Source organism: Bos grunniens, chromosome 15 (genome assembly GCF_055505025.1).
Source record: "Bos grunniens cultivar Pamir isolate PY7600 chromosome 15, Bosgru_T2T1.0, whole genome shotgun sequence".
In the NCBI taxonomy this organism is placed as follows: Eukaryota; Metazoa; Chordata; class Mammalia; order Artiodactyla; family Bovidae; genus Bos; species Bos grunniens.
In genome coordinates, this window is record NC_141179.1 from 29,175,171 (window position 1) to 29,246,619 (window position 71,449).

Below are 71,449 nucleotides of genomic sequence, written 5' to 3' on the forward strand. Positions count from 1 at the left end.
CTGCCCTGCAGCGGTGCCCATGAAGAAGCACCAACTGGAAGATCAAGATGAAGCAGAGTAAAAATGAGACAACAGAACCATCCAGAGACCAAAACTTGTCCTAAAATTTTCCCTGTGTGACTATGGGGGCAAGGTCTCTACCCAGCTCTGCCCACATGTTCTCTGGGGCTCCTCACATTCCCTCTCCCCATCACACTTGGCCCTGAGCTCTTCTTCCTCCCTCACACTCGCCCTCTCTTCTCTCTCTCTCTCAACTCACTAGACACTTGTCTTTTCCAAGAACTCTTCCAAAATTAGGAAGGGCATTGTTTATATAGTGGTGAAAGCATAACCGCTGAAGTCAAACAGACCTGGGCTGTAATCTTAGCTCTGCCACTCGCTGGCTTAGTGATGCAGACAAGGGATGCATCCTTCCCCACCTGTAAAACATTAATAATTATGTCAACCTGGCAGGGTAGTAATCAGGATCAAATGAGACAATATTTGAGCCTCAATCAGGGTAGTTAACGTTAGCTGCTATAACAAAAATTCCAAAACCTGTGGCTAGATACAGTAAGAGGTCACTACTCACTCAAGTCACAGGCTGAGGTAGATTGGGTGTCTTTCCTGTATAGCTCCTCTCCAAGAGGTGAGGTGATTCAAGGACCCCAGTTCCTTCCATTCTCTTGAAGTCCTCCAATCAGCCCCCTCCACTGGCTGACAGAATAGCAAAGACAGAGTTAAGAGGCCAGGCCAGGAAATAGCTCCCATCAATTCGACTCTACATTGGTTAAAACCCAGTTACATGTTCCACCTAATTGCAAGGCAAGCTAGGAGATTTAGTTGTCATGTGTATCCAGGAAGAGGAAATGGGATTGCTAACCATCTAGCCAGTCTCTGATACAATATATTAAGTATTTAGCAGAAGGACTGATACACAGTAAGACCTCCGTACATAAAAGATACTATTATAATTACTTTCTATTGGTACTGATATGAATACCAGAAATCACTGAACCTTAGCTGGACTGTTCACAACATTGAGATTGAAAACTGAATACAAACCAGAATAAACACTGAATTTCTTAAAAGAAAACTATATTGCAATCATACATCTGGCACAATTCCTGTTCTAGGTGCTTTCTTTGAGGCACCAGGATACACTGGAATAGTCTAAACATTTAACTGCTGACTCTGCCCCAAACAAAACATTAAACTATGTCAGTCATGGTGGTTTCCTCTTTTTGAATTAGGAATGCTAATTTACTCACTTTACAGGATGCTTTTTTAAAATGCCACATTCCCTCTTATCTAAGCAAATACTTCCCTCTGTCTGATAACTCTCCCTGTCTCTTCTTCACCCAGCCACCTTCTACTGATTCCTCGGGTCTCAGCATAGATGTCACCTCCTCCAGGAAGCCTTCCTTATCCTCAACCACAGTCGTGGTAGAATGTCTGTTTCCTGTGTCCCCACGTGAGTCTGTACTTCCCTTCCCAGAACACTTACCACAGCATTTTAAAAATCTCTGTTTACTTTCTGTCTCTAGCTGAGTGTTCATTTCTTGGGGGAAGGGACCTTGTTTTCATCACCATTTTATCCTCAGCCTCAACAATGTGCAGGCACATAATATCCCCAAGCACATAATGATTTGAAGTAAATGTATTTCATAAGAATGTATTAAGAAAAAAAAGAATGAATTAAGAATCCTGATCCTTCTTAAAATGCTGAGGGGAGTATAGACTTGTAAACTTTTACAACCTAACACAAAACTAAAAGTAAAGACAAGTTTAGAAAGACACTGTGTGGCATATGCCTCCTTATAAAGGTCAAAGGGAACTAACAAGTCATTTCAGACAGTAGCCACACCCTTGGGTCATGCCTTGGTACTTGTGAGCAACCAGCCATCTTTCAATCTCTCAGTTGAGCAGCGGAGGGTGCAAAAAATATCCTCATGCGTTAAAAATCCTGGGACTCTTTTCCTCTGTGCTGATGTGAAAGTGTGACAAGAGCTGTCCACTTAAGGTGACCTTGACTGACCATATGTCCTGCTGGGCTTGCATATACCACTCTCCACTATCTATGTGGCTGGTGCATCCCTGACCTTCAATGACCACTATCAAAAAATGATGTCTTTCTAGTCCCAAGATAGACCCTTAGATGCAGGACTGGACTTCCATGCCCGCCCCACCTTCACCCGTCTCTCACACACACACACACACACACACACACACAGAGTCTGAACCAGAGAGGTGAAGCAGACATTTGTCCCCCATACTCTGCTATCTTCTATGCACCTAGAGCAAAGTCTCAGATGAGCCAATTGACAGAGATATGAGTGACTGACGATGTTTACCCAGTTCTCCCAGAGCACTATTCTTCAGTCACCAAGTCGTGCCTGACTCTTTGTGACCCCATGGACTGCAGCATGCTAGGCTTCTCTGTCCTTCACTATCTCCAGGAGTTTGCTGAAATTCATGCCCATTAAGTCAGTTATGCTATCGAACCAGGTTCTTGTCCTCTGCTGCCCCCTTCTCCTTTGGCCTTCAATCTCTCCCAGCATCAGGGTCTTTTCCAATGAATCAGCTCTTCATATCAGGTGGCCAAAATATCGGAGCTTCAGCTTCACCATCAGTCCTTCCAATGAATATTCAGGGTTGATTTCCTTTAGGATTGACTGGTTTGATCTTGCTGTCCAAGGGACTCTCAAGAGTCTTCTCCAGCACCAAAGTTTGAAAGCATCAATTCTTCCATGCTTTGCCTTCGTTATGATCCAACTCTCACATCTGCACATGACTACTGGAAAAACCACAGCTTTGAGTATATAGACCTTTGTTAGCAAAATGATGTATCTGCTTTTTAATACACTGTCTAGTGTATTTAATACACTGTCTAGCTTTCCTTCCAAGGAGCAAGCGTCTTTTTAATTTCATGGCTGCAGTCACCATCTGCAGTGACTTTGGAGTGTGTGTGTGTGTGTGTGTGTGTGTGTGTGTGGTGGGGGGGGGGGGCGGGTAACACGAGATTTCAGGCAGGTGAGGGAAACCAAAAAAGTCTGGAAGACGTCATGAGCACACCTTCGAAACATTAAGCAGGTAGGAGACTGCCTATTTTACTCTAAGTTTAGCTCAGAGCCCTACACCAAGGTCCCTGGCAATGCCAAGGCTCACACTCGTACCCTTCCTCTTACACATTCCCTGAGCACAATCTCCCTCCCCAACTCGTACCTCCGTACAATTTGCTCTGACACCCTCACCCCACCTTCCGCGCCCACGAGGCAAGACTGCCCCTCGCGTTGCCTCTGTGGGCAATCTCCCCGGTTCCCCGAACCTGTGCCCGAAAACACACAAACACACACACACACACACACACACACACACCCCTCCAGGCTACCCAGACTGTTTTCACTCGATCGCACTGGAGGCCCCGGGAGGTAAGGAAGGTGAGAGCTGACCAATCCCGGCGGGACACCAAGCCACCGCCCAGGCGCTCCCCAGCTTCCTGTCCACGAGCTTGGGCAGTCCGCGCAACCGGCGGCGGGCTCGACTTCCTGACGCAACGGCGTGTGGGCGGGGCGCCTCGAGGCCCCGCCCTTCTGGCGTCAGCCTCGCCGGGCGTGAGCGGACTCGTCAGGCTGAGGTTTCAGTCGCAGCCGAGTAGAGCCGCTGCCGGAGGCGAGCTTCTCGGCTCCGGCTTTGGCCCCGGCACGGGAGAATGCGGTGCGCCCAGGATGCTGTCGCACCAGATAGTGAAGCTGGTGGCGCTCCTCAGCCTGCTCCTCGGCTCTCGCGCGCACGGTAAGGATCTGGGTCTAGCCTCGCCCTCTCCGCGCCCATCCTGCTCCCTCTCCCACTGGTTGTCAACTGTGCATTAAAGTTCTGCCTCCCACGGAGAACCCCGTCTGACTGACCGGCCCTCTGTGGAAAGAGGCACCCATCATCTCCCCCCTTCCCGAATCTCCCGCATTCTGGCAAGCCTGAATCTCAGTCTCACGCGTTGTAGACGTCTAACAGGCTGAGATTGACTGGGGTAGTGGGGAAGTGTGGATAGAGAAGTTAAATGACCACCCCCCGTTCAACTCACTGCCCACCCACGTCCCGGTGAGTCATAAATTCAGCCCTGACTCTTTTGTTGTTCTAGTTCAAATTATGGGACTGGTGGTCCCTCTGGGAAATTACTTTGATCTCAGTCTGACTCTACTTTCCCTTAGCTCTCCAATTAACCTGTTTCTTCCCCCGTGCCATGTCACCCCTCAACTCTTTTCCTCCACCATCACCTGTCACCCCCATCATATCATCCGTTCTCCTCCTTTAGCCCCCAAAGCATTCCCACTGCCACCTGCCTCTTCTTTCCTACTGTTACCCTTTAGCTCTCCTAACCCAGCCAGATGTCCTGGAAAGTTTCTGCAATTGAAAAGCTAAATCCTGAAGGGAGAGAATGAAAGGGCGGGGAGTCCCAGGAACAGAGGCAGAGAGAGCAGGGAGAGAACCAGAATATGAAGTAAAACATGAGGTCACCATTCACATGATCGAGAGCTGAGCTGGGGATGTGCAGCCCAAACACCACAGAGACCCACTGTACTTTTCACTTTCCATGTACTCTTCTGAAATAGAGAAACAGACTTGAGGATCAAAGACAGTATGAGAAAGCAAGCAAGATGTGCTTTCTAAGTGAGAATGACCGTCAGGAAAAAAAAAAAAAGGCATTATCAGAGAGATGATTAGAAGTTGGAGAACTAGGGCAGCCTAGGAGTCAGTGTCAGATGCAGAGATATTAAGGGACTGGGGAGAGAAGAACTGGATGTTGGCATTGGCCTTGATATGCTTCATTGCACTTAATGGGCAAATCTTCATTGCAAGACTCTTAAAGTAGGTGTATTTATTGCATGCTTACAAATGAGAAGATTTCTGCTAGGTTAAATGATTTGCCCTTGATGAATGGTGTGTGGAGGAGGGAGGGGAAGACAGGAGGTGGAGAGAGGCTTTGGTATTTAGTATCTTCCCTGGTGGCTCAGGTGGTAAAGAATCTGCCTGCAGTGCAGATGAGGGTTCGATCCATGGGTCGGGAAGATCCCCTGGAGGAGGAAATGGCAACCCACTCCAGTATTCTTGCCTGGAGAATTCCATGGACAGAGGAACCTGGCAAGCTACAGTCTATGGGGTCTCAAAAAGTCCAACATGGCTGAGGGACTAACACACACACATCTCACCTTGGAGCCAAGGGTGCCAGTTTTTTGTGGAAATGTCCTCAGCCCAGTCTAGGACCAGGACTATTTGTTGTACTCAGGCTGAGCCTGGATATCTGGCTGTAGTAAAGCTCTCCTGGAAGCTGGGGAATGGGGCAACCACTCAACTTGGGCTTCTGTGAAGAGAAACAGGTAGATGCCAATGAGGAGGATATCTGTGTACCAAAGAACTCCAGAGAGGGGGGCCTTGGGTTAAGGCCAGAACTGGGGCCAGAGTGGGAACCAGATGTGGGGATGGGAAGCAGACCTTGGGATAGGGCTGGAGCAGGCACAGGGATTGGGCACAGCCAGGGACCAGCTCATCTGAGAGCTCATTATGGGCACAGATTAACCCTCTTCCCCTGCCTTCTTGCCTGGAATGCATCACACCCAGCTTGTCTCTTCTCACTTCTGCTTCTGATCCCAGATAGCACAGGATGGTGATTTAAGGACACATTAGCTCTGGGATAAGATCCATCTGGATTCAAGGGCCCATTCTACCCCTTACTATCCCCACTGACCTTGGGCAAGTCACTTAAAATCTCTGAACCTTCATTGCTTCTCTAGTAAACTTGGGGTAATAGATGCCTACCTTGTATGACTACCGTGGTAATTAAATGAGACACAGTATATGTAAAGTACTTAGCTGAGTGCTCAATAAATAGGCTTCCCTGGGGGCTCAGCAGTAAAGAATCCGCCTGCAATGCAGGAGACTTAAGAGACATGGGTTCAATCCCTGGGTCAGGAAGATCCCCTGGAGGAGGGCATGGCAACCCACCCCAGTATTCTTGCCTGGAGAATCCCATGGACAGAGGAGCCTGGCAGGATACAGCCCATAGAGTCCCAGAGAGTCGGACACGACTGAAGCGACTTAGCAGGCAGGCAGAATGCTTGCAGCCATCTGCAGTAGCATCTCTTCCCCGGGGTGGGTGGTGGGAGGCTCTGCTACCTCTGGTACTGACACTCTCCTTTCTTCTGATAGAACTGCCCAGACCTCCATCTGCGTGGTTTGAAGCAGAGTTTTTCCACCACGTCCTCTACTGGACACCCATTCCAAATCAGTCTGAAAGTACCTATTATGAAGTGGAACTCCTGAGGTAAGCAAAAAGGAGGGTGGAGAAAGGAGGGAGATGAGTGAGCAAGTGGGAGAGTGCAGCCCCTTCTACCCACCCCTGGCATGGGAAGATACCTGCCTTGTTACTGAAATGACACCAGGAGGGACCCTGGCACATATCTATCAGTTGACAAGTACCGATCAAGTCTCATGTGCACTGAGCAGTATGCTGGGAGCTTGGGATGAGAAAGCCAAGCCTTTACCGTCAAGACTTGTCCATCTTATTGTAAAAATAGGAAAAGCATCCATAAGACAGTTGGAGAACAAGGAAGCCCTAAGGACTGCAGATGAAATTGGGAGGAGGAAGAAAGTGAGCTGTGTTGCAGAGAGTAGTAGGAAGTCTTCCTGGAGGAGTTGGCATTTGAGCTACTCATATTCCAATCTGAGAGTCTTCTGGACCACAGAGAAACTGGCTCAGAGCCCCAGAACCAAGGGAGATCCCCTTGCAACTGGATGCCCACACTAGAGGGAATACCCTGAGGGCTGTATTGTCGTGTGAGCTCTCCCCTGGCCCCTTGCTTCCCTCCTAAAGGAGGTAGGGTGAAGCATAAGTTCCTCTCCCCATGCCTACCCTGCTGTCTCGCAGGTATGGAGTAGAGCCCACCTCCTGGAAGTCCATCCAGAGGTGTAGCCAGATGCTGATGATGTCCTGTGATGTCACTGTGGAGACCCTGGACCTGTATCGCAGCAATGGTTACCGGGCCAGAGTCCGGGCAGTGGACGGAAGCCAGCGTTCCAACTGGACCTCTCCTAACACCCGCTTCTCCATGGATGAAGGTGCTTCTCCTCCCCTGGGCCTAGAGCACGGCTTTCAGGCTCCTTTCCCGCCAGAAGCTCTTGTCTAGACTTTTGCTCTCTGTTCCCATGGCTTGCCACATCCACCTGGCTTTCTAGTCAGGGATTTAGTTGCTCAAAGAAACCTGAGTCAGGACTTTGGAGAAAGTTTAGATGAAAATAGCCAAGTTGTTCAAGATTTAAAAGGGAACTGGAGTTGTTTATCCTACAGAAGAGAAGTCTTGGGGTGAGCTGGAACAGCTGAGTCATGAGGGCCAGATTGGTATACTTGTAGGGTTCTGGGAGAGGAAGTGAATCCATAAATACTCAGCATCGGGCCACAAGCAACAGGCAGAATTTGAATCTGGTCCTGCTGCCTTTAGGGAAGAATTCCCTGAGATCAGGGTGTGGGGCTTTGAAGCAGTGAAAGTGAAAGTGAAGTGAAGTCGCTCATTCACATCCAACTCTTTGTGACCCCATGGACACCAGGCTCCTCCGTCCATGGGATTTTCAAGAGTACTGGAGTGGGTTGCCGTTTCTTTCTCCAGGGAATCTTCCTGACTCAGGGATTGAACTCAGGTCTCCCGTATTGTAGACAGACGCTTTACTGTCTGAGCCACCAGGGCAGTCCATTTGAAGCAGTGAACTGCTACTGAAATCAAGTTGGGAGTTTCTCTCTGCAGAGAGCAGTGAAAAGGATGATAAGCCCCAAATGTGATAGGATTCTTTCATTCTTCAGATTGGGATTGACTGTGCTCTTATGTGTATGGCAAGCCTGCTCTGCAGAAGTCAGAATGATACTCTTGGAGGTCATTGTCTCCCAAATGCCTGTTCACAGGCCAGTACTTCACTAGCTGCAGAAATATGACTGAGGAGTATGTTTAAAATAGATGTTGCCAGGGCCCCGCTTCCAAAATTCAGATTCACTGTGTCTTGGGTGGGTCCAGGCATCTGTTTTTAGCCCTCTACCCCAGAAATTCCTTATGTGCTGCCAGGTTGGGAGACCTGTAATACAGGTTTTAGAGTGGGAAGAACTTGACCTTGGAGGCCAGGGATGGGGTGCCCAGGCCCTCCCCGGCCCAGCGGCCTCATGGTTCTGTCTCCCCACCCAGTGACTCTGACGGTTGCCAGCGTGAAGCTCGAGGTGCACAACGGTAACATCGTTGGGGCCATCCAGCTCCCCAGGCCCGAGGTGGCCCCTGAAGGCGACACGTATGAAAACATCTTCCACAATTTCCGGGAGTACCAGATTGAGGTTCGCAAGGCACCAGGACACTATGAGGTATGGGGTTCTCCACGGTCAGACTCACCTGTCTCCTGGGGCCGGAAGTGCCTTTTGTCCTCCCCTTGGGAACTTTACCTGCAGAGTCAGGGAGGTTGTGAGGTGGATGGGGGTGGAGAGGGAGGGTTGAGATGGCCTCAGTCCTCAAGTATGTGCTTCTGCCAGATGGCAGGGAAGGCAGTGCCTGCTAGGTGTCTGCAGGACATTGTATAACTACAGGGGACATTGTATAGCTATGGTTTCCAATCCTCTTGTAGGCGGAGACTTTATTTTGTTTTATAGCTGGGGAAATGAGGCTCCAGGAGGCCCTGTAAGCACACGCCCATAAATGAGGGACCTGGAACCACAAAATCCATCTTCTTTCCTATCCACCATGGGCTTCCCAGGTGGTGCCCAGTCATAAAGAACCCTCCTGCCAATGAGGAGATATAAGAGACACGGGTTCAATCCCTGAGTCGGGACGATCCCCTGGAGGAGGGCATGGCAAACCACTCCAGTCTCCTTGCCTGGAGAATCCCATGAACAGAGGAGTCTGGTGGGCTATAGTCCATGGCGTCACAAAGAGTCGGACATGACTAAATCAACTTAGCATGCATGCATGCATCCCTTTCCACCACAGTTGACTCCAGCCCCTTCTGGGAAGGTCCTCAGTATCTATAAAACACTTCCTTTTCTCTTTTAGTACAAAATAAATCATGGTAATCACAGAGACCTTGGGCTGCATTGATAAAGCAGGGTTTGTCACCTTAGAAAAAAGAACACTGAAGAAGGTTGACTTGCAGTGCTTTAGAGTATCTCTAACTGCCCCTCTGGCTCTCATGTGCCATGGAACAAGGATATCGTGTTTATTGCTCTGGTTGTTTTCATTTCAGTCCCATGGCAAGGTCAAAAACGAAAGCTTCAAACTCCCAATCCCGAGAGGGGTGGGAGAGTTCTGCATCAGGGTGAAACCGTCTGTGGGCTCCCGAGTAAACAAGGAGGTCTGGTCCAAGGAGGAGTGCATCCTGCTCACCTCGCAGTGTGAGTTGGTTGGGGCTGCTGTCCGGGCAGGAGGGAGGCAGGAGGGAAGGAAGCAGGGCTGCCGCTGAGGGGCACTGTGCTGGCCCCCCACCCGCCAGCACAGCCCTCCATCCTAACCCAGCCCCTGTGAAAGAGCTCCTGTTGTCCCGATTTTAGAGAGATGGGAACTGAGGCTCAGTACCTATAAGTGACTTCCAGGCTGTGGCCACAGTGCCAGGTCTCCCACCAGAGCCCAGCTAAGCTCCCAGGAGCCCTTCCCAGCCCCGCTTAGTCAGCTGTGATGGTTCCTGTTTGTCACATTCCTCGGCTGAATGGAGCTAGGGACCCCAAGGGCATCTCAGAACTTTCCCTCCTCCCCCTCAGAGGAAGCAGAACTGAGCTAGCTCTTCTCCGCAGCTGCAAAAGTCAGCAGACACTGTGCCAGGCTCCCAACCAAGTGCTGGGGGTGTGGAGGGTGGGTGGCAGGCAAGGGAACGTGTGAAGGGTGTGAAGTTCGTGGTTCTGCCCACAAGGATCCTATGGTCTGCCTGGGAAGACAGGGCATGGCAAGAGGAGGCTGCATCTAGCTACTTGGGATAGTAGATGTTGAATGCCTAGCGGGTGATGTCAACAGTCAGTGGGCTGGGAGAGTGCCTGGTCCAGTGGGGGCAGCATCCAGCAGTGACCAGAAGGACTCCTTGCTTTTCTATACACATTTCAATTTATGACAGACACTTAGAAGCTGGTTGTTATTTAAGCCCCACTCTCACTGAAGCAGAGCAAGGCACCATCTCTGTGCCACGTGGCCTTACACACTTTTTCAACATCCACTCACTAATACAGAAATAGTTTTGTGTATAGGTCTGGGTTCAAATCTCAGCCTCACCACTTAGGAAATATATCACTTTGGGCAACTTAATCTCTGCGGACCTCAGGATGCTAGTCTATAAAAATAGGGACGGTAATAGTATTTACCTCTTAAGAGTAAGAATCAGATAACATAAGTATCGTAGTCCCCCCTTATTCCCAGGGCATACGTTCCAAGACCCCCAGTGGTGGCCCTGAAATCATGGATGTATACTAATTTTTCCTGTACATACATGCATATGACAGAGTTTAATTTATCAATTAAATCGAAGATAATTTTAAGTTAAAAGAATGTCCAAATTGCCAGCATCATTACTCTTGCACTTTGGGGCCATGATTGAGTAAAATAAGGGTTTCTTAGACAAAAGCACTGAATACCACAACCGCCCATCTGATAACTGAGGCAGTCCCTAAGTGACACAGGCAGGATCTTCTGGACAGAGGGAGGATTCATGTCCCAGGTGGGACAGAGTGATAGAGTGGGACAGCATGAGATTTCAAGTTACTCAGAATGGCACATGATTTAATTTATCAATTATTTATTTCTGGAAATCGTCCATGTAATGTTTTTGGACCACAGGTCACTGAAACCACAGATTGGGGCGGGGGGTGCTGTTTTCAAGGGCTTGGAACTTCACAGCCACCTGTGAGGGAGGCACTCTTATTGTGCCATTTATAGATGGTGAAACTAAGGCTCAGGGAGACTGAGTAATTTGTCCACGGCCTCACAGCTAGTAAGTGATAGACCTGGGATCGGAACCCAGGTCTGGCCGCTCCCAGAGCCCCCCTTCTTACCTGTTGCACCATCCTGCGCCTCAGCTCTGTGTGCCATCGTGTGAGTTCTCTGCAAAGACTGGCGGCAGGGTCCATGTGTTTAGTGAGGGATCCTTCAGCGTGGAGGGTGGAAAGCCAGGCAGGGATTCCCAAGAATCCAGGGACCACTCCCAGTGCAGGGGGCCTAGGTTCAGTCCGTGGTCAGGAAACTAGGTTCTGCATGCCACAGTGAAAACAAGAATGTAGCTGTGGCCTCGGGAGCTGTGGCCTAGAGGTAGCCTGAGGGGCCGGAGGGGTGGTTACTCGGCCACTCACCGAGAGGCCCCTGAGAGGGGCCACGGGGACGCCCCTCCACATCCCACGGCCTACAAACCCATCTCTCTGGACCCCACAGATTTCACAGTGACCAACATCAGCATCTTTCTCACCTTCGTCCTGCTGCTCTATGGAGCCCTGGCCTTCTGTCTGACCTTCCAGCTGTATGTGCGGCGCCGGGGGAAGCTGCCTGCTGTCCTGGTGAGTCTTGCACAGAGGCTACCGCCCCATCCTTCCTTCCCAGCCCTACCAGGACTCCTAGAGGCAGGGCACACCCTCCCAGGCAGTCCGTAACCTCAGTCCTGATGTTATCAGAGGCACCTTCATCAAGCACCATGGGGTGGGAGGGAGAACTTGAATGCCAAGCCCAGTACAGAGAATGTTGCCTTATCGTGGCCCAGAAAAAACACAGTAATGCCAACCCACCTCACGCCGTTTTGTTACTATTTGCTAATGACTGGCTGCAGACCAGCCCCTGGGCATTAGTACCTTGGAGACAGGCAGTTATAAGCCTGACTTTACAACTGAGGGAACTGAGGCAGAAAGAGATCGTTACGTGCAGAGAGCCCCACAGCCAGCAAGAGTCAAGGCCAGAGCCCAGCCTTGCCCATCCCTAGAGGCTGTGCTGAGTGCTCTGGAAGAGGAAGACAAGGGGCTGTGGTCAGGGTGGAGAGAGCAGCCTGGAGAGGATGCTGAGAGGAGGGCTTCCTGGAGGAAGCAGCATCTCCAGCCCTTCCTGGGAGGGGCGGGGGCGGGGGCGGGGCAGGTCTCCTCTGACTACACAGTGCTGACAGATGCTGGTTTGTAGTCAGTCAGCCTCTGAAATTCAACTTGTCCCATTGAGCAGCATCTCCAGACCTCAGCCCATCTCTGGCCTGGGATTCAGACTGGACCAAAGATGGTCCCCAAAACTGACATTATTGGGATGATCAAGGACTCAGCTATAAGGATGGGCTCTGTCAGGGAGACAGGAGCCCGGGGAAGCTCACAGATGGAAGGGGACCTTCTGCAGGGTTCCCAGGATCTCTAGGGAAGATAAGGCAAGTGGCAAAGGCCCTCTGAAATGATCTTGAGTAAGAATTCCGGGATGGGCATGGAGTGGGGAGAAGGGGAGTGAAGCTGCCTGGTGAGCGCACCGTGGGGCCTGCCCTCAAGGATGGGTAACTAGAAAGCAGAGCAGTGGGAGAGGACCACTGGATAGAAGTGTCTTAGTTGAGCTTGAGGAAAGACTTCCAGTAAGAGGGAGTGGGCAGTGGAGCTACAGTTACCAAGCATCCACAACATGCTAAGTGTTGTACGGAAAGCAACTGAGTAAGTGGGCCCAAGAGCCTTGATTAGGTCTGGAGGGACAGCCAATGAATCAACTATTAACTTTAATGCAAACCAGTGAAATAGACATAGATGTAGATGCAAAAATGCCAAAGGAGATGACAAGCAATCTGTAGTTTTTTGTTCCTTCTGAACATTTGGATCAGAGACTTAAATCAGCTATTAACTTTAATACAAACCTTGGCCTAAATGACACAGCTGATAAGAGGCAAAGCTGGAATTTGAACCTGGAAAGTCTGGCTCCAGAATATACATCCTTAGTCATATGATATTAATAGGGATCCAGCCAATAAGAGTTGAATTAGAGTCATCACATACAAAGGGATCTAGATGTGCAACCGTGAGTCAGTAAGTCAGTCTATAAACCTTAGGAGTGCCTACTATGTGCCAGCTCAGTTTAAGCAGCTCTGGGAATAGAGTGGCCAATAAGAACAGACAACTTCCACCCTCAGGAGCTTGTGAACATTTTGTTGGGTATAGGGAGTGAGCGTATCTGTGTATATGCATGTGGGAGCACAGAAAACAAGAATTGACTCCAGAAACTAAGTGCTAAGAATAAATAAACAAGGTTGATAGGAAGAGGGGAGATTGGAAAAGTCTCTCTGAGGAGATGACCTCTGAGCCAAGACCTGAATGATAAGAAGGATACAGTCATACAAAATGTTTGGGGAAGAGTATTCCGAGCAGGAGTAGCCAAAGGCCCTGAGGCAGCACTGTCTGGAGCAGAAGGAACCCCAGTGCAACTGGGGCAGAAGAGCTAGGGGGAGAAGGGTTAAGTGACTTCCTGGGACTATTAGCAATTAATGGGGACTAAGCGACTTCACTTTCACTTTTCACTTTCATGCATTGGAGAGGAAAATGGCAACCCACTCCAGTGTTCCTGCCTGGAGAATCCTGGGGATGGGGGAGCCTGGTGGCCTGCCGTCTGTGGGGTCGCACAGAGTCTGACACAACTGAAGCGACTTAGCAGCAGCAGCAGCAGCAGCAGAGCCTCCTCAGCTCCTAGTTCTGTGCCTGTTCACTGACCCACACTGAAGCCAGGCTGTGTTTATGAGAGTCACACTCGGAGTGGAGAAATGATCTTGGTATCTCACCTCCAGCATTTTAAAAGATGAAACAAATAGCATGGAATAGGACGGGACAGAATACAATAGATCACGATGCACAGGCAGTAACAATAAGTATTATTTTGTGAAACTGATTTCAGTTGTATATGAATACTATATTTGTGTGCCCCGTCTGTTGGAGCAGTGTCTCCTGAACCCCTCACCTCTCCTGGCTGCACTGGGGTGGGTTCCTGCTGGTGACTCTCCCGCCCCTCTCACTCTGCGTTCTCCTCCCCAGGTCTTCAAGAAGCCCAGTCCCTTCAACCTCATCAGCCAGTTTTCCCACCCAGAGACCCAAGATACCGTCCACACCCTGGACGAGGAGGCCTTCCCCAAGGTGACTCCGGAGCTGAGGAACTCAGACATGCACGGCAGCACCGACAGTGGCTTCGGCAGTGCCAAGCCGTCACTGCAGACCGAGGAGCCCCAGTTCCTCCTCCCTGCCTCCGACCCCCAGGCCGGGGGGACTCTGGAAAAGGGGATGCCCCAGGAGTTGGAGAACAGCTGTGGTAGTGCAGGTAGTAGCAACAGTGCAGACAGCGGGATCTGCTTGCCAGATCCCCGCCTGTGTCCCGGCACGGAGCCCAGCTGGGAGCCACAGGTGGGGAGCGACAGCCGGGACCGGGAGGACAGTGGCATTGGCCTGGTCCAGAACTCTAGGGGACAGCCTGAGGATGCTCAGGGTGGCTCAGCTTCAGGCCATGTGAGTCCCCTGGGACCTGAGGAGCCTGTGGAAGAAGACTCAGTGGCAGGGGCCTTCCAGGGCTACCTGAAGCAGACCCAGTGCCCAGAGGAGAAGGCAGCCCAGGCAGGCGGCCTGGAAGAAGAGTCTTCCTCAACAGAGGACCTTGACCCCCAATTCAGGACGTGCCTGGATACTGAGGCGGGCTGGCCTCTACCAGCCCTGGCCAAGGGCTATGTGCAACAGGACCCCCCAGAAATGATTCTTGCTCCTTTGCAGACCCCTGAAGAACAGTGGGACCGACCAACTGAGGACTGGTCATTTCTGGGCTTGACCAGCTGTGGCGACCTTGGCACATCTGACTGGAGCTTTGCCCATGACCTTGCCCCTCTGGATTGTGTGCCGGCCCCGGGCGGTCTCCTGGGCAGTTTTGACTCAGACCTGGTCACCCTGCCACTGATCACCAGCCTGCAGTCAAATGAGTGAGGCAGGCTAAGGGCTTGCTTTTGATTTCAGCTGCACGCTGCCTGGACCCAGAGGATCCAGGGGCCAGAAGTGAAGCACAATGCCAGTCTGAGCACTTTGCTGCAGGCCCAGTAGGTGTCCAGGAGGAAGCTAGACTAACACAGGATACATAGGTGGCATCGGCCTGCTCTGCAGACAGGGCCCTGCAGACTCTGGCAGAGCTGAGAAGAGCAGGGTAGAGACCTCCCCTCTCCTCAGGACACGTCCTGTGCTTTAAAGGACTCTTTGCTCAGGGGGATCATGAAGCCACCAGGCTAAAGGCAGCTCAGTGAGCCAGGCCTCCCCACTTAGGCCGTCCATGTGTCAGGAGAGCCTCCAGTAGGATGGAGGGCTGGGAGGATAGAGGCGTCAGGGCTGCCAATACAGGGGCCACTTCCAGGGGAGGAAGGAGGAAACAGGAGCCAAAGGGAGCTGAGATCCAAAAGGGGGCTTCTGACTCAGAACCCTGGGGATGTTGCGTCCATCTGCAGACAGTGCCCTCTTTCGAGCAAATAGAGCAGTAGCCCCCTGGGGCACTCGGAGTGGCCATGTCACACACTGCCCTCATCCTGCTGCTCCCACCACCTTGCTGACAGAACCAGAGAAACCATGGGTGTTTGTCCTGGTCCAAACACAGCCCTTCAGTGGCTCTCTGGGCTTGGACATCACCTTATCTGCCCAGGAAGGTCAGGGTTAGGACCTGTACTTGTGTTGCTGCTGATGTCCAGCTATAGGACAGGGCACTGGGCTGAGACCTCTGTCCTCTCAGTGATCAGATGTGGTGAGCTTGGACCAGCAGCCACTTCTCAGAAGTGGATGTCGCTCAGTTGTGTCCGACTCTGTGCGACCCCATGGAGACTGTAACCTGCCAGGCTCCTCTGTCCATGGGATTCTCCAAGCAAGAATATTGGACAGGCTAGTCATTCCCTTCTCCAGGGGATCTTCCTGACTCAGGGATCGAACCTGTGTCTCCTGCATGACAGGCAGATTCTTTACCATCTGAGCCACTTATCAAAGGGCCGTGGTTATTCCATTTGTAAAATAAAGACTCAGTCTCATGCTGGGATGTTGGCCAGCCTGGCTTCTGGGGTGACACCTCCAACCCCACATGATGCTGGGCTGGGAGGAAGCCGTGTCCACACAGAGCTGAGGGCCGAGGGACAGCCCCACGCTGAGGGCTCATCCACGTAGCAGGAGTGGATGGGATTGTGCTGAGACAATGACCAGACCCTGGGCCCAGGGAGGGGGCAGGTGTAGGCTCTGCTTCCCCACAGTCAGTTTGGGATCTGTCTGCACCTGTGAGCAGGGAAGCTGTATGCCCCCCGGGTCATCCTTGGCCCTGCCTTCTCCGTGCCACTCTTGGAATAAGCATCAGGCCCAGTGAATCCAGCCAGAGCTCCTCCACTCCGCCAGAAAGCTCATAGATGCCAGTCCGATAATAATTCCCTCTAGAAACAGGTCTGAGGGAGGGTTTCTCAGCATTTCCTTGGAGGGTTTATTTATTTAGTTTATTTATTGAAAAGGCAGCATGGTACAGGGAAAGAGTTCTGGGCATTTCAAGAGCCTAGTAGTTCTCATTCTGACTTCACTGTTCCTAGCCATGTGACCTTGGGAAAGTCACCTTTCCTGATCTGTGAAACCAGAAAATGTTGCCTGACTTGTTTTGTTTATAAGGTTCCACTGAAAACATGAGTGCGAATGTGGCTTGAAACACAAGGCTCTGTTAATGAGTTGATGTATGTTTTTTCTTCCAATAAATTATTGGGATCACAGGAATCTCAGAAAACCAGTCAGATGTCTGATGACACAGTGGCTGGTAGAGGCATGAGGTTATTGATGATCAAGGATGATAATGAATAGGATGTGTGACATCAGTCAGATATCGATGACACAGTGGCTGGTAGAAGTGTCAAGTTATTGATGATCAAGGATGAAAATGAATAAGATGTGTGATGTCGCTTTAAGGCACCAAGACTGAGAACTCAACGCTCAAATCAGGTCTAGTTCCTCATGTTACCGTTTGTTGCCTGTGACCTTGGGCAAATTCCTTACTAAGTCCCCGTTTCCTCATCTATAAAATGGGAATAATAATTCCTCGTGGGGATGTTGGGAGGTTTAAACGAGATCATACATAAACAGTTTAACGTACCAGGTGTATGGTATTCCAGGCATAGGTAGCTGACATTGACTTTGTTTTTTTAAATTTTTAATTGGAGGATAATTGCTTTACAGTGTTGTGTTGGCTTCAGCTGTATGTTGTTGACTTGTAAAGCTGTAAAGGGAAATGAACAGTTTTTCCTGGAAACTGGTGAAAATGAAAGAGATCTTTAAAAATGTATATTAAATATATGACAAAATTGTTGAAAGAGAAGGTAAGCAAAGATAATGAAGGAATTCCCTGGCAGTCCAGTGGTTAGGACCCTGAGCTTTCAGTGACAAGGGCCCGAGTTCGATCCCTGGTCCGGGAACCAAGATCCCATAAGTCATGGGGTGCCACCAAAAAAAAAAAAAGAATGATAATGTAAAAATTATGTAATATAATGAGAGATACTGAAAATGGATATAAATGAAAGAGTATGCAGAGGTTCTTTGTTGTTGTAATTGTCCAGTCACTAAGTCGTGTCCAACTCTGCGACCCAATGAACTGCAGCACCCCAGGCTTCCCTGTCCTTCACTGTCTCCCAGAGTTTGCTCAAACTCAAGTCATTGAGTTGGTGATGCCTTCCAACCATCTCATCCTCTGCCATCCCCTTCTCCTCCTGCCCTCAATCGTGCCCAGCATCAGGGTCTTTTCCAGTGAGTTGGTTCTTTAGGAAGACTGAAAAGGAAACCATGGGACAGAGAACACTGTGTTTTGGATGTGAATTCTGACAACTTGAAAGGAGACCCCGATGGCCCCTCCCTTCCAGGAAGACAGCAAACCAGGTGTCCCTGGAACCCACCAACTGCTACCCCCAACCTGGAAGTGTGTCCCAGAGGTACTTCTCATAAGGGCGGAAGCCATCTGCATTCAATTCTAAAAGCAGCCTCCTCCTTCCACGAAAAGCCACATGTGGGTTTGAGGCTCTCCCCAAGCTCAGCCCAGCGGGTGGAGCAGACCCAGGGCTCGAGGCCTGAGTCTGGGTACACTTTGCTCTCTGTCACATCCTGGATCCTCCAGGAGGTGCCCAGGGACACCGCATCTCTGTTCCACTATGTTGTCTCCAACCACACCTCTCCCCTCTTAATCTGAGAAACTAACCAGTTCCGGGGAAGCCCTGATCCTATCACCTTCACAGAACTTGACGTATCTCACACTGTTTGGGACCTGCTCAGACTTTTCCCCAAAGGTCTTCTTGTCAGATTGGTAAGAAGTGTGAGATTGGTCACTTTCTCCTGGAACTGAGTGTTGGAAATGGAAAGGCCCCTGGGGCAGGTTGGATGAGGGCTGGCCAAGATGTTGAATATGAAGATTCAAGAGAGAGGGGGTCTGAGGATGTGGAATGGGTGCGAGTTTGGGCTGGGTCTCCTCCCCTTTTCAGCTCAGACTGCCCAGCACCAGGGCCATGGGAGAAACTGAGAGAGTTCCTCCAAACAGTGGTGAGATGCCACCAGACTTCTCAGGAATTTGGAATAAAGTCCCCAAGAGACATCCCTGTCTGTTCCTACACTGAGAAACCTCCTGTGAGGGCTTTTCCAAGCTGAGGAATGGGTGACTCTGCGTTTCTATGAGCTAATGGAACTTCCTCTTTAAGGAGAGGGGAAATGGGTCAGCTCCGCTGAAGAGGAAATTCTATTGAACTGTGCTTTCCTGAGTTTGTAAATAGCCATGGTCAACGGGTCTCCCTTGTCTTCCCTGATCTCCATTTCTTTCCACCCCATTCCCAATGCACACAGGGTCGCACAGGTCGGGTCGTGACTCCTGAGATAGTCCCACCCATTTCACCGAATGGAGCCCACATGGCAGCGTGGGTTGAGGGCGGTGGTCTCTGAGCCCCACCTGCGAACAGCAGAGAAGGGGACACTAACATGATGCCCACCTGGGACAGTACACTGGTAACCAAGCGAGGTAGTTCTAGCAGTTAGGGCTGATTTTATCAAGCCCCAATCTAGAGGACACTAGATACTTGGAACGCATGACTCATCCATTTCCTGTGGTACTCGTGGGCTTGGGGGTTTCTTTTAAAGCAAATCCACAATTTAAAAATTTGTATTAATCACTTATGATCATTTTTATTACTGATCCACCACACCTTTCCTCACTATCAGCTTGATCTTAACTTTGTTATCACGCCCATAAACATTCAGAAAGGGTGCTGGTAAACACTGACAGGGTCCAGTAAGCACTGACAAAAGAAGGGTTGAGTGCAGTGAAATTCGTGTTTCAGAAAGATAACCCTGGTCAGCCCCCCAGGCGTGAGTCAGAAGGGACCAGGAAGAAAGCTGAGAGAACTGGTCGGAGGCATTCTTTATCAGCATTTCATTTCTTGAAGGAGTATATTAGTAACCTCTTGCTACGCGCCCAACGTGGTACTCAGCCCTGGGTCAAGAATGGTGAACGAAAGACGCACAGCTTCATGGAGGGCCCCTTCTGGTTATGAAGGTAAGCACCAAGCTGCTCAACAACAAGTATATATGACTATAATCACTGAGAAGTGTCATGAAAGACACTGCTATCCACACAACAGACGAAGGCAAGAGGCAGAGAAATGGAACGGGAGATGTATTGGCTCAAGCTGCTATAACAAAATACTGTAGGCTGCGTGGCTTCAACAGCACAAAATTATTTTTCATTGTGCTGGAGGCTGGGACATCCAAGACCAAACTGTTGGCAGATTCATTTCTTAGTGAGGGCTCTCTTCCTGACTTGCAGATGAGGCTAAAGATTCACGATGGGTGCTTCTCCTTCTCCTTACTGAGCGGGGTGGGATGGAGGAGGGGTGGCAGAGAGCTCTGGTTTCTCTTCCTCTTCTTATAAGGACCCTTTTTTCCATTGCGAAGGCTCCATTCTCACAACCTCATCTAACCCTAAGCACATGCCAAAGGCTCCGCCTCCTAATACCAGCACTTCAGGGGTTAGGGCGTCAACAGATGAACGGTGGGACCACAAACATCCATTCCACACCAGAGGCTTAAATGATAATCCAATCAAATGAGCAGGGACAGTGGGAATGGAAAGGAAGTGACAGATTCCAAAGACATTTTCGAAGGGAGAATTGGCAAGACTTGATGATTGGCTGGAGTGAGAGAAACAGGAACCAGAGGTATTGATACTAATCATACTTCAGTGTGGGCTTCCCTGGTGGCTCAGACGGTAAAAAATCTGCCTGCAATGTGGGAGACCTGGGTTTGATCCCTGGGTTGGGAAGATCCCCTGGAGGAGGGCATGGCAACCCACTCCAGTATTCTTGCCTGGAGAATCCCACGGACAGAGGAACCTGGAGGGCTACAGTCCTTGAGGTCACAAAGAGTCAGACAGGACTGAGCAACTACGCACACACATACTTGAATGTGGATGATAAGAAAAGTGAAATATGGCCATGGAAGGGAGATATATGGGCAGGGGATAGAGGGGAGATGGTAAGTTCTGGAGTCAATATGACAAGTCAGCCAAGGGAAAGTTCCTCCAGCAGTTGGCAAGGCAGACCTGGCGCTGGATGAGGGCTTGGAGCTGAGGCTCGGAGTTTTCAGATGTGAAAACTTTAGTACTGTGATACACTTAGTTTGAGTCCACATCCAAAGGTGTGGAGATGCCCATCAAGCCCCGCTGCAGTTAGAATACTCATCTGATGGTCACTCGCCTTGAGGAAAACTGGGCTGCCATTCCTCTGCTCTTAGTGACACCTGTGCTGGGCACCTGTCTTGCAGATCCCAGTGTCATTGGTACCATGTTGTTCCTTGGACAGTGACAGCCCATCCATCACAGGGGTGAAGTCAAGGGTTTTTCATAAGTCAGCTGCTCTGTAGGGCTGGTTAGTTCTGGGGTAGGAGGGGTGCCTGGCAAAGACTGGTCCATGACTGCCAGAGGACAGTCTGGGTGCCACACGGTATACCTCTCCGTACATGGAAGGAGGGGCTGGTGGAGGGTAAGGCCTCATGACAGCCCTGGAGAGAACAGAAACATTCTTTAGGATCCTGCTATCTAGTCACCCCAACGCTAGCACTATTCTTGTCCTCCCCTTCCCACCCTCTACCTATCCCCCAGAACAGTTTCTCAAAGTATAACCTACATTTAAACCATCTGGGGCTACTTGTCTTCCTAAGCTTCTCTCCAAGGCTCAGAATTTCTAAGGCTAGTGCCCAGGGACCTGCTTAGTCAGTAAGTTACAAATAATCAAGTTTCAGGCGATTCACGTACACATCAAAGTCTGAGAGTCACTCCTTTGGAGGACAACTTGATGACTTGCTGCTTGTTCTGTTAAACTCAACCCTTCTCTCCTCACTACTCCTAGAGGATATCTCCCAGTCCATACATTTAAATGCTATCTGGATGCTGATGACTTCCAAAAGTCTGAGCAGGACTTCTGAATTCTAATGCCCCCTGAGCAGCTCCATTTAGATGTCTAGCACGCATCTCAAAAATACGCCTAAAACAGAACTCTTGACTCCCTCACACACTCATTCCTCCCCAAGTCTTCCCCTCCAAATGGCACCGTCATTTACCTAGTTGTTCATAACAAAAAATCAGGAGTCATTCTTCCACAACCCACATCTGATCCACCAGGTAGGTCCTAATCAGCTCTACCTTCCAAATAGGTGAATCCAATCACTTATCACCACCCCCACAGTATTATCCTGGTCAAATCCATTGTCTTGTCTTGTCTCACCTGGACCACTGTTCATCCCCTTCCTGCCCCTCCGCTTCCACTCCTGCTCCCTTAATCTAATCCAGTGTGATTTGTACAGTATACTTAATCTAGTACAGTAACCTACATGATCTTCATAACATATGACTCAGGTCATGTTATTCCTCTGCTGGAAGCCCTCTCCTTTGATCTTGGTAAAGTCCAGATGAGCTGGTATCTGCCCACTCTCCTGACATACCTCCTGCAATCTCCCCCTGCCCACTCTGCTTCAGTCTAATGTCTATCTCAGGTCATTAGCCCTTGTTCCTCCCAGGTCTTCTCCTGAATGCCCTCCTCATTTGATTCAAGTGTCTCCTCAAATGGAGCCTCCTTGGAGAAGTCTTCACTGACCACCCTATCCAAGTATCCTCCCCAACTCTGTTCTATCCCTCCATCTCCAGCTTTTTGCCTTCAGAGCACTTATCATTATCTAAAATGATATGATCTATTTATATGTTTATTTGCTCATAGCCTGTCACTCCCAAGAAAATATAAGATATGTGAAAGCAGGGACTTTATCTCTTTCATTTACTCCTACATTCCCAAACCTAGAATGTAGACGCTCAGTTTGTATTTGGGGATGGAATGAATGAGCGAGCAAGTACATAAATGAATACAGACAGGTTTGCAATATAAGGAAGTCATTGCTGGCAGCCTAAACTTCTCCATTCAGAAGCAGAGCCTGATTCAAGGACTTGTGGGAAGGTAGTTTATTTAGAAGTTAAGCACAGGGAACAAGAGCAAGGGACCAGGAGAAGGAAAAGCCAAAACAAGAATAGTTTATCAAACTGGTCATGCTGGGAGCAATTGATCCCACCGGAATGTTAATTGGAGCATACAGAGAGTCCTCCTCCAAACATCCCCTGAGAACAGAAGTCCTGATCCATCAGTTCCTGAATTCCCCTGCTTGAGGTTCCTGCAGAGATGTTGACTCCTCTGCATTCTCAGGGTCCTGTGCAAGGTGCTGTGTGGGCTTTGCCGGAACAGGAGGAGCCAGGGCAGGAAGCAAGTGATGTGCAGTGGGCACTGGAGAAGAGACTTATCAGCACAAAGTCAGTTGGAGCCCACTCAGAACTGGCCAGAACTAGGTGTGGAGCCAAGAAGATGTACGGGGTCATAAGAGGCATCAGCTGAACCTGCTGTGATGGAGACATGCATGGGGGTCACGGCAGGAGCATTTGGTCCAGCTAGAATGTTCAATGCACATTTGTTGGACTGAATTGAAAGGAGTAAAATACACAGTTTATTAGATGATGCTAAGTGAGGTTGGGAGACTCTCCCAAAACTTGAAATATTGTAAGATCTGAGCCCACAATTCAAACAGGGGACAAAGAGACCACACGTGTAGCAGAACAAGTGCTGCAGCATGCTGTAACAGAGTGAAGAAAGCAAGACACTCACATGGCACAAGTGTCCATCTGTCCACTCAGGCTGCATGGACAGGCTTCCAAGGCAAGGTGGTTGGTCTAGAGATGCCCCAAGGGTAAAAGGGAAGAGGTGACAAACCCAGGGAGTGTAAAGAGTGCTTAGGAATGGAACAGATCTCAGGAGACCTGAGTTCTACCCTCACCTGAAACTGAAAGTTAAGTCGTTCAGTCACGTTTGACTCTTTGCGACCCCATGGACTGTAGCCTTCCAGGCTTCTCCATCCATGGGATTTTCCAGGCAAGAATACTGGAGCGGGTTGCTGTTTCCTTCTCCAGGGGATCTTCCTGACCCAGGAATCAAACCTGGGTCTCCCGCACTGCAAGCAGACACTTTACCATCTGAGCCACCAGGGAAGCCCTAGCTTAATCTTATCTTGTCAACTCTGGGCCCCAGTCTTCTCATCTGCCAAATGGAGAGAATATTCTCAATGACTCTGCTCCTGAATTCGCTGGGCAACTGCTGTCATTGTGCCTACAACATGCAGTACTCATTTCAACCTGAGCTCTTGGAGACAGAGACTCCTCTTGGTTTATCTCTGTATCCTTCATGCTAAACCAGTGGCTAATATATAGCCTAGGTGCTCAACACATTTTTGATGAATAAGTGAATGCCTGAACAAACGGATTTCTTCACAGAGAAATGCATGTGAAATATGTCGAAGAAATAATATCCAACATGAGATAGCAATGATGGTAACAGTAGCCTGGGGCTGAATGGATACTTGGCAGACATTAGCACCAAAAGAAAGCAGGTAGTACATAAATTTGATTTTGTTTTCAGGCTTATCATCTTGATTTAGTCACATTATACCATGATTATTCCCTTCCCTGCTATTTTCACCCTATAGCTCTTAGGTACTGAAGGTACTCAGGGCTACAGACTAAACAGGAAGCCTAGAGCAAGGGGATGTGGTCAGGAAGCAAGGTAGGGGACCATGAAAACATTGAGCAGGCAGCCATTCACCCCTTCAGCAAACATTCATTGAACACTAGTCATGGGCAGGCCCTCTGGGAATACAGCAGGCAACAAGACATCCCTGTCTTCCTTGGCTCACCTCTGCAGCACACACACACACACACAAGCACACATATGCAACACATTCAGGTGTCTCTGCCTACCTCGTCTCCTGCCCCCCTCCCCCAGCCCCATGGAACTGAAGTCACCCACACTCTGAAACAGCCTTGCAGCTGGAGGGGACCTCAGAATCCTCAAGTCCAGCGGCAACCTTATTACAAACAAGGCACCTGGGGCCCACCAGCTACTGGGGCTAGACCTGAAGATGAGGCTTCTTACATTTTCCACCCCTCTCCCTCCCCATGGCCCCCTGCCTGTGTATGAGAAACCTCCTCCTAGGCATTGGAGAAGGGGAGATAGCCCCCAAGGCTCTGCAGGGACAACCCAGAAGACAGGGAGTCTGGCAGGGCCTCCAGCACCACCCCACCTGTTGTTTTGTTGACCTGCTGCTGCTCTGGGCAGGCAGAACATTTTCACTTCTGGTCCCCAAGTGTGAGAATTCACCAGGCCACTGGCTTCCTGTTTTGTACTAGAACTGCTTAAATATCACTGCTTCTAGATGGTTTTTTGATCACTAAGCACTTTTAAAAATACTGTAAGGAAAGACCCATCTGCTCCCACTTTGAGGTTCTCAGAACCCTGGGCCAGAGAGAGGAGCAGGAAGACACTGGCATGGGGCAAGGTCCTTAAAACTGGAAAGGGAGCTACAGAAGTTCAGAGCCCCCTCCTCACCTGCCCAGCTTCTTCATGGGTTTGGCCATCCCTTAGTTTAACCCTCAAATAGAAAAACTCAAATAGAAGATCTGCACCTTCTCCAGATTTATGTCGCTGGATGATCAAAGGGTTGAGGTTGGGAAGACAGAATCAAAAGTTCCGGTTTTTCAGAGCACCCAGGATTGGTCCAGGGATGAAGCAACAACCAAGATTCCCCGAAGAGACTGAAGATTCCTACAACATAATTTCCTGAGGAGTCACTGGCTATGGTCAGAGCTGTACAAGGCACCATAAAGAACTTAGAATAGGTGTAAGTTCTGAATTTTGCCAGCAAGAAGTACCCATCAAGTAGGGGAGAGTGAGGTTACTCTCAAGAGGGAATGTATTCCCTCATAGTGCCTAGCACAGTTCTTGACCTGTTAAAGAAACTGTAAGAATGAATGAATACAAGGGAATGATCAATAATTAGGTTACAGGAGAGTATCTGGAATTAAGGACTAAAAGACAAGGAGGTCCATAGGTCTTGAAGGAGTTCCTCTGGAGAAGTGAAAATTGAGCTGACATAAAGAATGGGCAGAATTGGGCTTCCCTGGTGGCTCAGTGGTAAAGACACTGCCTGCCAATGCAGGAGATGTGGGTTCCATTCCTGGTCTGGGAAGATCCCACATGGCACGGAGCAGCTAAGTCCATGAGCCACAACTATTAAGCCTGTGCTCTAGAATTCATGAGCCACAATAACTGTAGCCCATGCTCCCCCAGAGCCTGTCCTCCACAATGAGAGAAGCCACCACTGAGAAGCCCATGCACCACAACTACAGATTAGCCTCCTCTCCCCAAAACTAGAGAAAAGCCCACACAGCAACAAAGACCCAAGAATTAATAAATTATATATTTTTTAAAATCTTGCTTTAAAATTTAAAAAAATAAGCAGAATTTGATGATTTGGAGGTGAAAGGGAGTATAAAAAGTAAAAGAAAGATTGAAGAATGGGTCGATGAGAAACTCACAGCTGAGGACAGGGCCTGGAGAGCCCTGGCTTCTGAGAAGTCCTTCTCAGCACACCAGGGGGCTGGAAAAGAGATGAGAGACCAGAGGGAGGGGCCTGCTTCCTTGGGGGCCAGGGATCTCGGAGAGCTGCTAGTTTGGGCAGAGGCTAAAAGTGAGGAAGAGTTACAAAGAAAATACAGTCTTACCTGGCCTTAAGCAAATCTTTTCTCCAGACCCTGAGCCTCTGTTCCCTAGCCTGGGAGACGGGGAGGATGAAATGAGACAGTGCATTTGAAGTCCCTGTCTTGCACTAATCCGAGGTGTGTGTTAGTGTTTCACCTTCCTGCTCAAGAAGGGATAGGTTGGAAATGGTCCAGTCTTCAGTACTCATCGGTCTTAGCCAGGGTCAAAAAAAAGACAAAGTCATATTTAGGATCCTAAACTATCAGGGTCAAAGGGAACTGCAGCCATCACCTTTCAGCTGCCACCTCCTGTGTTAGAGAGTTATCACTACACTTTATACGTGCCTCTTTTGTGTATGAAATGCACTGAACTGTGGTGGTTTAGTTGCTAAGTCATATTCAACTCTTTATGACCCCATGGACTGTAGCTCGCCAGGTTCCTCTGTCCATGGGATTCTCCAGGCAAGAATACTGGAGTGGGTAGCCATTTCCTTCTCCAGGGATCTTCCCGACTCACGTCTCCTGCATTGCAGGTGGGTTCTTCTACTATTGAGCCACCAGAGAAGCAGGAATATAATTTTCCGTGACTCTGCACATGCTATATAAGGAAACACTCATTTAGCTGGAAGCACAGTTTACGACAATGTGGATGATTTTCCATCTTTTTCCTTTTTCAAAGTTCACAACGGATCCCGATGCCTGAACACCTGAAGAAGCTCTTGTTGGTGAGAAGCTGGGTGTGAAACGAGCCTGCAGGGCATTTTTGGTCAGTGGCCATGAAATATAGTACTGCCCAGGCTCCTCAGATACAGGAAGTCAGAATCCACTAAGGAGAGTGCAAAAGCTCACCTCTGGAGAATCCAGCCTGGATGGGAATGGCCACACACCAGGGCCACACACAACTGGCTCTTCTGGCAGAGTGCTCCAAAAGATAAGCAACGCTCAGCAGATCACAGAGAAGTGGGATTAAATGGGGAAAGCAGCACTGTCACTCACAGAGAAGACAACAGAGTGCCCTAGGGAGTTTTCTCTTCTCTTTTCTGCTATAGGCAGCCACTCAAATTATGGTATGCCTACTAAGTGCCAGCTCTGTGGCACTAAACACAGAGTTGTTATTCAGTCGCCTAGTCACATCTGACTCTTCATGACCCCATGGACTGCACCACTCCAGGCCTTCCTTGCTCTCACCATCTCCCAGAGTTTGCCCAAGTTCATGTTCATTGCATCAGTGATGCCATCCAGCCATCTCATCTTCTGTTGTCCCCTTCTCCTCCTGCCCTCAGTCTTTCCCAGCATCAGGGTCTTTTCCTATGAGTCACTCTTCGAATCAAGTGACCAAAGTATTGGAGCTTCAGCTTCAGCCTCAGTCCTTCCAATGAATATTCAGGGTTTCCTTTAAGATAGACTGGTATGATCTCCTTGCTGTCCAAGGAACTCTCAAGAGTTTTCTTCAGCACCACAGTTTGAAGGCATCAGTTCTTCGGCATTCTGCTTTCTTTATGGCCCAATTCTCAGAGAGCCCAGAGATTTGGAAAAGAAAAAAAAAAGATAGGACTCTTTTTCTGCTTCAAGTAACAGAGAGGGGTCTTGAGGAAGTAGTCCCTTAAGTGTCAGATGCTGCAATTTAATCCCAGGATGGTGAAGTGACTGCCCGTGACCACAGAGCATGGCAGGACAGGTTCTACCCCAGACCCTGTTCTACAGTGCTCCTCCCTCCAAGCCCAGAGGTCGGGCTGTATCCATGAGGCCTTGCCTCTGTCAGTTGCTGGCTGTGCAGCCTTAGGCAAAGAATACCAACTCTCTGAGCATCAATCTCTCTATATGTAAAATGAGACTGATAGTCATCTCCACATCACAAGGTTGCCACCAGGCTCAAGACACAGTGGTGTGTGTGGAAGTGCACTGCACTCTGCAGACTCTGCACTGTATAAGCAGTTTCTTCTCTTCCTCATGTCACCTGGGCATCTTTCTCTAGCACCAGGCAGGCTTCTGTGGCCACAGTGGGTGTTTCCTTCCACTCAGCTGGCATTTATTAAGCACCTCCTATTGACTCCACTTTTAATGGTTACTAAAAACCTGTGGGACTTAACCCTGCCTGCTTGGGTGGCATCAAGTCTAGAGTCCAAGGGAAGCCACAGGAAAGATGAGACTTGAGCCAACCATGGAGATTAGATGTGGCCGGGGGTGGGGGTTGGGGGGAGAAGGCATTCTAGGCAGGAGAACAGCCTTGGCAAAGACTCCAAAGAGGAACAGGGTGTCAGTCAGTGGCCTGGGAACAGCCAGTCCACAGAACTGCGGGCTGTCCATGACTGCCTCCTGGCTCCTGGGGCCAGGGAGGTGAAGAAAAGTTACGAGGAAGGGGAGGGCCTGGGTGGCGGGGGCGGTGCTGGCATCGCCATGGGTCAAGGTGCCCAGCAAATAACCAGACTTGGAGCCAGATTTCTAGACATCTGCTCCCTCGCCATTTCTGAATGAGCTGGAATCTGCCCCCAACAGAAAGATGTAGAGTCCAGGGTAAAGAAAGCTGCATTAGCCAGTCAGACACCGGAAGTGAGGAAAACGAGGGGGAGGCAGAGAGGACAGGGAACACGTCAGAGGACCCAAAAAGAGGAAGTGGCGGGGTCTCAGTTCCGCTCCCCAGGATAGGAAATACCCTCCATTCTCCCAGCCTAGGGCAGCTGTCCCTGTCTCCCTACCTGCAGCCATCAAACCTGGGGCCAAGACCACCTGGGCCCAGGACCCTAGCCTTTGAGGTTTCCCCAGGTCACTTTCAGGGGTTAGGGAGGCCCTGCCAGGGCTGCAGACCCAGGATCCACACTGAGCAGGGCGCAGCTGAGCGTTTACTGATACTGGACACCCCCTTGGGTTAAGCAATGGTGCTCAGCCCTCAGAACTGAAATGCAAGGAGGAAGGGCACCAGGTCAGCCCTTAGCCCCTCCCCACACCTCTCCCAATGGGCCTTCAAGGAAGGGAGGGGTCCAGAGTCTAGGGGGCCCCTCCCCACCTCCACCTACCCAGGAATAGAGGAGTTGGGGCCCAGCCAAAGACCTCCAAAGGCAGAGACTTGGCTTATTAAGTTGTAACCTGGCTCTGTCGGGAGAATGGCCCCCAGGCCCTGGCGAGTCAATCTGTTAAAATCCAAAACAAGAAAGAAACCAGGCTTCAGAAAAGAGAGGACAGGAGGACAAATGTGACTTTTCTCTTCACCTATTATGGTCTTGGGCCTCTGTATATTATTGGCCTTGTTCTGGGACATCATCAGGGAGACCAGTGGCTGGTAGCTCTAACTGCTGTTTTCACCAATGGCAGGACCTCCATTAGACCCTGCTCCATCCACAGCTGCCTCAGGAATTCAGTCCCTCTGGACTGAACAATGCTGCATAAAGTACCTACTAAAGTGACATCCCGGGGCTTCCCAGGAGGCGCTAGTGGTAAAGAACCCGTCTGCCAATGCAGAAGACACAGGTTCAATCCCTGGCTTGGGAAGACCCCCCGGAGAAGGAAACAGCAACCCACTCCAGTATTCTTGCCTGGAGAATCCCGTGAACAGGAGCCTGGCAGGCTACAGTCCATGGATCGCACAGAGTCAGACACAACTGAAGCAGCTTAGCATGCAAGCTGACATCCCAGTTTGGGCCCCACCTCAGGTCCAGTAAGGTATAGACTGGAGGAAGGAGTCATGACTCATGAACTAACTGTTCTGTCCACTAAGCTATACTTGGTTGTTGATTTCCCATGTGCATTATCTGGTTTATTTCAGGCTAATCTAGGTTCCTCTTCCCCCATTCTCACCATTTCTGGTCCACTTTCCACATTACAAGGCAGGCCTTGCACAGGAAACGGAGTACATGGGAGAGACAGCTATCTACACCAGGCCCTCCCCATCACAGGAACCTAAAAATAAGAATTTGTCTCTAGACTGTTCTCAGTACTGCCCTCAAAATTGTCTGGGAGGCACAGACGCTGGTCAGTAGCAAGGGAAACAGACACAGGTGGTGGACAGATGTGTGGGAGGGCATGAGGGGTTGGGTAGTGAGGTGGGGGGACTTGCGGAAAGTGCCAGAACCCAGGGCAGAGGGGGGCAGGGCAGAGTCAAGGCCTAAGCTCAGTATACAGCTCTCAGGAGAAGTTGGCTTCTGGTAGGAAGGTTTAAAAGCATCTGGAATGACCCTTCCTCCCACATGACTTTGCCTGTGGAGGCTATGACAGGTTTTCTGGCCCTGGTGTCAGTCCCCCAGGGGAAGTGGCTGGGGATGCCCAATGGAGAGCTCCCCTCCGGAATCTCCAAGCCCCACCCACGCCGCCCAGCTGGGAGGGCTCTGCTCTCCAGGGCACCTGGAACCTGTGGCCACAGGCTCAGGAGCCCCCCAGGAACCAGCCCCTCCTCCTCAGGAAATGGCCTTCTCTTGGTTTCTGTGAGAAAGCCGCTGTGACATCACAGAGTTTGTTCCCAGAGGTCTGACTCTCCCGGGGACTCTCATGCTGCAGGCTGGGGTGTCCCAAGAGAAGACTCCTCAATGTTCACAAGAGGGGCCAGGCCAGGCCTTGAAGACCCAGGGGTTGAAGGCAGGGGAAGCCCAAGAGGGGTGGATTCTGAGCCAGGAGCCTCCTCCTGCAGAAAAAGATAAGGGGACATGACAAAGAAATGAGTCTTGGAAAGGATTCCTCTAAACCAGGGCTCCTCAACTTCCGGGATCTAAAGCCGGATGATCTGAGGTGGAACTGATGTACTAATCATAGAGATAAATTGCACAATAAATGAAAATGCTTGAATCATCTCGAAACCACCCCCCATGCCCATCTGTGGAAAAATTGTCTTCCACAAAACTGGTTCCTGATGTCAAAAAGATTGGGGACTGCTGCTCTGAACCATCACATATGGGCAGAGGGAGAAACATATAGAGGAGCTGAGTGTGGGGTCCTATGTGGAGATGGGAGAGAAATCAAACTGAGGGTCCATGAGGGACTGCTGGAAGGGAAAAGTGTTTAGATGGGAGAAAGCAACTGTGATGCAAAGAGGGATGGGCTTAAAGGCAGGCAAGGAAAGGTGTGATCATGGGGTTCACCAGCCGGGAAGCAAGAACGGCTCCTGGGCTTAGAAAGTTCAACAAGTTCAGAAGTTCTACAGTGATGCTTCTTGGAGAGGGTGGCCATCTGGAGCCTTCATCTCAGAGCAAAGGGTTGAGATAGAAAGCTCCATTCTAAAAACTTCCATCTGATTAGAAAGGAAAGAAAGGCACGGATCAGGTGGACAGGAGTAAAAGGAGCGACCCAGTGGAGCAAGAGGCAGGGACAGCATGATCCCAGGTCTTTGCTCTCAAGATCATCTCCTACAGCACTCACTCCCCGGAGGATGAACCACATTATCTGTGGGTTCCAAGCCATCTTTGGTGCTAGGCTTGGGTGCCTGAACCACCTGAGGACCACACTGGGACATCAGGTTCACTCAGGAGCTCACCAATGTTCCACTCACCTCTCTGGGGCTCCAGAAAGTTGACACTCCCCTCATCAGACCAGGCTGTCTGAGAACTTCATGTAGCCTCCATCTGAACTGCTAATGTGGCCACTGATGGTGAAGGGAGGACCCATCTCCAGATCCTTCAGGTTCCTGAGAGAGACCATCCAATCAAGTTACTGGGGCTGAGAACCTGGCCTCTCTCTGGGACCAGAGCATGGGAAAAACTTCCAGCAGTGACTCACTGACTTATTTTCTGGAATGAGAGTTACCCAACCCTTGGGCCAGATGAGAAGCAGGCCTGCTGTGTGGCAGAGACCAGATGAAACGACTTATCACAGGAGGACTTTCTGAATCTTCTTGCAATAACCCAGGACACTCCTTGAATCCCCAATTGTCTTCATTTGCTCCTCTCTTTGGACAGCATGTTATGTCTGAGATTATATCTGTAACCAGGCATGTGTCCACCACGGGCAGCTTAAAGACAGATACTATGCCAAGTTATCTTTGTACCCTTAGAAACTAAGGCCACAATACTTACTGCAATAGAATCTTTACTGAATAAATGATGGGTGAGTGAATATATGAATGGATGGATGAACAGATGATGCCCACCCAGGGGTGAATGCTAAGTAGATCACTGTCATTAGGATCTTCCATGTCCTGTCTGTGTTAAAGTTTTCTTTCATGGAACTTTCTACGTGGAACCTGCTCCACCCTTTTCTCTTGCTTGCTCCTCCATGGGGAGGAGACAGGGAAGGGAAGTAATAAGTTTGAGCTCCATCTTTGATTCTTTCTCAAGCATACATAGCCTTCCCCCACCCATCCCACTCCGATCTGTCCTGAATCTACTCACCGGATTTGGTACAAGTTGAAGACAAAATTAGGCCCTAGAAAGACAATAAGAAAAGAAAGGGTTGGTACCTCCAGGGAGAGTGACCCACCACTCTTCTGGGAGCATATATTCCACCCTCATGCCTGTCTGGGAGGTGTGGATGGCTAGGCTGGGCCTCAGGATGTCATGGGAGGTTCCCAGGCTCCTTCAGTGTCTTCTTCCTGCTCCAAACTCTTGGGTACATTCCCTTCTTTCTAGACAGAAACACCAGCTCTTTGAGGATAGATCCTGCCACTGGGGATCTCTCCATTAAGGGCACTAATGACTCTGGGAAGGAGGCTGGAATTCAGACTCCACCACTTTCCAACTCTGTGACTCTAGCCTCATATCTTTGTTAAAAAAAAAAAAAAAAACACAGAGACTAAAAATTTCATCTTCACATGGAATTTTTTTTTAAATCATATTAGGCACAAGTACGTTGGCACATAGTAGGTGCTCAACAAACATCCGTGGAAGCTGTTGAATTTAACTGCAGGTCCAGGAAATGTTCTCTGCTTCTAGTGCATGCTAAGTGACTTCGTGTCCAACTCTTTTCGACCCTATGGACTGTAGCCCACCAGGCTCCTCTGTCCACAGGATTCTCCAGGCAAAAATGCTGGAGTTGGTCACCATGCCCTCCTCCAGGGATCTTCCCAATCCAGGGATGGAACCCACGTCTCTTATGTCTCCTGCACTGGCAGGTAGGTTCTTTACCACTAGCACCACCTGGTAAGCCCCCAGGACTCTAGTACACCCTCCCAGATCTCCTGGGTTCTATGGGAAATGAAGATGTGAATCAGAGTTGGGGGCACCCCCAGCAAATTCCAGGAGATGCCCAGTGGGACTGAAGCATCAGCAAGCTCAGGAGAAGGCCCCGAGACAAACAGGCAGGAGAAGAGAGGACAAGGAGCCAGGGGTAGAAAAGACATCTGGAGCTTAGGCAGTCTAGCCCATCACCCTTGGCCTTGGGGCCCACACAGGCCTGGGAGTGGACTCCTGTGAGTTCTGAGGGAGGAGGAAGCCAACTGTTTGCTGGGTGTGGGAAAAACCCCCCATTCAATAAAGGCCCCAGAACCCTACCCCCGCCAACTCAAGGGCTCAGCCACCCCAAGGGCTCAGCCACCCCACCCAAGTCTTCGACCACTGCTGCCACCGCAGGAAATATTTTTGCATGACACCATTCTAAAGAGTTTGCTGCCCCATCTGGCCTGGCCAAATACCATGGAAGAGGAGGGGCTGGGCTGGGCTGGGGTGACAAGGTCCGCGCTCACTCACCCTCCCAGCAGTACCCCCGCTGGTACCACTTGGCCAGGCTGTAGCCCAGGATGGACACGAGCAGCAGCGACAGCCCCACGCAGAGGATCAGGCCCAAGGTGCTGATGGAGGCGTCACCTGCAGAGACACACAGCCTTCGCCCAGCTGCCCAGAGCCCTCTCGCAGCCCCGGACTCAACTGATTGCACCCTGTTCCAAGTTTCCTCTCCTCCCACCTCACTGCCATCAAAATGACTGTCCCCTAAGAATCTGGATCTTGGGAACTTCCCTGGTGGTCCCGTGGTTAGGACATTGCCTTCCAATGCAGGGGTGCGGGTTCGATCCCTGGTTAGGGAGCTAAGATTCCCATGTGCCTCATGGCCAGAAAACAAGAACATAAACAAATGAAGCGATATTCTAACAATTTCAACAAAGACTGTGCAAATGGTCTACATCCAAAAAATCTTCAAAAAAGGAAAAAAAAACCAAAACAGTGCTGCTTTGCACATTGAGGTGCTTGTATCTTTAAAAAAAAATAAAATAAAAGACTCTGGATCTGGGCTAGCTGGTTAACCTCAGCTATACTAAGATGTCAATGGCTGATATTTGATTTTTTTTTTTTAAGAGTTAGCTTGTTGTTCCAAAGTAGCAGTCCTCTGACAGTAGAAATAATTTGGAGTTGGGACACCTTCCAGAAGCTGCAGCTTTCTACTTGTTGATAAAGACGCTGCTCTTCGGGGAGGAGCCCAGGACATCTCTTCAGGAAGCAGCAAAGGCAGCCTGAATGCCCCCAAGAGCAAAGACACACAGATCCTCAGTCCTCTCCCCACAAGACCTTCATGTGTGGTAGCAGGGTGTTAACCCCCTGGGTTCTGTTAGCTGCTTATACTCATCACTTCTTCCCTTTTTGTGGTATAAGCTCTCAGCTAAATTTATATTTTATTTGTTAAGCCACACTGAGAAAAAGAGACAAAGAGAAGGAAGAAGAGAGAGAGATTGGAAACCTACTGAAGCAGAAGCAAAGTAGGAAGCCCAATTTGCAGGGAGAGGCTGACCATGGGGACAAACGGGGATGATTCAGCCCTTCCCAGGGCACGGCAGGAAGAGGAGGGACAGCCCACTCTTGCTGGGTGAGGGGCCGGGAGTGTGGAAAAATGGAATAATTTCCCATCTACAGGGCCTGGTATCCTCAGGCTCTAGAGGAGTTCCATGAGGCCAGGAAGTACAGCCTTTGGTGTACACCAGGCTTGTGTCTGAAGCCCACACCCATCATTTGTAAAATGTGGGACCTGAGTAAATCCCTCTCCCTCACTAGACTTCAATTTGCTCTTATGAAAAATTACTATAATAATAAATACACATGGAGTTGTGGTGATGATTAATGGAGATGCTGTATACAGAGCACTTGGGAGCAGACCTGACATACAGGAAGTGCTCAATTAATGTTGTGTGTGTGCTCAGCGGAGAAGGCAGTGGCACCCCACTCCAGTACTCTTGCCTGGAAAAGCCCATGGACGGAGGAGCCTGGTGGGCTGCCGTCTATGGGGTTGCACAGAGTGGGACACGATTAAAGCGACTTAGCAGCAGCAGGGTGTGCTCAGTCGTGTCTGACTCTTTGTGACCCCCTGGACTGTAGCCCACCAGACTTCTCTGTCCAAGGAATTTTCCAGTCAAGAATACTGGAGTGGGTTGCCAAATCCTTTTCCAGGGGATCTTTCTGACACAGGGATCAAACTCATGTCTCTTATGTCTTCTGCATTGGCAGGCGATTCTTTACCACTAGCGCCACCATCATTATCATTGTTGTCATTACTATCATCAAGTGATGAGACTGTTTTCTTTTTTTCTAAATTTTATTTTTATTTTTTTAATGCCAAAACATTTTGTATTGAGGTACAACCAATTAACAATGTTGTGATAGTTTCAGGTGAGCAGTGAAGGGACTCAGCCATGCATATAATGTATTCATTCTCCCCCAAACACCCTTCCCATTAAGGCTGGCACATAACATTGAGCAGAGTTCCATGTGCTATATGATAGGTTTCTGTTGGTTATCCATTTTAAATACAGCAGTGTGTACATGATCTTCCCAAAGTCCTTAACTATCCCTTCACCCTCGCCCGGCAACCATAAATTCATTTTCTAAGTCTGTGAGTCTCTTTCTGTTTTGTAAGTAAGTTCATTTATTTTTAGATTCCACATATAATATATTATATAATATAATATTATATAATATATATATATTATTATATAATTATATATATAATAAATTATATAATATATATAATTTATATAAATAATATAAATATTTATATAAATATTTATATAAATATTTATATTTATATAATTTATAAAATATAATATATATAAAATATATAATATATAAAATTTATAAAATATATATAATATATTTTATAAATTTTATAAATTTTATTAAAAAATATATATCATATATAATATATTTTATAAAAATTTATAAAATATATAATATATAAAAATTTATATAAATAAATATAAATATAAATAAAAATATATAAAATTATATAATAAATATATATAATTATATATAATATATTATATATATAATATTATATAATTATATATATAATATATATAATATTTCTCCTTCTCTGACTTACTTCACTCAGTATGAAACTCTCTAGGTCCATCCATGTGGCTTCGAATAGCCTTATTTCATTCTTTTAATGGCTGAGTAATATTCCACTGTGTATATATACCACATCTTCTATAAATATTTCACAATTTCCCCCACCCAAGCCTTTCTCTCTCTCTTTCCCTCTCCTATGCTCCTGACCCTTCTTCTGTTACAGCAGCCAAGTTATCCTCTGAGAGTTTGACACCCAAATGCAGAGAGATAATGTTTCTCCTCCTATTTTTAGATTCCAAAAGCCCAGGCCCTTAGAAAAATGGATTCACAATACAGATGAGAGATGAACAGAAGCAAGATTAGCGTTCTTGTTATACTATGGAAAAATTTCCAGCTTGGGGGAGGAGAAGAGAGAAAGTGAAGTACGGTGAGAGATGGGGGGTGGGGGTGGGGAACATTGAAAAGATATCGGTGGACTCTACATAGAGAAAGTCCTTATTCCCTGATCTGAAGTGGAGCCCAGAAAGGCAACAGAATTCTTAGATAGAGTTGTGGGATCTGAGAGCTGGGCTGAGTCCCAGAAAGACAGAAAGAGCCCAGTAAGGAGAGTGCCAGCAAGCTCCTGGGCAGACGGAGCCTTGGACAGCCTTGGAGAGTTACGGTGCCTTCTTATGCTTTTGTTACTGTTGTTCAGTCGCTCACTTGTGTCCGACTCTTTGCAACCCCATGGACTGCAGCAATCAGGCTTCTCTGTCCTCCATTATCTCTCAGAGTTTTCTCAAATTCATGTCTACTGAGTCAGTGATGCTATCTAACCATCTCATCCTCTGCCACCTCCTTCTTTTGCATTCATGCATGGAAGCAATCAAATGATTTCTGGGTCCCTACAAGAGGCAGGAAAGTCAGAGAGGGGCTCTCCAGACCTGAAGGAGCTAAACACCTGGGACCTAGGAACACCTCTGCAGCACTCTGCCTAGCTGATGCTCAAAGCCCAGTCTAAGGGATTGCTGTCACAAGTGTGCCAGGTGAACAGCTGGTACAAGGGGCTATACCCCTCTCCCTCACTCCTTAAGTCTCTGAGTAAAGGAGGAAACAGATCCTCAAAGCCACTGATGGCAATCTCCTTGCCAGGCACTTGTCTAGGTGCTTGTATTACAGCAGTAAATAAAACACAAAAATCCCTGTTTTCATGAAGATTATATTCCAGTGTAGGGAGACAGACAATAAAAAAAATTAAGAAATAAATGTTATAGTATATTGGAGGACCACACATACCAGGGAGAAAGAGATAAGCAGAGGAAGAAATGGAATGCATCATGAAAATGAGAGTAGCTTTAAATAAAGGGATTGGAAAGAGCTATAAAATGTGACAATTGAGAAAACCACACTTTTGGTGAGAGAAAGAACAAGCCAGGTAGATAATCAGGTAAAAAGTTTCTAAGAGGGAGCAGCAGGTACAATTGAGGCAGGAGCACACCAAGCAGGTGCTAGACGCATCAGGGAGCCCCGAGTGATGAGTAGGGACAGGGAGTGGGGGAGAGCAGTGCGAGATGGGGTGGAAGGAGCCAGATCACTGCAGTTCTTTGAAGGCAATAGGGGAATTTGGTTTTTCCTCTGAGCAAGACAGAGAATTTTGAGCAGAGAAGTGACATGCTCCGAGGTTTTCAGAGGACCACTCCATCAGCTACCATATTAAGGGTAGATGCAGCAGGGAATAATGATGAAGGGAAACAAGTCAGAAGGCTATTGCAAAGATCCAAGCAAGAGATGATCATTGAAGAGAAGTAGCGCCAAGATACTGAGAGGCCAAAGTCAGACATAGATCATCTATGTGGTTAAGAGAGAGCACAACAGTGACCCAAGAGCTCAAGTCCAGAGGCAGGTCAACAGATAACTCAACAAGACATGGTGGTAACATTGTGGTGTTTATGGAAGCTGGGGTTATGAAGGGTTCCATCAAAGAGAAATATCAATAACCTCAGATACACAGATGATACCACACTTATGGCAGAAAGTGAAGAGCTAAAGAGCCTCTTGATGAAAGTGAAAGAGGAGAGTGAAAAAGTTGGCTTAAAACTCAACATTCAGAAAACTAAGATCATGGCATCTGGTCCCATTACTTCATGGCAAATAGATGGGGAAACAGTGGAAACAGTGTCAGACTTTATCTTTTTGGGCTCCAAAATCACTGGAGATGGTGACTGCAGCCATGAAATTAAAAGACACTTGCTCCTTGGAAGAAAAGCTATGACCAACCTAGACAGCATATTAAAAAGCAGAGACATTACTTTGCCAACAAAGTCAAAGCTATGGTTTTTCCAGTAGTCATATATGGATGTGAGAGTTGGACTACAAAGAAAGCTGAGCGCCAAAGAATTGATGCTTTTGAAGTGTGGTGTTAGAGAAGACTCTTGAGAGTCTTGAGAACTGCAAGGAGATCCAACAAGTCTATCCTAAAGGAAATCAGTCCTGAATAACCATTGGAAGGACTGATGTTATAGCTGAAACTCCAATATTTGGCCACCTGATGCGAAGAACTGGCTCATTGGAAAAAGACCCTGATGCTGGGAAAGATTGAAAGCAGGAGGAGAAGGAGACAACAGAGGATGAGATGGTTAGATGGCATCACTAAGACGATGAAGATGAGTTTGAGTAGGCTCCAAGAGTTGGTGATGGACAGTAAAGCCTGGCGTGATACAGTCCATGGGGTCACAAAGAGTTGGACACAACTGATCAAAGAATTCTGCCCAGGAGTAGAAAGTACTCATAGGAAAGCACCAACAGGTAAATCACAGCCTGCCGAGACCTGGCTGGTGAGAGAAGAAGATGTATTATTTCTGTTTGCTACCACTTGGTCCCCACGCCCAACAGTGCCATCTGGCTTAGATGTGGCTTACAGACACATTTAATTACTATCCTATTTTACCTCTTTATCTTTCCAGAATACTCCTTTAACTAATACTCTTTACTTATTCTCCCTTTTGCATACCTCTACATTTTTATTATAAAATATTTCATGCACACAAGAAGTATATAGAAAAACATGGTGAATATCCCTGTGCCTACTACTAATCTTCAAAGAACTCTAAAATTTTACCATTCTTGCTCATTATCTCAATTTCAGGGTAGTTTTCTGCTATCTCTCCCTCTAAGTAACTTTTCTCCTAAATTTGGTGTTCAGCTTCCCTATGCATGGTTTTTATACTATTAGCTCATTTCCCCCAAACTATGTCTATATGAATACATATTTATTTATGTATAGAAAGTGGGGGATATATATGTGGCATTGTTTTGCATGTTTTCAAACTTTATAAAAATGCAGATTACTTCTACTTTCAGCTGCCATGGAATAAAGGAGGCCAGATTTGCTCTCTCATCTTAAATAACTAGAAACCCAAAGAAATACGTAAAACAGCAGAGAATGGTAGTGCAGTGCATGATAGTGCTGTCTGAAAGAAGGAAATGAATTGAAGTGCGATCCATGATTGTTGAGCTTATGGCATGGGGTGAGTTTCCAACTCACAGTACGGGGGGGACCCAAAGAGAGTCTTGGGTCTTGCCAAAGGAGTAATAAAGACCATAAAGAAGACAAAGCACCAAGAATTGATGCTTTTGAACTGTGCTGCTGGAGAAGACTCTTGAGAGTCCCTTGGACTGCAAGGAGATCAAACCCTGAATATTCACTGGAAAGACTGATGCTGAAGCTGAAGCTCCAACTTTGGCCACCTGATGTGAAGAGCCGACTCATTGAAAAGACCCGGATGCTCAGAAAGCCTGAAGGCAGGAGGAGAAGGAGATGACAGAGGATGAGCTGGTTGGATAGCACCACTGATTCAATGAACATGAGTTTGAGGAAACTCTGGGAGATTGTGAAGGACAGGGAAGCTTGGCATGCTAGTTCATGGGGTCACAAAGAGCTGGACATGACTGAGCGACTGAACAACAACAACATTAAATGCTCTAAATTTATTTCTAAGTACCACTTCAGCTTCATACTGTTATATTTGATACGTAACATTTTTACCTATGTCTGATCCAGATGTTCTGTCATTTCAAGTGGAATTTTTCTCTTTAATCCAGGAATTCTTTGGCAGTGCCTTTTTAGTTTCTAAATATATGGAATAAGGTCTTTGTCTTTTTACTGTTTATTTTGATAGATGTTGGTTATAACATTATGGCTGATATTCTATAAGAAATTAATTTAATTTAAATTAATTAAAATTAAATTAATTTCAAAAATGGCTCAATATTTCCATCTAATTCATGAGGTCAAAGTAAAGCTTTTAGAAGTTCATTTTGTATAAGGTAAAATGCCTGAGATCATTGTGAATGTTATTGAAAATTTAGTTTGAGTTTAATGTTAATGATAAAGTTGTTTTTGCATTTTTCATACTTTTTTCATTCTGTGCTTCAGTCTTGGATATTTTTTCTCACCTATTTTGTACTTGACTAATTCTCTCTTAAGTGAAAGAAAGTGAAAGTGAAGTCTCTCAGTTCCAACTCTTTGTGACCCCATGGACTGTAGCCTACCAGGCTCCTCCGTCCATGGGATTTTCCAGGCAAGAGTGCTGGAGTGGATTGCCATTTCCTTCTTCAGGGGATCTTCCCGACCCAGGAATCGAACCCGGGTCTCCCGCATTGCAGGCAGACGCTTTACCGTCTGAGCCACCAGGGAAGCTTTCAATTCTCTCTTAAGCTGCATCTAACTTGTTATTAAACCATCCTTTGTGTTCCTAATTTCAGTTTGTACTTTCCATCTCCAAAATTTTGACTTATTTTTTTTGGATTTATTTTTATAATTTTTAATTATTTGTCAATTTTTCCATCAAGTCATTTATTTGCTATACCACTTTCATTTATTTTTTATTGGTTGTCCTAAGGCTTATAATAGGAAGTCAGGATGGCTGAGCAGTCTAAGGCGCTGCGTTCAGGTCGCAGTTTCCCCTGGAGGCGTGAGTTTGAATCCCATGAAATTAAAAGACGCTTACTCCTTGGAAGGAAAGTTATGACCAACCTAGATAGCATATTCAAAAGCAGAGACATTACTTTGCCAACAAAGGTCCATCTAGTCCAGGCTATGGTTTTTCTAGTGGTCATGTATGGATGTGAGAGTTGGACTGTGAAGAAGGCTGAGCGCTGAAGAATTGATGCTTTTGAACGGTGGTGTTGGAGAAGACTCTTGAGAGTCCCTTGGACTGCAAGGAGATCCAACCAGTCCATTCTAAAGGAGATCAGTCCTGGATGTTCATTGGAAGGAATGATGCTAAAGCTGAAACTCCAGTACTTTGGCCACCTCATGTGAAGAGCTGACTCATTGGAAAAGACCCTGATGCTGGGAGGGATTGGGGGCAGGAGGAGAAGGGGACAACAGAAGATGAGATGGCTGGATGGCATCACCAACTCGATGGACGTGAGTTTGAGTGAACTCTGGGAGTTGGTGATGGACAGGGAGGCCTGGCGTGCTGCTATTCATGGGATTGCAAAGAGTTGGACACGACTGAGCTACAGAACTGAACTGAACTGAAGGCTTATAATATGAATCTTTAACTGATCACAGCCACATATAAGTTTAAAGAAAATGATAAAGATATATCATACAAAAAATACTCAAAAGAAAGCTGAAGAAGGATAAAAGAAGACATTTCATAATGATACAAAGACTGATTCATCAAAATGGAGCCCTAAATGCGCATGCATCTCTATTATACAGTTTTAAAACACAAGAGGAAAAAATGGACAACTAAAAGAAAAACTAGACAAATCCTTAATTGTCATTAAAGAACCTAACTCTTCTCTCTCAGTAATTAATGGAACATGAAATCAGTAAGTGTATTGAAGACACAAACAACACTACCAGCCAACTTGATCCAGTAGACATTTATAGAACACGCCATCCAAAATCTGTTAGAATACATTTTTTTCAAGTAATACATGAAACATTCATCAAAATGGATCATTTACCAAACTATAAAACAGTTTAAATAAATTCTAAAAGATTAAAATCATATGGAGTATATTCACAGACCATAGAATTGTATGGAGATGAAAGTCTAAAATAAAACCTGGAAAATTCCTCAATATTTGGAAATTAAACAACACACATCTACATAGCTCATGGGTAAAAGAAGATATCACAAGACAAGACCGAAAATACTTAGAACTAAATAGGAGTGAAAACACAACATATTAAAAATTGTGGATGGAAGAGACAATCTAGAACGATCAAGACAGTGGAGTTCACAGGATGAAGGTAAGAGCTACACAAAAAGAGAACCCAGGGATATTCACAGGATCCCCCTAAAGTATTCACTAAGGCATGGATCAATCATGTGTGTGAACAAACTACCTGAAGCTGGAGAGAGAGTCATCGAAGAAGAATAGCAGGAACAGTATTCAGCATTCAAATGGGGCTGATATTAACAGCTGTGTCTGTTCCCATAACCTAGACTGGCAAAACTCATAATTCACAGGGCATTGACTAGAGAACTCAGGAAGGTCTTACCTCAGTAATGGGAAATAATTAGCCCCATACTGTTCTGGACTCACCTAACACGTCACCACAGGAAGACCAGAAGGGACCAAATTTCTTCCAAGAAACTTAACTGCTTCCCAGAATATTTATAGAAAAACAAAACTATCTGCATTCAGCAGGGTAAAATGCATAATGTCTGGAACCCAATCAAAGATTACCAGACTTACAGAGGAGCAGAGAAACCTGACTCATAATGAAGAAGGTAAGTAATCAGTTGAAACCCACTCAGAACCGACAGGAATGTTAGAATTGGCAAACAAAGACATTATAACTATATTTCACTTGTTCAAAATATAGGCAGAGTCATTCAAGATATTAAAATACCAAAGATATTTGGTATGCAAATATGAAATGTGATTAACAGCAGATCAGTTATTAGAAAGGAAAAAACAATGCACTTGAAGACATAGCAACAGAAACTAGGAAAAATGAAGCACGGGTATAAAAAGAATAAAACAAATGAAAACAGCACCAGTGAGATATAGGACAACTTTGAGCAACCTCATGCATGTGTAATTAGAGTCCTCAAAGGCAAAAAGGAGAACTGAAAAAATATTTGAAGAGATATGACCAAAAATTTTCCAAGCTTGAAAAGCCCTTCAAATTATTTATTCAAATGATACACTTTCTTCCCTAAAAGGAGTTATGGTACCCATGGTTGATATCATAATCAATTTTCTTTTTCATTATATTAAGGAAAGCCTAAACTATGGTAAAGCCTAAACTGTGCTGTGTCTAAGGGTCTCCTGCAGAGGTACAGATCAGCAGTGGACTGCCGCAGGGGCAGGGGCTCTGGGTGCAATAGGCCTGGGATGGCATAAGACCTCCTGGAGGAAGTCGTCATTAACCCCACTATAGAGCCACCAAAACTTACACAGGACTGAGGAAACAGACCCTTGGAGGGCACAAACAAAAGCTTATGCACACCAGGATCCAAGAAAAAGGAGCAGTGACCTCACAAGAGACTGACCCAGACTTGCCCGTGAGTGTCCAGGAGTCTCCGGTAGAGGCGTGGGTCCGTGGTGGCCTGATGCAGGGTTAGTGGCACTGAGTGTAGCAGTGCGTGCATGGGACCTTTTGAAGGAGGTGACCATTATCTTCATTACCTCCACCATAGTTCAGCCTCAGGTCAAACAATAGGGAGGGAACACAGGCCAGCAACAGAAAATTGGATTAAAGATTTACTGAGCATGGCCCCGTCCTTCAGAACAAGACCCAGTTTTCCCCTCAGTCAGTCTCTCCCATCAGGAAGCTTCCATAAGCCTCTTATTCTTTTCCATCAGGGGGCTGCTGCTGCTGCTAAGTCGTTTCAGTTGTGTCCGACTCTGTGAGACCCCATAGATGGCAGCCACCAGGCTCCCCCACCCCTAGGATTCTCCAGGCAAGAACACTGGAGTGGGTTGCCATTTCCTTCTCCAATGCTGGAAAGTGAAAGTGAAGTAGCTCAGTCGTGTCCGACTCTTCTCGACCCCCTGGACTGCAGCCCATCAGGCTCCTCCGTCCATGGGATTTTCCAGGCAAGAGTACTGGAGTGGGGTGCCATTGCCTTCTTTGCCATCAGAAGGCAGACAGAATGAAAACCACAACCACAGGAAACTAACCAATCTGATCCCATGGACCACAGCCTTGTCTAACTCAATGAAACTATGAGCCATGCTGTGTAGGGCCACCCAAGACGGACGGGTCATGGTGGAGAGTTCTGACAAAACGTGGTCCACTGGAGAAGGGAATGGAAAACACTTCAGTATTCTTGCCTTGAGAATCCCATGAACAGTATGAAAAAGTGAAAAGATAGGACACTGAAAGATGAACTTCCCAGGTCAGTGAAGAAGAAGTGAAGTTGCTCAGTCATGTCCAACTCTTTGCAACCCCATGGACTCTAGCCTACCAGGGTCCTCCCTCCATGGGATTCTCCAGGCAAGAGTATTGGAGTGCGTTGCCATTTTCCTTCTCCAGGGGATCTTCCTGACCCAGGGACCGAACCCCAGTCTCCCGCATTCCAGGCAGATGCTTTAACCTTTGAGCCACCAGGGAAGCCCTTCCCAGATCAGTAGGTGCCCAATATGCTACTGGGGATCAATGGAGAAATAACTTCAGAAAGAATGAAGAGACAGAGCTAAAGCAAAAACAACATCCAGTTGTGTATGTGACTGGTGATGGAAATAAAGTCCAATGCTGTAAAGAGCAGTATTGGATAGGAACCTGGAATGATAGGCCCATGAATCAAGGCAAATTGAAAGTGGTCAAACAGGAGATGGCAAGAGTGAACATCGACATTTTAGGAATCAGTGAACTAAAATGGACTGGAATGGGTGAATTTAACTCAGATGACCATTATATCTACTACTGTGAGCAAGAATCCCTTAGAAGAAATGGAGTAGCCATCATGGTCAACAAAAGGGTCCAAAATGCAGTACTTGGATGCAATCTCAAAAATGACAGAATGATCTCTGTTCATTTCCAAGGCAAACTATTCAATATCACAGTAATCCAAGTCTGTGCCCTGAGCAGTAATGCTGAAAAAGTTGAAGTTGAATGGTTCTATGAAGGTCTACAAGACCTTCTAGAACTAACACCCAAAAAAGATGTCCTTTTCATTATGGGGGACTGGAATCCAAAAGTAGGAAGTCAAGAGATGCCTGGAGTAACAGGCAAATTTGGCCTTGGAGTACAAAATGAAGCAGGGCAAAGGCTAATGCAGTTTTGCCAAGAGAATGCACTGGTCATAGCAAACACCCTCTTCCAACAACACAGGAGAAGACTCTACACATGGACGTCACCAGATGGTCAATACCAAAATCAGATTGATTGTATTCTTTGTAGCCAAAGATGGGGAAGCTCTATACAGTCAGCAAAAACAAGACCAGGAGCTGACTGTGACTCAGATCATGAACTCCTTATTGCCAAATTCATACTTAAATTGAACAAAAAGCAGGGAAAACCACTAGACCACTCAGGTATGACCTAAATCAAATCCCTTATGACTATACAGTTCAGTTCAGTCACTCTGCTGCTGCTGCTGCTGCTGCTGCTGCTAAGTCACTTTAGTCGTGTCCGATTCTGTGTGACCCCATAGACGGCAGCCCACCAGGCTCCCCCATCCCTGGGATTCTCCAGGCAAGAACACTGGAGTGGGTTGTCATTTCCTTCTCCAATGCATGAAAGCGAAAAGTGAAAGTGAAGTAGCTCAGTCATGTCCAACTCTTTTCGACCCCATGGACTGCAGCATGCTAGGCCTCCCTGTCCATCACCATCTTCCAGAGTTTACTCAAACTCATGGCCGTTGAGTTGGTGCTGCCATCCAACCATCTCATCATCTGTCATCCCCTTCTCTTGCCTTCAATCTTTCCCAGCATCAGGGTCTTTTCAAATGAGTCAGTTCTTTGCATCAGGTAGCCAAAGTATTGGAGTTTCGGCTTCAGCATCAGTCCTTCTAATGAATATTCAGGACTGGTTTCCTTTAGGATGGACTGGTTGGATCTCCTTGCAGTCCAAGGGACTCTCAAGAGTCTTCTCCAACACCACCGTTCAAAAGCATCAATTCTTCGGCGCTCAGCCTTCTTCACAGTCCAACTCTCACATCCATACATACTACTGGAAAAACCATAGCTTTGACTAGACAGACCTTTGTTGGCAAAGTAATGTCTCTGCTTTTTAATAGGCTGTCTAGGTTGGTCATAATTTTTCTTCCAAGGAGTAAGTGTCTTTTAATTTCAAGGCTGCAGTCACCATCTGCAGTGATTTTGGAGCCCCCCAAAATAAAGTCTGTCACTGTTTTCACTATTTCCCCATCTATTTGCCATGAAGTGATGGGGCTGGATGCCATGATCTTAGTTTTCTGAATGTTGAGCTTTAAGCCAACTTTTTTACTCTCCTCTTTCACTTTCATCAAGAGGCTCTTTAGTTCTTCTTTGCTTTTTGCCTTATGGAAGGTGTCATCTGCATATCTGAGGTTATTGATATTTCTCCCGGCAATCTTGATTCCAGTTTGTGCTTCTTCCAGTCCAGCGTTTCTCATGATGTACTCTGCATAGAAGTTAAATAAGCAGGGTGACAATATACAGCCTTGACAGACTCCTTGCCCTATTTAGAACCAGTCTGTTGTTCCATGTCCAGTTCTAACTGTTGCTTCCTGACCTGCATACAGATTTCTCAAGAGGCAGATCAGGTGGTCTGGTATTCCCATCCTTTTAAGAATTTCCCACAGTTTTGTGGTGATCCACAGAGTCAAGGGCTTTGGCATAGCCAATAAACCAGAAATAGATGTTTTTCTGGATGATTATACAGTGGAACAGTTAGAACTGGACATGGAACAACAGACTGGTTCCAAATAGGAAAAGGAGTTCGTCAAGGCTGTATATTGTCACCCTGTTTATTTAACTTCTATGCAGAGTACATCATGAGAAACGCTGGACTGGAAGAAACACAAGCTGGAATCAAGATTGCCGGGAGAAATATCAATAACCTCAGATATGCAGATGACACCACCCTTATGGCAGAAAGTGAAGAGGAACTCAAAAGCCTTTGGGAGAATAGCATTGAAACATGTATAATATCATGTATGAAATGAGTCTCCAGTCCAGGTTCGATGCACGGTACTGGATGCTTGGGGCTGGTGCACTGGGACGACCCAGAAGGAGGGTAGGGGAGGGAGGAGGGAGGAGGGTTCAGGATGGGGAACGCGGGTATACCTGTGGTGGATTCATTTCGATATTTGGCAAAACTAATACAATATTGTAAAGTTTAAAAATAAAATAAAATTAAAAAAAAAAAGAAAGTAGAGAGTGAAAAAGTTGGCTTAATGCTCAACATTCAGAAAACTAAGATCATGGCATCCAGTCCCATCACTTCATGGGAAATAGATGGGGAAACAGTGGAAACAGTGTCAGACTTTATTTTTCTGGGCTCCAAAATCACTGCAGATGATGACTGCAGCCATGAAATTAAAAGACGCTTACTCCTTGGAAGGAAAGTTGTGACCAACCTAGATAGCATATTCAAAAGCAGAGACATTACTTTGCCAACAAAGGTCCGTCTAGTCAAGGCTATGGTTTTTCCTGTGGTCATGTATGGATGTGAGAATTGGACTGTGAAGAAGGCTGAGCGCCGAAGAATTGATGCTTTTGAACTGTGGTGTTGGAGAAGACTTCTGAGAGTCCCTTGGACTGCAAGGAGATCCAACCAGTCCATTCTGGTTGGATCCATCTGGGATCCAACCAATCCCAGATCAGCCCTGGGATTTCTTTGGAAGGAATGATGCTAAGGCTGAAACTCCAGTGCTTTGGCCACCTCATGCAAAGAGTTGACTCATTGGAAAAGACTCTGATGCTGGGACGGATTGGGGGCAAGAGGAGAAGGGGATGACAGAGGATGAGATGGCTGGATGGCATCACTGACTCGATGGACGTGAGTCTGAGTGAGCTCTGGGCGTTGGTGATGGACAGGGAGGCCTGGCGTGCTGCGATTCATGGGGTCGCAAAGATCTGAATGAGTGAGCGACTGATCTGATCTGATCTGATCTGATACAGTGGAAGTGACAAAGAGATTCAAGGGATTAGATCTGATAGACAGAGTGCCTGAAGAATTATGAATGGAGGTTTGTGACATTGTACAGGAGGAAGTGATGAAGACCATCCCCAAGAAAAAGAAATGCAAAAAGGCAAAATGTTTGTCTGAGGAGGGCTTACAAATACCTGAGAAAAGAAGAGAAGCTAAAGGAAAAGGAGAAAAGGAAAGATATACCCATTTGAATGTGGAGTTCCAAAGAATAGCAAGAATAGATAAGAAAACCTGCTTCAGCGATCCATGCAAAGAAATAGAGGAGAAAAATAGAATGGGAAAGACTAGAGATCTCTTCCAGAAAATCAGAGATACCATGGGAACATTTCATGCAAAGATGGGCACAATAAAGGACAGAAACAGCATGGACCTAACAGAAGCAGAAGATATTAAGAAGAGGTGGCAAGAATACACAGAAGAACTATACAGAAAAGATCTTCTTCCAAGTTTAAGTTATTAGTTCAAAACTGAATAAATGCAAATGACATCTCCAAAACTATATCACCTTTGAAATAGTTTATATTAAGTTTCTTTATATCAGTAGTTAAACAGAATTAACTGATTATTTAAACTAACCCTAACTCAATACACCCATTAGCATCAGCTTGCAAGAGGACTCATACCTCCACTATCTACAGCAGGGAGGTATGCATCCATATCCAAAAGCGGTTTGAGATCACGAGGATGTTTGTTTAAAATGAGATTATTCAAAATGGGAGTCCCAGTTTGTACTCCTCCTAGTCGTTATTTGATAGGGGGTGGGGCATATCTCTTAACCTCCACTGTTACTGTTAAGATGCAAATCTAATTAGAAGTCAGTAGCCATGTAGTCAAAGGTTAAAATAAAAGTACAATTGTGATCCTTTATGAGTCCTGGTTCCACAAAGGACCATCAGGCTCTAGGAGAAGAGATGCATTGAGGACAACCCTTCCCTCCCCTTTCCCCTCCTGCTTTACTAGCATCCCTGAGCCATGCTGATTGGCCCAAGTTCGCTAGCCAACTAGTGAGTCATAGTTGTGACACTTTCCATTCTACTTCCTCTCTCTAGACATCTGGAGGGGTAGGCATCCAATCTAGCCATCATGCTTTTCTCATTCATGCCCACATACTCTCATTATGACAGTTTCCTGCCCTTGCATGCCAGAGCTGGTAAGTTTCAGCATTTGGATTGGGACTAAGAAAGATATAAGCATCTGAATTCAGAGTTCCAAAAAATAGCAAGGAGAGATAAGAAAGCCTTCCTCAGTGATCAATTTAAAGAAATAGAGGGAAACAACAGAATGGGAAAGACTAGAGATCTCTTCAAGAAAATTAGAGATACCAAGGGAACATTTCATGCAAAGAGGGGCTCGATAAAGGGCAGAAATGGTATGGACCTCACAGAAGCAGAAGATATTAAGAAGAGGTGGCAAGGATACACAGAAGAACTGTACAAAAAAGAGCTTCATGACCCAGATAATCACGATGGTGTGATCACTCACCTAGAGCCAGACATCCTGGAATGGGAAGTCAAGTGGGCCTTAGGAAGCATGACTACAAACAAAGCTAGTGGAGGTGATGGAATTCCAGTGGAGCTATTTCAAATCCTGAAAGATGATGCTGTGAAAGTGCTCCACTCAATATGCCAGCAATTTGGAAAACTCACCAGTGGCCACAGGACTGGAAAAGGTCAGTTTTCATTCCAATCCCAAAGAAAGGCAATGCCAAGGAATGCTCAAACTACCGCACAATTGCACTCATCTCACACGCTAGTAAAGTCATGCTCAAAATTCTCCAAGCCAGGCTTCAGCAATACGTGAACCATGAACTTGCATTTGTTCAAGCTGGTTTTAGAAAAGGCAGAGGAACCAGAGATAAAATTGTTAACATCCTCTGGATCATGGAAAAAGCAAGAGAGTTCCAGAAAAACATCTATTTCTGCTTTATTGACTATGCCAAAGCCTTTGACTGTGTGGATCACAATAAACTGTGGAAAATTCTGAAAGAGATGGGAATACCAGACCACCAGACCTGCCTCTTGAGAAAGCTATATGCAGGTCAGGAAGCAACAGTTAGAACTGGACATGGAACAACAGACTGGTTCCAAATAGGAAAAGGAGTCTGTCAAGGCTGTATATTGTCACCCTGCTTATTTAACTTCTATGCAGAGTACATCATGAGAAACTCTGGGCTGGAAGAAGCACAAGCTGGAATCAAGATTGCAGGGAGAAATATCAATGACCTCAGATATGCAGATGACATCACCCTTATGGCAGAAAGTGAAGAGGAACTAAAAAGCCTCTTGATGAAAGTGAAAAAGGAGAATGAAAAAGTTGGCTTAAAGCTCAACATTCAGAAAACGAAGATCATGGCATCTGGTCCCATCATTTCATGGGAAATAGATGGGGAAACAGTGGAAACAGTGTCAGACTTTATTTTTGGGGTCTCCAAAATCACTGTAGATGGTGATTGCAGCCATGAAATTAAAAGACGCTTACTCCTTGGAAGGAAAGTTATGACCAACCTAGATAGCATATTCAAAAGCAGAGATGTTACTTTGCCAACAAAGGTCCATCTAGTCAAGGCTATGGTTTTTCTAGTGGTCATGTATGGATGTGAGAGTTGGACTGTGAAGAAAGCTGAGAGCCGAAGAATTGATGCTTTTGAACTATGGTGTTGGAGAAGACTCTTGAGAGTCTCTTGGACTGCAAGGAGATCCAATCAGTCCATCCTAAAGGAGATCAGTCCTGGGTGTTCATTGGAAGGACTGATGCTAAAGCTGAAACTCCAGTACTTTGGCCACCTCATGCAAAGAGTTGACTCATTTGAAAAGACCCTGATGCTGGGAGGGATTGAGGGGAGGAGGAGAAGGAAACGACAGAGGATGAGATGGCTGGATGGCATTACCGACTCGATGGACATTAGTTTGAGTGAACTCCAGGAGTTGGTGATGGACAGGGAGGCCTGGCGTGCTGCGATTCATGGGGTTGCAAAGAGTAGGACATAACTGAGCAACTGAACTGAACTGAAGAAGGAGAAAAAAATGGCCCAAGGGTCTTCAGCCTTGCTGTTTGCTTCATCCAAGTTTGCAAGACATGTCTGTGTGAACTTGAGGCACAAGATCTCTGCTATAATGTTACTTTATTTTTAACATTGATTTGTCTCTTTTTTTGTATGTCTGTATCTAGATGGATAGATAGATAGTTAATCTCCTCCAGAGATTTTCTATAGAATTTCAGCATTCCTGGAGACAACCAAAATATCATCTTAATTCCATCAATACCCCCTTTTTAAAAAACCTGTACATACTGATTTTACAAAGAACCCTTAGCTTGTCCTTATGTAAAATATTAACCGAGGAAACTCAGGTTTGTAGTTTGTAAAGAAGAAATTGGCATGAAGTTTACTTAGAATAATGAAGAAGAAAAGAGGATATGATGAAAAAGGAAAAGAAGACTGAGAACAAAGTAGGGCAAAAAAAGTAAAACTAGGAGGTGGGGAAAGAGAAGGAAGAGGAGGGAATTGAGAGGAGAAGAAAAACTAATTAGTTAACATGTAGTTTGGGGTGAAAATAGTAACTTCCCTTTTTGAAAACAGAATCAAAATGCAGAAGAATATGGCCAATCAATATGTCAAATAGAATATAAATGGCATAGCAACCACATAACTAAATGGCATAGCAACCAAAGTGTAGCATGAGTATATAAATAAAACCATATGCAAAAGAGAGGCAAAGACCTCTGCCTAGAACACAGTATTACTCAGAGAATACAAGAAAATTCTTCAAAATCACTTCATTCCCTAGAGCCACTTGCTTAAAGCATGCATTAAAATAAAGGAAGTTTACAGGAAGAGAAAGATTAAGGAAACAAATTGAAGAGCACATAATACCATTATGGAGATAATAGATCCAACAGAAATAGAAAGTAATAAAACAGAGGTCATTAAAAACTAAATTACTAACAGAGGGAAAGCTTGAGAAAAGCACAGAGAATGGGGAGGAAAATACAAAATATTAAATAAATTAGAGAAAAAGCTAATACCTATGGAAGATCAAGCTAATCCAACAAAAAAAAGTTGACAAGGCTGAGGTAGAAAATCCAATAAATTAAATAGAAAATATTTTCAAAGATACAATACAAGAGAATTTCCCTGAATAAGGCAGGATGGTCTAGAGAATGGCATCTGCAGTTTAAGTATAATACACACTGGGTTCTATTAATGAGTGAAGTCGCTCAGTCGTGTCCGACTCTTTGTGATCCCATGGACTGTAGTCTACCAAGCTTCTCTGTCCATGGGATTTTCCAGGCAAGAGTACTGGAGTGGGTTGCCATTTCCTTCTCCAGGGGATCTTCCTGACCAGGGATCGAACCCAGGTCTCCTGCATTGCAGGCAGACTCTTTACCCTCTGAGCCACATTAGAGTTAAAGTTTTGTTCCAGTTATTAAGCTATTGTTTCTCAGCTTCAAGCCCAGCGTCTATACTCAGGTTTCTGAAGCTGCTGCTGGGACTCTGTAGACCATACTTCTTCTTGGCCAGCTGGGAGGTTCTGCCAATAGCAGATGATAGAAGGAGACTGAAGGACTCGAGGATAAAGACGGGACTTGCTCTGTTCTGCCTGCTTCCCATCGTCTTCCTGCAGATGTCCTAGTCCTATCAGTAACACCCTTTGCTTCTTTCTCACCCCAGAAGTTTTTTCTACAAGTAGTTGGGTACGGTTTTCAGTTTTTCCAGGTTCATAAAACCAGTATCATTATTTCCTACACTCCACTGCAGAAGTATGAGTGCTCAATTGCTCAGTCATGTCTGACTCTTTGCGACCCCATGGACAGTAGACTGCCAGGCTCCTCTGTCCATGGAATTTTCCAAGCAAGAATACTGAAGCAGGTTGCCATTTCCTACTCCAAGGGATCTTCCCAATCCAGGGATCAAACCCACGTCCCTTGTGTCTCCTGCATTGGCAGGTGGATTCTTTACCACTTCACCACCTGGGAGAAGTATGAGCACCAGATGGCCAAAGACCCCGAGGTCTGAGGTTCTCCTCCAAGCTCCATATCTTAATACTTTCAGATTCTTTCTTTTGCTTTCCCAGTCCTAGCGGTAGTAGCTCTTCCTGCAATTGCTACTTCGATGATACCTATCTGCCTTTTCAGTTATCTAGTTAGCAAGTCTCTATAATAAATATACCTAGTAATAGCACTTGTGTTTGTTTTTGTTAAGCTTGTGAGCAAAGGCTTATAGACAGGTGCGAAAATAAACCCTCTTTTGCAACCCAGAACTCATTGTTTAGTATGAGTTTTGATACAGGTAAGAAGGAACATGATAACTAAAACAGATTCAAATGATAGGGCTGTATTGATGAACTTAAAGATTGCTTCCAGGGCTATAGTTTTTGTTGTTCAGTCACTAAGTGGTGTGTGTCTCTTTTTGACCCCATGGACTTCAGTATGCCAGGCTTCCCTGTCCTTCATCTCCCAGAGTTAGCTCAAACTCATGTCCATTGAGTCAGTGATGCCATCCAACCATTTCATCCTCTGTCATCCCCTTTTCCTCCTGCCCTCAGTCTTTCCCAGCATCAGGGTCTTTCCCAGTGAGTAGGCTCTTAACATTGGGTGCCAAAGTATTAGAATTTCAACTTCAGCATCACTCCTTCCAATGAATATTTAGGATTGGTTTCCTTTAGGATTGACTGGTTTGATCTCCTTATTGTCCAAGGGACTCTCAAGAGTCTTCTACAGAACTACAGTTCAAAAGCAACAATTCTTCTGCACTCAGCTTTCTTTATAGTCAAACTCTCACATCCATTCATGACTACTGGAAAAACCATAGCCTTGACTAGATGGACCTTCTCTTCTTGCCTTCAATCTTTCCCAGTATGGAGCTCTTTTCCAGTGAATCAGCTCTTTGCATCATGTGGCCGAAGTATCAGAGTTTCAGCTTCAGCATCAGTTCTTCCAATGGATATTCAGGACTGATTTCCTTTAGGATTGACTGGTTTGATCTCCTTGCAGTCCAAGGGACTCTCAAGAGTCTTCTCCAATACCCCAGTTTGAAAGCATCACTGGGAGGACAAGGCTGCAGCACTCAGCCTTCTTTATGGTCCAACTCTCACATCCATACATGACTACTGGAAAAACCATGCAGTTTAGTGCTCAGTCATGTCCGACTCTTTGTGACCCCGTGATCTGTCCATGGAATTCTCTAGGCAAGAATCCTGGAGTGGGTTGCCATTCCCTTCTCCAGAGTATCTTCCCAACTGGGATCAAATCCTGGTCTCCTGCATTGCAGGCAGATTCTTTACCATCTACACTAATAAGGAAGCCATAGGAAGCACTAGGAAAAACCATAGCTTTGACTATAAGGACTTTTGTTGGCAAAGTGATGTCTCTGCTTTTTAATACGTTGTCTAGGTTTGTCATAGCTTTTCTTCCAAAAGCAAGCATCTTTTAATTTGGGGGCTACAATCACCACCTGCAGTGATTTTGGAGACCAAGAAAATAAAATCTACCACTGTTTCCACTTTTTCCCCATCTATTTGCCATGAAGTGATGGGACCAGATGCCATGATCTTCATTTTTTGAAAGTTTGTTGAGTTTTAAGCCAGCTTTTTCACTCTCCTCTTTCATGCTCAACACGACGTTCTTTAGTTCCTCTTCACTCTCAGCCATTAGAGTGTATCATCTGCACGTCTGAGTTTGTTGATATTTCTCCCAGCAATCTAGATTCCAGCTTGTGATTCATCCAGCCCAGCATTTTGTATGAGGTACTCTGCATGTAAGTAAGCAGGGTGACAATATGTAGCCTTGATGTTCTCCTTTCCCAATTTTGAACCAGTCCATTGTTCCATGTCTGGTTCTAACTGTTGCTTCTTGACCTGCATACAGGTTTCTCAGGAGACAAGTAAGGTGGTCTGGTATTCATTTCTTTAAGAATTTTCCAGAGTTTGTGTGATCCAAACAGTCAAAGTCTTTAGCATGAAGACAAACACGAATGGTGTGCCTCTTGCTAGGATGCCATATGAAGAACACAGAATCACTTCTGTGACGAGTTTGCCAAAGATACAAGACCCGAGTCCAAGCATGAAGAGACATTATACAAGCCCAAACTGAGGCCATTTTAGGAAATAGCTGACCTTCAGTCTTCCAGTGTAAAGGTCAAAAAAAAAAAAAAAATCAAAAGAAGATTGAGGAAATGTTCCATACAGAAGCAGGCTAGAAAGACCAGAGAACTAAATGCAAATTTTGATTCTAAACTGGATTCTTTTGCTATAAAAGCCATTACTGGGGCAATTGACAAAACTTGAATAATAAAACACTGAGATAGAAGTAATACATTTGGTTTAATTTTCTGATTTTGATCATCGCATTGTGGCTATGCAGGGAATTGTCTTTGTAGGCAACAGACTCTAGAGTATTCAGGTGTAATGGGGCATTAGGTCAAAAACTTACAATTAAATCATTCAGGGAGAAAAAGTTTTGGTTTACTTTTTTTAAGATATAGTTCCAAATTTTCTGTAAATTTTTAATCATTTCAAAATAAAATTTGATAATTTTTATATGCAGTTGGTCTCTATTACTGATTTACAAATCTCCAAGACATTTTATAAATGAAAAAGCAAAGTTTAAGTGGATACAGTATGTCTTTTGGTATACTTTTCAAATATATGTATTTATATTTCATCATATGTATATATATATAATTTTTTGGAAAAATGAAGAAGAAAGATTTTGTGATGATCTGGGAGGGGGTGGTAGTGGGAAGGAGCTTTCATTTTTCATTTTATATCTTCCTGCATGATTTGGATTTTTACTACAGGTACCAGGTACATTACCAGGTACAGAACTGACTCATTGAAAAAGTTCCTGATGCTAGGAAAGATTGAAAGCAGGAAGAGAAAGGATGAGATGGTTAGATGCCATCACCAACTCAATGGACGTGAGTTTGAGCAAACTCCGGCAGATAATGAAGGACAAGGAAGCCTGGCGTGCGCAGTCCATGAGGTCACAAAGAGTCAGACACAGCTGAGCGACTGAACAACAACAACCAGATACATGTATTAGTCTAATTAAAGAAAAAAAAAAAAAAAACAGGAGTTTTCTGGAAGATGAGATTATGTTCCATTTTTGTTTTTCTTTATATTCTTACAAAATCAAAACTTAATAAATATTATATAAACATTTGGATGTACACACATTATAAATTCTTTTCTGTTTATAATTAGGGTAAAAGGTTAACAAGGATCAGATAGCATCATCAGTTAAGCCATTCTGAATAATTTTGATGGCAGAAAGTCTTTACCTGGAGTTTTATTTACTTAGGCTTTTTAACTTAAAGATCTGTATGAAGAATTGTCCTTGGCTACTGAATAGCAAGGATCATATTTTTCATTGAAGTACAGTTGATTTACAATGTTATGTTAGTTTTTGGTGTATAGTAAAGTGATTCAGTTATACAGATATACATATTCTTTTATATTTTTTCCATTGTGGTTTATTATAGGATATTGACAATAGTTTCCTGTGCTATAAGTAAGACCTTGCTTTAACTATTTGATATATAGTAGGTCCTACTTTGGAGAAGGCAATGGCACCCCACTCCAGTACTCTTGCCTGGAAAATCCCATGGACTGAGGAGCCTGGTAGGCTGCAGTCCATGGGGTCGCTAAGAGTCGGACATGACTGAGCGACTTCACTTTCACTCTTCACTCTCATGCATTGGAGAAGGAAATGGCAACCCACTCTAGTGTTCTTGCCTGGAGAATCCCAGGGAAGGGGGAGCCTGGTGGGCTGCCGTCTATGGGGTCGCACAGAGTTGGACACGACTGAAGCGACTTAGCAGCAGCAGCAGCAGTTCCTACTTGCTAACCCCAAACTCCTAATTTGTCTCTCCACCAACCTCTTCTCCTCTGGTAAACATAAGTTTGTTTTCTGTATCTGGGAGTCTATCTCTGTTTCACAAGTAAGTTCATTTTTGTCTTATTTCAGATTTCATGCATGTAACATCACACAGTCTTTGTCCTTCTCGCTCTGACTTACTTCAGTCAGTGTGACGCTTGCTAAGGCCATCCATGTTGCCGCATATGGCATTATTTCTTTCCTTTTTATGACTGAATGGATTCCCTTGTGTGTCTCCCACTGTGTCTTCTTCATCTGCTCACCTGTCAATGGACGTTTAGGTTGTTTCCATATCTTAGCTACCCAGTTAGCAAGGATTCTAGAACACATAGACTTCAAGGCAGTTATCTCAGAACTGTAAGAAAAGCATTTTCCCACTTATTAATTTAGATCCATACCTCCAATTACTTCACTCACCAAAACCTCACTCTGTGGGATATGTTTTAAAACCTACTCTCTTGCTTGACAAGCACACTCCAGTGATTTGGGAGGTAATAAGTTTAAATAGGGTTTAGATTTGATAAACTCCTGTGTGTTTTCATCCATATCCCTTTATGTGCTGCCTTATTACCACAGTCAAGGGGCTTTTCCCATTACTGTTATTGTCACTGCTGTTTTGATTTCCTGATAATGTCCATGTAAAATCAAGAAACTCTGGAGCAAGACTCACATTTACTCAAACATGGAATGGTTAAAACAGATTTTAGCTTTTGGTGATCCTTTGATAAGAGATGAAGTGAGAAGCCTCCCTCTCTCAAGCCACTTAAAGATGAAAGTTTTCAAAAGGCACCTCAGAGGAAAGTTTACATGAAGTTTCAGAAGACTGTCAGCAAGAAATCACTTGCAGAATTCTAGAATCACTTTGCAATATCAAACAGAGATTAGAAGAGAAAGACAAATGCCATATAAAGCACTTATATGTAGAATCTAAAACATGCACAAATGAACCTATCTATAAAACAGAACCAGACTCACAGATGTAGAGAACACACTTGTGGTTGCCAAGGGGGTCAGGGGAAGGACAGCCTGGGAGTCTGGGGTTAACAGATGCAAACTATTACATTTAGGATGGATAGACAACAAGATCCTACTGCATATCACAGGGAATTATATTCAATATCCTGTAATAAATCATGAGGGAAAAGAATATGAAAAAGAATGTATATATATACATATATATGAAAAAAGTAAGGAAGGTGCTACTTGCTCAGTTGTGTCCAACTCTTTGCAACCCCATGGACTGTATGTAGCCTGCCAGGCTTCTCTGTCCATGGGATTCTCTAAGTAAGACTAGTGGAGTGGGCTACCCCATTTCAGTATATATAGAGATATTCTGGCGGCTTAGATGGTAAAGCATCTGTCTGCAATAGAGGAGACCTGGATTTGATTCCTGGGTTGGGAAGATCCCCTGGAGAAGGTGGCTACCCATTCCAGTATTCTTGCTTGGAGAATTCCATGAACAGAGAAACCTGGCAGGCCACTGTCCATGGGGATTGCAAAGAGTCAGATACAACCGAGCAACTAACACTTTCACTACTTTTTTTCAGGACATACATATATATATCCATTCTTTTTCATACTCTTTTCCCTTATGGTTTATCAGAGAACACTGAATATAGTTTCATGTGCTATACAGTAGAGACTTGTTGTTTAATCTGTTCTAAATGTAATAGTTACCATCTGTTAACACCAAACTCCCAGGCCGTCCCTCCCCCGCCCCACCTTGGCAGCCACAAGTATATTCTCTACACCTGTGAGTCTGTACTTCAATTTAAAAAAAAGAACAGAGATCAAGAGTTTGGGCGCTGGTGCCAAAAACACATGAGTTTGAGTCTCAGCTTAATATTTACAATGTGTCTTTGAGCAAGGAACTTAATCTTTGCAAAACTCAGTTTATTTATCTAGAAAATGGAAATAAAATTATCTACTCTATGAAATTATTATGGAATTTTTTGGAAATAATATAATCTACCACAAAGAAAACACTTAATCAGTACTAACAGTAGTAAGTATTGTTGTTGTTGTTGATTACTTTTAAAAAATAATTGCTTTCTCAGTCTATATTCTCAATATCATGAGCTCGTATATGGATTAAAACAGACTCGCAGACCACAGTGTCAAGAGTAAAAAGCTATTTTTCATATGTGTCATGACATTCATCACAAGAATCTTAAGAAAGAGGGGCCAGCCACATTATTACAACACTAGCCCAAGGATAGAGATGTTAGTGAAACTTCCTTTGGAATAAGTGTCCACCAGTCTGCTCATCACTAAGATTGGGTTTTATAAATATAAATATAAGTGGGGAGGAGTTTTCTTTTTAAATTTACAACTTTTCCTCTGGTTCCATATCAGGTGTAAGTAGACCCCCCAGGGATCACCCTCACAACTCTGGCATTCAGTGCTCTAAAGAACATTGTTCCCACACTCAGCAAGTGTCTGTGGAGTCCCTACTCTGTGTCAGGTCCTATGCTAAACACTGGGTCAAGGCAGAGAGAAACCCTGCCTTCATAAGCTAGTATGCTATGGGGAAATGGAAAGTCTGACTCTTTGCAACCTCATGAACTGTAGCCGCCAGGCTCCTCTGTCCACAGAATCCTCCAGGCAAGAATACTGGAGTGGGTAGCCATTCCCTTCTCCAGGGGATCTTCCCAACCCAGAGATTGAACCAGTTCTTCTGCATTGCAGGCAGATTCTTTACCATCTCGGCCACCAGGGAAGCCCATACTATAAGGAGGGGTTTGCTAAACAGATAATCATCCTATGAATCAGTTGATCAAAAACACACATTCTAGGGACTTCCCTGGCAGTCCAGGATTAAGAGCCCACACTTCCGCTGCAGGGGGTCTAGGAACTAGACCTCACATGCCACAAGTAAGATCCGGTGCAGCCAAATAAATAAACATTAAAAAAAAAACATTCTGTGAAGAAGTAGAAGGTGTCAGGGTGTTATTAGAATAGGAATACCTGAACTATTCTGGGAGGTTAGGGGAAGTTTCCTAGAGGAGGTGACATTTAGGTAAGATCTGAATCAGGAAAGAACAGCACGTAAGGCAGAGAACATGTGTAGTGGGCATGAAATAGGAGAGAGTATGTTAAATGCACAATAAAAATTTGCAAGACTAGTGTGAGACTAGAGAACATGTTGGTGAAAGGCAGAGGGGTGGGGTGGAACAGGAAGTGGGGCTCAGAGTGACTGAGACACGAGAAGAAGTGAAAGAGAAAAATGGGGTCTTGGAGATCATGTTAAGGACTTTTGTACTTTATTGTAAGAACAATGGAAAATCACTCAAGCAGCTAAGTGGTATTATATTATGACAAAATGAGCTCTTTCTAAAAATCACTCACTCTGACTGCCATGTGCAGAATAAATTAGAGAGCAAAAACAGAATCCAGGTTGACCAGTTGGGTAGCAAGAAAACTTAGGTAATTATTATCTCTGCCTAGCAACACATAGAATAAGTAATCTAAACATCCAGACATCTGAACAGGTAGCTTTGGTGGAAATACTATTGGGGTCACAATCAGTTAATTAAGAAACTAGGTTGGATCAAAGCATGATTTTATTGCCTTAGTCCAGGAGCTACAGGGCAACCTCTTTAGGTTTCCTCAAGAATAAAGGAGCCAGAGAGGTAAAATTCTAGCACAAGATCTACTGACCCACACCCATTGCAACTAGTGAAAAATATTTTGAATAAACAATCATTTAAAACTCTCTAAGGTCTTCCCTGATTGTCCAATGGTTAAGAATCTGCCTGCCAATGTAGGGGACACAGGTTTGACCCCTGGTCCGGGAAGATCCCACATGCCAAGGGACAACTAAGCCCGTGACCAGGGCTACTGAAACCCAAGCTCTAAAGCTTGTGATCTGCAAAAAGGAAACCCACCACAATGAGAAGCGTGTGCGCTGCAACTAGAGAAAGCCCGTGCACAGCAGTGAAGACCCAGCACAGCCAAATATGAATATAAGAATAATTTTTTACAAGAACTCTGTAAGCAGTTCTAAGGCTTCAATTACTGTTTAGTGTGTGAAGAAACATCCATTCGAGGAAATCTATGAAAATTTGGTAAGAAAAGCAAGAAGTTGTGGTATCTGAACCAAGGCCTTGGCCTCCCTCCTTTCATTCAGCTCAGCAAGACAGAAACTCCACTCCAGGCTGTTGCTTTCATGAACACAGGACTTCCTCTCCCCATGACAACCAATTAGAGGACTTTCTTCTTAGGAGGACATTTCTCATTTGAGGACATTTGGCATTTTTCATCCCGTCCCCAGCTACTATTGCTAAGGCTAAGTCGCAGGCAAGTCCAGTTGAGAAGTGGTGGGTCTCCCCCTTCCACCCACTCCCGTCTCGTGAGATGGAGGCTCTAGCTTGGGTATGGCATGCTGAGACTATTGGAGCCTCGACTGCCCTTGATTTAACTCATGAGACAATGGCTTCACATGAGGAGAGGCCAGCCCACAGAATCTCAGACTGCTTGCCCTCACCTACTGATTATTCAGTTCCTCAGAGAGAGATTTGCCATTGTTTCCATCCCCAGCTGCACAGCTCCAAAGATTTTTCTGAGGGGAAAGCAGACCATAAAACAGATAGCTCATCAGGTCTTCTCAAAAGAACTGACTTTCTTTGCAAAAGAGCATGGAAAAGTTCAAACCTAATGTTTGCTCTCAAGACAGTGGAGGTTATAGAGGAAAGAAAATAGAGAGATTTAATGGATTTAATGAAGATATAACCCAGAATACAGGCTGGATAGTTTGTAGGAGATAATCAGGAAATAAAACAGCTAAGAGGAACCCACTGAGGTCAGAACAAATCTCAAATACATACTTCAAAAACTATTCCTTCAAAAGAGTCACAGTTTGATTGGATTCATTTATAGAGCAGTTTGCGCTGCAGAGCACTATTGAAAACATTAGAGCTATTAACCAGCAGTTAGTGGAATTTAACAGCTGGGTATAGTCAAGATAAGCAAGAAAGTTCTACAAATACCATCATTCAGGGAACTGTGGGCACACTCAAAGCTACATCTCCCCAAGGAACAGCATCAAAGGCCAAACACTGATGCAGAAAAATAGACTTCACTAAAACCATCACTTCACTAAAACCAGGTAATTAAGAATCCACCTTCCAACGCAGGGGATATGGGTTCAATCCCTGGTCAGGGAACTAAGATCCCCCATGCTGTAGGGCATCTAAGCCCACCTGCCACAACTACAGAGCCCATTTGCTCTGGAGCCCATACTCTGCAACAGGAAAGGCCCAGGCACCACAATAAATGATCCTGCGTGTGCCGAAACTAAGACCTGACGCAGCCAAAAATAAATAAAGAAAAAGTTTTTTAAAAGAAGGAATATTCAGAGAACTAAAGAAAAGCATGTTAAAGAAGTAAAGAAAGATATGATAACAATGTCTCAGCAAATGACGGATATCAATAAACCAATGAAAATTGTTTTTTTAAAAAAAAACAAATTGAAATTCTGGAGTTGAGAAATACAGTGAATGAAATACAAAATTCTTTAGAAGGGTTCAACATATTTGAACTGGCAAAAATAATTAAAGGACTTGAATCACTAGAGCAATAGAGATTGTTGCTGTTCAGTTGCCAACCCCATGGACTGCAGCACGCCAGGCTTCCCTGTCCTTCACTACTTCCTGGAGTTTGCTCAAAATCACATCTATTGAGTCAGTGTTGCCATCCAACCATTTCATCCTCTGTCATCCCCTTCTCCTCCTGCCCTCAATCTTTCCCAGCATCAGGGTCTTTCCCAGTGAGTAGGCTCTTCACATCAGGTGCCCAAAGTACTGGAAGTTCAACTTCAGCTCAGTCCTTCCAATGAATATTCAGGACTGATTTCCTTTAGGATTGACTGGTTTGATCCCCTTACTGTCCAAGGGACTTTCAAGAGTCTTCTCCAGCACCACAGTTTGAGAGCATCAATTCTTCCACGCTCAGCCTTCTTTATGGTCCAACTCTCACATCTGCACATGACTAGTGGAAAAACCAAAGCTTTGACTAGACAGACCTTTGTAGGCAACATGATATCTCTGCTTTTTAATATGTTGTCTAGGTTGGTCATAGCTTTTCTTCCAAGGAGCAACTGTCTTTTAATTTCATGGCTGCAGTCACCATCTGCAGTGATTTTGGATACCAAGAAAACAAAGTCTCTCACTGTTTCCGTTTTTCCCCATCTATTTGCCATGAAGTGATGGGACTAGATGCCATGATCTTAGTCTTTTGAATGTTGAGTTTTTAAGAAAGCTTTTTCACTCTCCTCTTTCACCTTCACCAAGACACTCTTTAGTTCCTCTTCATTTTCTGCCATTAGAGTGGTGTCATCTGTATAGCTGAGGTTATTGATATTTCTCTGGGCAATCTTGATTCCAGCTTGCGCTTCATCCAGCCGGCATTTGGCATAATGTACTCTGCATTTAAATTAAATGATCAGGGTGACAATATACATCTCAATAGATGCAGAAAAAGCATCTGACAAAATCTAACACCCTTTCATGATAAAAACACTCAACAAACTAGGAAGAAACTTCCCCAAACTTGATAAAAGGCCTTTATGAGAAACCCGCAGCTAATACCAGGTGTAATGGTAAAAACACTGGATGATTTCCTCCTGAGATTAAGAATAAAACAAAGATGCCCATTCTTGCCACTCCTATTCAACATTGTACTGGAGGTTCTAGCCAGGGCAATTAAGGTAGTAAAAAGAAGTAAGTGGCATTCACATTGGAAGGGAAGAAATGAAGCTGTTTCTAGCCACAGATTATATCTTATACATAAAAAAACTAAGAAATCCACTAAAACCCATTAAAACTAATAAGCAAATTCAACAAGATTGCAGGATAGAAGATCAATATACAAGACTGCTGTCGTCACATACACTTGCAATGAAAAATTCAAAAATGAAATTAAGAAAATATTAATTCACAATATCATCAAAAAATAAAATGCTTAGAAATAAATTTAATGAAATAAGTGTAAAACTTAGACTCTGAATATTACAAGTCATTGTTGGGAAAAAGATAAAAATCTAAATAAAAGGGAAAACATCCCTTGTTCATGAATCAGAACGCTTAACATTAAGATGGCAGTACTCCTCAAAGTGACCTACGGATTCAGCGCATCCAATCAGAATCCCAAAGACTTCCTTAAAGAAATCGACAAGCTGACTCTAAAATCTGCACAGAATTGCAAGGGACTTGGAATGGTTAAAGCAGACCTGAAAAATAAGAGAAAAGTAGAGGGATTCAAACCTCCCAATTTTAAAACTTACTACAAACCAGTGGTAATCAAGACAGTGTGGTCCTACACAGGGATAAACACATAAATCTGTGGAATAGAATTGAGAATCCAGGAATAAACCTGTGCACATATAATCAATTGATTTTTTTTTTTTTTTACAAAAATGCCAAAGCTATTTAATGGAGAAAGAATGGTCTTTTCAACAATGACGCTGAGACAACTGGATGGCCACATGAGAAAGAGTGAAGCTTAGCTCACACCGTATACAAAAATTAACTCAAATGGGTCAAAGACCTAAATGTAAGAACTAAAACTATAAAACTCTTAGAACAAAATAGAGGAAAAATTTTATTACCTTGAATTTGGCAAATAATTCTTAGATAAGACACCCAAAGCATAAGCAGTGAGAGAAAAATAGATAAATTGAACTTCATTAAAATTCAAAACTTTGGTGCTTCAAAAGACAGCATGAATAAAGTGAAAGATGCCCCACACAGACTGGGAGAAAATATTTGCAAATTATGTATCTGATAATAACTCTTATGACTTAATAATAAAAAAACAATTTTAAAAGGAGCAAAGGATCTGAATAGATGTTTCTATGTGCTTAGCAGGTGGTATTAGTGGTAAAGAATCTGCTTGCCAGTGCAGGAGATGCACAAGACAGAGTTTCAATCCCTAGGTCGGGAAGATCCCCTAGAGGAGGAAAATGGCAACCCACTCCAGTATTCTAGCCTGAAAAATTCCATGGACAGAGGAGCCTTGCAGGCTACAGTCCATGGGGTCATAAATAGTCGGACACAACTGAGCGAATGAGCATGCATACATGCATAAGGAAGATATATTCATGGCCAATGAGCACATGAAAAGATACTTTCAACACTATTAGTCATTAGGGAAATGCAAACAAGAACCACAGTGAGATACCGTGTCACATCCACTAGGATGGCTAGACTCCAAAAGTCAGATAGTTAGTGTAGATGAGAATGTAGAGAATCAGAACCCTCATAGAGAGCTGTTGGGAATGTGAAACGGTGCAGCCGATTTGGAAAATATCTGGCCATTTCTCAAACATCGCGTCATCACATGTTCCAGCAATTCCACTCCTGGATATACACCACAAAGAAATGAAAGCTACACCCACACAAAAACTCAGATATGATGTTTTTAGGAGCATCATTCATCCTAACTGAAAAGTAGGAAAACCCCAATATCAATCAACAGACAAATGGATAAACAAAATGTGGTATGTCCATACAAGAAAATGTTATTTGGTCAAAAAAAAAAAAAAAATGAAGGACTAATACATGCTACAGCTTGGATGAACCTTGAAAACCTTATGCTAAGTGAAAGAAGACAGTCACATATTATATGATTCCATTCATTTGGAAGTCTTAAGTAGGAAAATCTATAGAAACAGAAAGTAGATTGTTGCTTGCTTTAGGGTGGGAAGTTGAAGGGAAGGGGGTTTATAGCTAAAGCGTTTTTTGGGGGAGGGGTTCTAAAATCAACTTTATGTCCCAAATTGTGTGAGAGTGAGGCAGTTCAGTTCAGTTCAGTTGCTCAGTCATGTCCAACTCTTTGCAGCCCCATGGACTGCAGCACACCAAGCTTCCCTGTCCATCACCAACTCCTGGAGCTTACTCAAACTCATGTCCATTGAGTCGGTGATGCCATCCAACCATCTCATTCTCTACCATCCCCTTCTCCTGCCTTCAATCTTTCTCAGCATCAGGGTCTTTTCCAAAGAGTCAGTTCTCCGCGTCAGTTGGCCAAAGTATTGGAGTTTCAGCTTCAGCATCAGTCCTTCCAATGAATATTCAGGACTAATTTCCTTTAGGATGGACTGGTTGGATCTCCTTGCCATCCAAGGGACTCTCAAGGGTCTTCTCCAACCCCACAGTTCAAAAGCATCAATTCTTCAGCACTCAGCTTTCTTTATAGTCCAACTCTCACATCCATACATGACTACTGGAAAAACCAGAGCATTTTTGGGGCAGTGAAAATATGCTGTATGACCCTATAATATTGAATCCATGTCATTTATATATCTATCTAATATCTATAGATATAGATATCTATATATCTATCAAAATGTACAACACCCAAAGTGAGCCCTAATGTAGATTGTAGACCTTGGGTAATATTGATGTGTCAACATAAGTTCATCAGTTACAGGAAGTGTCCCCTTCTGGTGGGTGATGTTGATAATGAGGGAGGCTATACATTATGGAGTCAGGGGGAATATAGGGAATTTCTGTACCTTCCCTTCAATTTTGCTGTAAACCTAAACTTCTCTAAAAGTAAATTCTCAATTAAAAATAAACTAGACTGGTTTGCTTACTGCCCTCCCCTCACAAATTTTAACCTCATTTCCCCCCATCATTCAATCCAATTTCATGAATGACCAGACAGAGAATTTCAGGCAGATCTTCCTAACTCTTCTTGGCCAAAAGACTGCTGGCTTTAGTGGTATGAGATCATGGAATGAGACTTGGAGTTGAGCCATCTAAGGGGTGAAATTTTTTTACTTTGGGCAAGATCAAGTTTCCATCCTCATCTTTGTCAACATGGAGATAAAAATTTTACCTTTGCATGGTTCAGTTCAGTTCAGTTCAGTCACTCAGTCGTGTCTGACTTTTTGCGACCCCGTGAATCGCAGCATGCCAGGCCTCCCTGTCCATCACCAACTCCCAGAGTTCACTCAGACTCATGTCCACTGAGTCAGTGATCCCATCCAGCCATCTCATCCTCTGTCGTCCCCTTCTCCTCCTGCCCCCAATCCCTCCCAGCATCAGAGTCTTTTCCAACGAGTCAACTCTTCACATGAGGTGGCCAAAGTACTGGAGTTTCAGCTTTAGCATCAGTCCTTCCAAAGAAATGCCAGGGCTGATCTCCTTCAGAATGGACTGGTTGGATCTCCTTGCAGTCTAAGGGACTCTCAAGAGTCTTCTCCAACACCACAGTTCAAAAGCATCAATTCTTCGGCGCTCAGCCTTCTTAACAGTCCAACTCTCACATCCATACATGACCACAGGAAAAACCATAGCCTTGACTAGACGGACCTTTGTTGGCAAAGTAATGTCTCTGTTTTTCAATATGCTGTCTAGGTTGGTCATAACTTTCCTTCCAAGGAGTAAGCGTCTTTTAATTTCATGGCTGTAGTCACCATCTGCAGTGATTTTGGTTACTGTGAAGAAAAAGTGAGATGTGTGTGCAAAGAGGGGAGTAGTACAGTTTCTGACACAGTATACACTCCATGTTACTTTCATTCTCTGAAGATGGATATTTCTAGGACAGCATTAGAGTGTTGGTAGCTTTGCATCTCAGAGAAGGCAATGGCACCCCACTCCAGTACTCTTGCCTGGAAAATCCATGGATGGAGGAGCCTGGTGGGCTGCAGTCCATGGGGTCGCTGGGAGTCGGGAACGACTGAGCGACTTCACTTTCACTTTTCACTTTCATGCATTGGAGAAGGAAATGGCAACCCACTCCAGTACTCTCGCCTGGAAAATCCCATGGATGGAGGAGCATGGTGGGCTGCAGTCCTCGGGGTCGCTAAGAGTCGGACATGACTGAGTGACTTCACTTTCACTTTTCACTTTCACTTTCATGAATTGGAGAAGGAAATGGCAACCCACTCCAGTGTTCTTGCCTGGAGAATCCCAGGGACGGGGAAGCCTGGTGGGCTGCTGTCTCTGGGGTCGCACAGAGTCAGACACAACTGAAGCGACTTAGCAGCAGCAGCAGCAGCTTTGCATCTGTTTAACAACTACTGCCTCTGACCCCCAGAACAGAAATCAGCTGACACCAAGCCATGTGATCCACACAGATCGCCACCTACTGAAGTTGCTCAAAAGTCTACTTTTGAACCCTAACACAGGAATGAAGGTGGGCAGAAACGGTCTCCTGAGAGATCACCATCTCCATCAATGCCAAATGGGGCTGAGTGCTGGGCCCCTTTCTCTTTAAGTGATGTGACATGACCAGATATTACTTTTAGATTAGATGGCTGTGTGGTGTCTGTTGAGGCACACAGGAAGATAAACATCACCTTCTGTACCGAGAGTAGAGCATATGAAGAATCAGGAGGTTACCTCGAGAAATTCTAAGTGCTGGTTCCCGCCCATGCAGAAGAGCAGTTTAAAGTCAAGTGGTTCTCTGCCTACGCAGCCCTGAGCCTCAATGCACCCCTGTGTATCTTGGATCTCAGCTGGAGATGGAGTCAAGTTTCCCCCACGATTTAGACAAGTCGAGGAAGGTACAGAGCAGGTGTTCCCAAATGCTTAAGGATCCACCAAGGATCTTTCAGAGTGGAGCTACTCCAGATCTGTCCAGTCCACCTCTGCAGAGACAGAGCCCAGGAATCTGTCATTTTCAGTAAGTTCCCCCAGAGGATTCTCTTGAAGCCAGGCTGCCACTATTTGGATCTGAAAATCAGGGGACTGGATCTGTCAGCGTCTATCGTAGGAGAGTCAGTATAGGGAGTTTCCCAAAGAAAATAGTTCTGATTATCTCACATTGAAGAGGAAGAAGGTGAGAGTCATATTGAATATACTTAAGGTTAGACACAAAGATATTTGGGTTTGGAAATGTATTGTTTTGAGTAAGAGTTTAAGATAAATAAACACTTTAGATTTCTTGGTAGATGCCAGTCCCAAGAACACTTGGTTTTAGTACTTTCTGAGCAAGATAAAGTCAATGAGGGACTTCCCTGGTGGTCCAGTGGCAAAGAGTCCGTGCTCCTAATGCAGGGGCCCAGGTTCAAACCCTGCTTAATGAACCAGATCCCACATACCATAACTAAGAGGTCCCATACCACAACTCAAGATCCTGCATGCCTCAAAAGACCAGGCCACAGCTTAACTAATTAATACTTTTTTTTAAAGATACAGTCAATGAGAAAAGTAGAAGTCAGCCTCATTTCTAATAACTGAGCCTTGGGAGTAAATGGACAGCTGAAGGTCAGCCCCCACTCCTAACACGGTGATCAGAGAAAAATGATCCAACAGGTGTCTGACAACAGAGAGAAAGAGACATAATGCATCCCTTTGGTAACCAACAATACGTTTATTAACTCCAAAAAGTGTTCTTTCACTAAACTTCCCATGCAACAGTGCAAGCACGAGCTGTAGCAGCAACAGGAAATGGCCCTTCCATGCCGAGCACAGGCCCTGGACATCAGACAGCTGCAGGCAGGAGGGCCCTTCACCAGTTTCAGTAGAGCAGCCACGGCCATGACTCTGGCAGCAACAGGGGGCAATGGCACCATGAGCCGGCAGAGGGGAATAGCTCTGCCAAGAGGTGGCCAAGGGTGCTGGGGTCCAAATGGTGAATCTTGTATTTATTTTTTATTAGAGTATAATTGCTTTACAATGTTGAGTTAGTTTCTGCTGTACAACAAAGTGAGTAAGTTATAAGTATACATATATCCCCTCCCTCTTGAACCACCCTCCCACCAACTTCCCTCCCACCCACCTAGGGCATCACAGAGCACCGAGCTGAGCTCCCTGTGCTCTACAGCAGCTTCCCACTAGCTATCTATTTCACAGAGGGTAGTGTATATATAATGCAACTCCCCCAATTTGTCTCACCCTCCCTTTCCCCCAACTTCATGTCTACAAGTCCATTCTCTATGTCTGGAAGCTGTAATTCTCACATGTGTTTCTCCTTTTTTCTTATTTTTAATTATATTTTATAATGCTCATATATACTAGAGTGGGCTTCCCTGATGGCTCAGTTGTTAAACCATCTACCTGCAATGCAGGAGACCCGGATTCGATCCCTGGGTCCAGAAGATCCCCTTAGAGAAGAAAACTGCAGCCCACTCCAGTATTTTTGCCTGAGAAATCCCATGGGCAGAGGAGCCTGGCAGGCTGCAGTCCATGGGGTCACAAGAGTCAGACACAACTTAGTGACTAAACCACCACCATATACCAGAGTATAAGTACAAATACAATTTGTAAAGACCCTCGTAAACACTGACAATTGTTTATGTCTAGGAGGCAGGAGTTATGACCAACCTAGACAGCATATTAAAAAGCAGAGACATTACTTTGCTAACAAAGGTCTGTCTAGTCAAGGCTATGGTTTTTCCAGTAGTCATGTATGGATGTGAGAGTTGGACTGTAAAGAAAGCTGAGCGCCGAAGAATTGATGCTTTTGAACTGTGGTGTCAGAGAAGACTCTTGAGAGTCCCTTGTGCCAAGGCCCCTTGCCAAGGCAAGGAGATCCAACCAGTCCATCCTAAAGGAGATCAGTCCTGAGTGTTCATTGGAAGGACTGATGCTGAAGCTGAAACTCTAACACTTTGGCCACCTGATGCAAAGACCTGACTCATTTGAAAAGACCCTGATGCTGGGAAAGATTGAAGGTGGGAGGAGAAGGGGACGACAGAGGATGAGATGATTGGCATTACTGACTCAATGGACATGAGTTTGAGTAAACTCTGGGAGTTGGTGATGGACAGGGAGGCCTGTTGTGCTGCAGTCCATGGGGTCGCAAAGAGTCGGACATGACTGAGCGACTGAACTGAACTGAACTGAGGAGGCAGGATCCAAAAGTTTGGCTACTTTATACTCCTACTTTACTCACTAAGTGTTAATTGCTGTCAACACTTCCTCTATGTAAACTGTACATCCTCCACTAGGTGCTGAGGGAGGAGGTTTGGGGAGTTTTTAGTGGGGGGACCTGTGCCACTGAGTTCAAACCAGCTTATGCTGTAGAGGCATCTCTGGGGCCTGGAGGGTTCCCTGGGGCCCAGACTCCTTAGGAGGAGCAGGAATGGGAAAGGCTCTGTAAAACTGAGAGTCCTGGAAAGAGCACAGGGTTTGCCTTCAGAGAGACCCTCCAGGGAGCAGCCCCAAGCCCTAGCACACACCAGCTGTGCCATCTTGGGTGACCACTCTCAACTTCAAGCTTGTCTTCTGTGAAATGAAGAACTCATG

At 45.5% G+C, this 71,449-nt stretch overlaps 2 protein-coding genes and 1 non-coding gene across 3 annotated transcripts; 2 read left to right on the plus strand and 1 right to left on the minus strand.

Moving 5' to 3' along the window:
- Positions 1-3,621: 3,621 nt before the first annotated feature.
- IL10RA (interleukin 10 receptor subunit alpha) lies at positions 3,622-16,736 on the plus strand. The gene is made up of 7 exons (XM_086339447.1): positions 3,622-3,774; positions 6,184-6,298; positions 6,902-7,092; positions 8,202-8,371; positions 9,244-9,391; positions 11,406-11,527; positions 14,000-16,736. Exons 1-7 carry the CDS (start codon positions 3,708-3,710, stop codon positions 14,927-14,929), a joined length of 1,743 nt encoding a protein of 580 aa, XP_086195573.1. The 5' UTR covers positions 3,622-3,707; the 3' UTR covers positions 14,930-16,736.
- A 5,730-nt stretch (positions 16,737-22,466) lies between these two features.
- Positions 22,467-34,127, minus strand: SMIM35 (small integral membrane protein 35). The gene is made up of 4 exons (XM_086339463.1): positions 33,701-34,127; positions 32,408-32,441; positions 31,570-31,704; positions 22,467-30,708 (listed from the first exon to the last, which is right to left on the minus strand). The coding sequence occupies exons 1-3, from the start codon at positions 34,074-34,076 to the stop codon at positions 31,605-31,607; spliced, it is 510 nt and encodes a 169-aa protein (XP_086195589.1). The 5' UTR covers positions 34,077-34,127; the 3' UTR covers positions 22,467-30,708; positions 31,570-31,604.
- Positions 34,128-53,552: 19,425 nt separating this feature from the next.
- LOC147357527 (small nucleolar RNA SNORA40) lies at positions 53,553-53,679 on the plus strand. Its single transcript, XR_015142521.1, has one exon. It is a non-coding gene; the product is annotated as a small nucleolar RNA SNORA40 (small nucleolar RNA).
- Positions 53,680-71,449: the final 17,770 nt, after the last annotated feature.

Bases quoted from the DNA above. Each gene is read 5' to 3' on its own strand.
- IL10RA (XM_086339447.1), top strand. From the start codon at position 3,708: ATGCTGTCGCACCAGATAGTGAAGCTGGTGGCGCTCCTCAGCCTGCTC. The intron at 6,299-6,901 runs GTAAGCAAAAAG...GCTGTCTCGCAG, and splicing joins TATGAAGTGGAACTCCTGAG to GTATGGAGTAGAGCCCACCT. The intron at 9,392-11,405 runs GTGAGTTGGTTG...TGGACCCCACAG, and splicing joins CATCCTGCTCACCTCGCAGT to ATTTCACAGTGACCAACATC.
- SMIM35 (XM_086339463.1), bottom strand. From the start codon at position 34,076: ATGTTCTTGTTTTCTGGCCATGAGGCACATGGGAATCTTAGCTCCCTA. The intron at 32,442-33,700 runs GTGAGTGAGCGC...TTGTCTTTCTAG, and splicing joins GCGGGGGTACTGCTGGGAGG to GGCCTAATTTTGTCTTCAAC. The intron at 31,705-32,407 runs GTGAGTAGATTC...GGTCTCTCTCAG, and splicing joins TTCAACTTGTACCAAATCCG to GAACCTGAAGGATCTGGAGA.